The sequence below is a fragment of the Papilio xuthus genome, unplaced genomic scaffold, assembly GCF_000836235.2.
Source record: "Papilio xuthus unplaced genomic scaffold, Pxut_1.1 DF828952.1, whole genome shotgun sequence".
NCBI lineage: Eukaryota > Metazoa > Arthropoda > Insecta > Lepidoptera > Papilionidae > Papilio > Papilio xuthus.
In genome coordinates, this window is record NW_013529697.1 from 2,159,708 (window position 1) to 2,229,115 (window position 69,408).

Below are 69,408 nucleotides of genomic sequence, written 5' to 3' on the forward strand. Positions count from 1 at the left end.
GAACTCCTAGATATATCTAATACCTATACAACTACTTATAACGAATATTTGCCCATAATCTCAAACAGATATACGGTTTTTTTGTAATCATCTAGATATAAAAACATTTTATAACTCTACCAATAGACTTATGCAAAAAAAAAAACTTGGTAGAAAAAAAAAATATTCCAAACTATGGTTTTATTTAAGAATTTTAATATTTTAAAGTGTATTTTTGTAAAAGTAGTGAAACGTAAAAAATATATTCGTATAGTTCAAAAACGATTGTGATTCACACATCGAATGAGTTAACATCAAAAGTATGACCCGATTTACGTTCGTAGAATTTTAAACAGACGAGGCTCATTTTTGTATGTTTTAATTTATAAAGATAAAAAGCGCAATAAAACAACTGGCCTTAATTAAATATGAAAATACTTAATTTCATACTACTGTATATTACGCGCTTTAAAAAAAAATGTTTTTGCCACAGATAAAATTATATTTCATCAAAATTTATAATTTATTTTGCTTTGTTAAGAAAAATATAAATTAATAATGAAATAAGCATGTTTAGGTCAAACTAAAGTTTTTGTGATTTAAATTACTATCATATGAAACATGGAAAGTAAAATTTTGTCTAAACCCTTTTTCATTTTTATATATTATATATTACTTATAATTAGTTTACTCACAAAAAACCAAGGACGATTAAAATTTAAATAAATAAAAAAAATTAAATTTAAAGTTAAAGAATAAAAGGAACCAAAATATTTTTAATTGTAATTATATAATATTTTAGATATTCGTTAACGAAAAATTCACTTCGTTTGACCAATAAATTTTATTTGGGTCAATGAAATCACGAAAACTTATCTACGTACAGAAACAAGTTATAACGAGTTCAATTTAAGAAGTGTCACTTGACATTATTTTTAGTTTAACAAACGATACATTTGTATTAGTTATTTTAACAATGTTCCTAAAATTCTTTAATAAAGCTGTAAGGAAAAGTATTTCAACGTTTTATTTTAGGAAAGATTAAATATTATATTTGCAATAACAATCGGTATTTGTAACTGAAGCTATAACTCCATTGTTCAAAATAAATTTGCGATGCACCAGCCCTCAGCAGCCAAAAATGTAGATCAAATAAAAGTCAGTCTTGATAGAACGGACTTTTAATTCAATGTCATAATGGGGCACAGACCCTGTTAAAACTTAAAATAATGTTGTGTGCAGAATTAAACTTTTTGCCAAAAACGTGGCATACTGGCTACCAAAACCTTTGCCTTTTAATTAAGAAAAAGATAAGTGAAAAATAATGAAGAGAATCGCGCGGGAAGTTTATTTACGTTTGTTTGTCTTACTTTTCGTATAAATTGCTTGCAGTCTGTAAACAAGCCTAAATGAATACAATCATCTCGGATATCGATTTCAATCTACATAATTTGGTTGCTTAACTAATATAACGCAAGCAATAACTATAAAAATTGATAGCATATTGGCTGTATGATACGAAATTGCTTGAGCATAAAATGTGGGTCAATTTTGTGACTGTGCCGTTAAATTATTTATGCACTGATCAATAACATGATAACGTATGTATTAGATGAACACATAAACTTAAGACAGGTGTGATGTTATGTGTAAGATGTGATGTTATGTGTAAAGTGTGATTTTGTGTTAGGTGTGATGTTTAGGAAACATACCCATACTACGTGACCTATTTGTTTAGTTTTTTCGACCCCTCCCTCCCCTCGGTGACCACTCGTAGTACATGTCAAGACCCCCTTTAGTTTTTACGTAGTCATTCATAATTATGATTTTTAATCATTTCACAAACATAAAAAATGGCTCATACATGTTTTTATTGCATATGACTGCACGCATACTTAAATTACTAGTGAATTATGTATTATGAAAAATAACAACTAACGACTACGTGACAAAAACCTGAACCACCCCCCGCTCCTGTGACTGACCGTAGTATTTTAAGGACCCCCTCCCCCCCTTAAACGGGTCACGTAGTATGGGTACGTTCCCTAAGTTAACTCACAAGTTGTGTTTGTTAATATAACTTTTAACGAAATATGTTGTTTAATGTGGTATTCGCTAAAAAAAATATTCAGTGTTCATACGTAAAGTTCATTTATTACTAAAAAGTCACAAAAAAAGTTAATAGCCTAATGATTAAGGGTACGGATTTCCAATCAGGAGGTTTAGAGTTCGAATCTCGCCATTCCAAGATTGTCGTAAACATATTCTAACATAAGCCTAGAGCTTAGTTGAAATGGTACAAGAAATATTACTGAATTAATAAAAACTGCTGACATAAAAAAAGGTGACTATCAAAGACTTAGAGAAGCGAAGCTACATTTCGAAATTGTAATGTAGTTCGAAATTTAAATTTCGATTTTTAAACAGAGTTTAATTTCTTTCATTTGTGTAAAATGTTATTGAATTGCGAGTAAAGAAACTTACTTTGATCCAACAGGTTACCTAAGTCTAAAGAACAAACTTTTGTTTCAATTTTATTCTTCATCCGACTTCGCTTTGTGCAATCTTTAACAATAAAAGAAAATCAAATAGAATGAGCTCAACTTTAACTATTTTACTTTCTATGGCATCTTTATACTTTGAAAGAAAAAAAACACGGAAGCAACGTTACAGTGAGGAAACAAAGCATGGTCTAATTGTCCACTATTCTTCTGCCTTTTCTACAGTCTACATAAGGTTGTTTAGATACTTAGCAGTTCTTTCGCAGTTATTTATTGTCTTACCACTGGCGTGACGCCGTAGAGCTGGACCTTCGAGAGCTATATACAAGCATTGGACGGGGAGGATAAGGCGCAGGACAAGTGACTTTGGTAAACTCTTGTGCTGGAAGCCAAGACTCACTTTGCGTTTTACAAGGGTTTTTGTTTTAAATTGTAAATTAAAGTTTCTTTACCAAGGGAACTTTTACACTGTGCTTTATTATTATTTTGTTTATTTTTAACTTACCGTGGCACCGCACAAAGGCCGGGTTTAATTAATCTTACTAATATTATAAATGAGAATGTTGGCAAGGATGGATGGCTGTTCTCAGTGAAATTTAACACAGATGTAGAACATATTCTTGAAGAACACATAGGTTACTAATTATTTTTTTTTATATCACGCGGACGATGTTGCAGCGACAACCAGTATATTCATAAAATTAAAGAAAAGTACTGTACAATTACAATTGTAGAAAACTTAAGAGTTTAATAAAATGCAAATGAAGTTGTGGAAATAACCGCACACGTCGCGTTCAATTCAACTTAGTACTTGCACATTTATTAAAGATTCTCTCACGTCTCGCACTCGAGTTGAGAGCTATTTGCCGATAAATTACTATGCAAATGCGTTCACGTTGAAAATTTCGCTTGATATATGTGATATGATGCGGAAACGAATTGGGACTGTTACGTAATGACGTCATTTAACTGTACTACGACCGATATATTCAGCTTGTAATATCGTCAAGTTATACGTTTCTGCCTAGGAGCTCGAGACGAAATTAGTCGAACTGGCATCTGAGGATTGTAAGACTTCACCCATAGCATTGAATTTCATCGAAATTGCATCACGATCTTTCCCTTACCGTAAGAATTTTACTTGCATTTGTGTTTGATTTTTGTGCTGTTTTCTAACTTTATCTTACTAATATTATAAATACGAAAGTTTAAATTTATGGATAAATGTTTGTGAGAAGGTATCAACGCAACAGGTTATGGGATCTTGATAAAATTTAGCTTAGATGTAGAACATAGTCTAGAAAAACTACTAGAAGGCTACTTTTTAAGTTTTTTAATTCTGCGCGGACCGAACCGCAGTCGACAGCTAGTTAAATAATAATATATATTTATGGATTAATAAGATATAGATTGCTTTATTCTAATGGAATTTTTGTATCGTCGAGAGAATTTAATTATAATAATATTTCTTCTAAGCTATAAATAACTTGAGAATAAATATTTGCAAACAAGGGCACACGCTCTTTATGTCTCACCGAGGGTGTGGCCATTAAGTGCAGATAATCGGTTATACCAATATAAATACACAAAATATTCTTATACGATCGTAAAACAAATCCTTTTATACAATGGGTTCAAATCACTTAAGTTGTGGCCATTAAACGCAGGTGTATATTAAAATTAAAAATAAAATTATGCGCAAGTTTTTTGAATATGGCGTTAACCTGGTAGATAAATTGCCACCTCGTAGGTAAAAGAGTATGATTGTAAAAGAATATCTTATTACTAGCTTGTACCCTCGATTCGGTCCGTGCGGAACTAAAAAAAACTTATATGTTCTTCCAGACTATGTTCTACATCTGATTCAAATTTCATCGAGATCTGTTAAGTCGTTCTAGAGATACCTTCTAACAAACATCCATCCATCCATATAAACATTTATAATATTAGTAAGATTGGTAAACCGGTATGAACATATTTTAAAATAAAATTATTTTCTAGTTCAATACCTACGTGGAACTTCATAACGCTTTGGATTTTAACTATCTACGATTCGAAAATCCTTGCTGCGTTATAGATAAGCCTTTAAAGTCCCTACCGTCAGTTATTGGCGGGGGATATAGACCGATATCTAGTTACAGTTACGTAAGAGTTGAATCTATTGAGAACAAAAAGAAACAAACATTGTGAATATGTTCCTAACAATTTTTTCCACATCTACACTGATTAAGATGATAAAGTTTAAAATATCATTAAAATATCATAACGACGCAAAGCTTAAGTCTTTTTCTTTAATTGTAAACAATGATAAAATATTTTTGTGCCATAATATTTAAGGATTAACGCCGCGCCACAGTGCCCGCTAATTCCTTATTCATCATTTGAAATCTGTTTACAAGACATTTGAAAAGGAGCTTACTGTTTAACGATGAGAATTATTTTGATAAAAAAAATATGCTAAAATTCCTAATGTAAACTCTTTTGTTAGTCGGATAAACAAACGTGCACATAAAACAAATAAAAAGGATTTTTCCTAGTAAATTAGATAGAAGATAGAGTCAGAATATAGTGTATACACTAAGAAAGTACACCTGAGTCGTGTCAATTAAGAAGGATCGGTGTTTCCGGCAAACTAACCTCGTAACAAAGGGGACATTGCAGGCTTAATTAATTCCCTGGACATTGAACTGCTTCTTTGCTTAAACCAGTTTATGAAGTCCGGCATTTAATTAGTTATATTAAAATATAGGAACATAAAATTATTAGCTCTAAAATACAGAAATTATGAAGCATTATTAAAACAATATATTTTATTACCGTAGAATTTCACTGCATGTATACTTATTGTAGCTCCTGTTCGAACAAAGAAAATGGAAGAGATAACAATATTTATTAAATAGAGATACTTATATAGATATAGACAATATTTATTAAAGAGAGAGACACCTCGATGTCGATGTCGTAGACTAATTATATAATTATCGTCGTAGAGGGCGTCTACAGTGTATCGCCATCTCGATATATCCTGGTCTCTACGCTTGGTTTCGGGCCTTGTCAGCCAGAGCGCTTCCGATCGACACCACGATTTAGCCAGCATAATTTGCTTGTTCCTAGTGAGACGGACTCAAAAGCTTCCTCAGGGATTTCAGTAGGATCCCGACGGTGAATGTGACCAATCCTAAATCACTTATGACGCCTTATTTGATTACTGTCTGTCGATTCTCGATAGCGTTCTAGAACTTTTCGTTATGGATTGTTTGCGGCTAAAAGATGCCTAGAATAATATGTTAGACATCCAACAAAATAGTTCTAGACGCAGCTCTTCTGAATTATCATTACATACAAACGAAAAATAAGCGTAGGTACTTTTTAAGTACTTTTAGGGTTCCGTACCTCATAGGAAAAAAACGGAACCCTTATTTGAACGGAAAAACGGAACCCGGAACATTGTTGTCCGTCCGTCCGTCTGTCAAGACCCTTTTTTTAATTGTCGATTTCATATTTTTAATTCTCTTTAAAATCATAATATTTCACCTGTGGTGCTTTGTGGTGTTGATCTAAAAGCGAACTTGATAATGTTACTCTTAAATTGATTGTTGTTATACGCATTTCTCCGTAAATAGCAGCAATGTGGCCTTAAATAACGCCCTCGTAGTCATTTCAGCGAGAAAGCTCTATCAAATGAACGACCTAACATTACGAACATGTGGATTGATGACGTCAGATAAGCCTTCTTGTTTTTCCCATAATTCTTTGTTATTCAAAATTAAAACAAATTTGCTTCAGTTTTCAGTGGATTTTAAACTGTTATTATGTTTTTTAGATAATAAGCTTTTCAGTGCATATTTTATTTATATACATATTTTATAAAGAACACATAAATAAATTATTAAATTAATTAAAAAACTTTTTCGATAAAATAAATAGTGTAGCCAATTACGTAGAACGTAGATGATAAGTTCTACGAAAAAGTCAGTTCAAACGAAATGAGTTTCCATCTGATTTATTACAAGTCCAATTAATTAGTGACAATATCATTAAAATCATTGAGTAAATGAATTTTTATTTCGACATTCGGAATTGGAGCTTATATTTCCAGTTACGGAATAAAGTACACCATGTAATTACAACTATGAACGTGAAAAAACACTAAATGAGCAATACAATATACAAAAACAAAGTCAGATTGTCTCATAAATAAAAAGATGCCGCTGTATTGTTGTGCACTTCATAAAAATGTTGCGTACTTTTCTTGCGCCGGACGCAACACAATCGGCTGAAATAACTGAAGCAAATGGCCCAAATATTATATTATCCGGCTTTCAAAGACATTTTTGATTTAGGAACATACTTTCTATTTTATGAATTAATCGTCGCCCGACTCCGTCTGGCCAGAGTTAAAAAAACAAACATAATTTATAGCCTATGTCTTCAGACTATGTTCTACATCTGTGCCAATTTTCCTTAAGATCCGTTGAGCCGTTTGGAGATACCTTCAAACATCCATCCGTCCTTACTACTAATTAACTAACTAACGTTAGTTATTGCCCAAAATGGCGACAAAATGGAACACTTTACGATGCGATATTTTCCAATTAATCTTTCCTTAGTATTCGTTCATATGGGTAACGATAAATTAGCCAACAAACATTGTAATACTATCATCATTACAAGTGCTACAAGTTAATAAAATAAAAGGAAACTACAAGGACCATTACGAAGTAGTTTATTTACATTTAAACCATAACTGGAACTTTTACATGAAGTTCCAAAAACCACATAACTTTGTTGTTTCATTCTGTTTACTGGTCTCAAATATACCTTTCAGTGAACTTTTAACACAAACTAAAACACTAAAGCAGTAAAATACGGACGGATAGATAATTACCCAACAGAATTATAAGTTTGTTCTCCTCTTTGTTCGCGTAAATTTATTAAATGTTTCTTTTTAAAAGAAAAGACTGGAAACTTTAACCGCTCAAGGAAGCTTCATAAACACAATTTTACATAAGTTAGGCCAATTTTTTTAATCTGTTTACTTCAGATTTTGTATAGCTGTGAAACTATTTTTTGAGAGAAAGTGCTTATGAAATTTATAAAAGATTGTCGAAATTGTAAAACATTAAAAAAATCTAGAAAAAAAATTCTTGCTAAATCCAGGACTGTGGTAATTTATTAAAAAAAACCTTAATGGCGCTTGCTCAATTATTACAATTTAAAACGATTTTCAGTCTCTAGGTTATGTATTTTTTTTTTAATTTCGATAAGAGTTTTTCTTGTAATTTAACCCTTAATTTGATGGTGTTCAGTGTGACGAACAACTAATTAAAAAATATCTACTGAAGTAGTTTAGAGAAAATTACGTAAGGTATGACTTTACTAAAAAAAAACAGTCTTTTGCTACAAAAAATTTCGTCGAATTAAGGGTTAAATACCTACTTATTATTCATATAAAAACACGAATTCTAATAAATATCTTTACAAATTTTTCAAAACCCAACTTGGATAATTCGCAAAACCGTAGCGAGAAGGAGTGCTATATCATTGTAGCTGACGGCATATTTAAAGTTTTCCACGAAAATTTATATCTTTTAATGCTATTAAATATATGATAAAATTTATTTTATACGGACATTAGATAATCCTATAAAAAAATCACATTTTCTTATCTTTTTTCTTTTGAATACTAATCTGATGAACTTGAAACGTATTTTTGATACAAATATATTTCTGTTTATTTACCGTAATAAAAGGTCCTGTAAATTTATTTTTAACATCGCTTGGAAATATTCTCTGATGAGATTTCGCTTGCAGATAGATTTACGATAAAATAGTTTTATAAAAGAAAATGTAAACAAAATGTCTTACTTTAAGAGAGACCAAACGTTGTAAGAAAAGTGTGGGTTAAAAGAAAGCTTTGTAACTTAAATAGATATATCCTTTGGTTATACAGAAGTGTTAGGACGATTAAAAAGATAATATGAAAATATAAAAAATATTAATAACTAATAGTAAACTAAATATGACTGAACTAATAGTGATTTAAAAATTCAGTAGCCCTTTTGCCAATAAACCTCTAAATTAGGTCTTTTGTTATGTATTTAAATTAATCTTAACACAAACAACGTTTCAAATTTTAAAGTCAGAAACGCTTCCGAATTAATCTTCAAAACCAACAACACCCTTTATATTGTCGAATGTTCTTGAACAAAACTTGGTTTCGTTGTTCGACAAACACGAGAATTAATTCTGGTTCATTATATTAATTCAACATAAGCTAATACAGAATCTGCTTACGAAACGTTCCTTATTTGCCGGAATTTGATAACGTCGTGATTGCCTTTATGTTTGTGTCGTCATTTGTAAATATTTATTAGTATTTTGTGTAGACGCGCTTTAATAAATAAAAATAATAGTTAATTAATCTTTGTTACACAGTTTGGTTTAATATTTTATTTCAGCTTTACTACTGCTATTTTACAATAACTAACCACTACAAAACAAATGAATTAATTTATACTATATTAAATAAACTATGTACTAAAACTAAACCAAACTAAAAATAATACTAAATTAGTTAATTAATTAGCAAAAAAATTGACAATGTTTATTTGTAACTAGCTATGCCCGCGACTACGTTTTTGTTTGTCTTATTTTTCTAAAATAAAAGTATTTTTCTTAAACAAACGTTGCCAAAGTTACTCCTGCTTACATTAACTATCTGCCAATAAAAGCCCCGTCAAAATCGGTACAACCATTTCGAAGATTATCCGGAACAAACAGACAGACACAAATTGTGAAAAATGTTATTTTGGTGTATGTACCATATATATATTCTTATACATGTAGTAAAAAAAGGTTATTTCAGTATGGCAAACAGACACTCCAATGACATTTATATGTATAGATAACAATATTATTACTTACTAAAATAAGCCGATCGCCACAACGGATCATTCTGGAGATCTTTGGGTTAGGCCTATGCCCAGCAGTGGACGTATCGTGGCTGAACAAGAAACAAAACGCAAATTGCAGTGCTTCTAAATAATTCTCATTTAAAATCTAACTACTTTTATAATGAATACGTGAATCTACCGATAAATAATATAAATAGAGAAAAGAAGAAAGGAAATCGAAACGATAAATTGTAAAACTGCCAGATATTTCTTTACTTTTACTTTATAAGTGGTCATTTATATTTCTCTGAAACCCCTTTTATAGTGATAACAAAACAAAAAAAATGTAATGGCTGAAATACATTTTCCACAGGAATTTCATTATTCTCTGACTGCTTATTGATATGGAAGGCGGTTCTGTGGCACGCTTTATTAAGACATCGTAAAATGTGAGGCACATTCTTGAACGCGACAATATGTAGGCCATTCCAGTGGCTCCAGTACAGAGAAATGGCTTCCGAATTTACACGGAATGCTTTAAATGAGAAATATTAATTATAATAAATATGTAGTTGTTATTTCATTCAATTTCATGGGAAATACAGACATAATTTTGTTGTACCAATATTTTGTTGTAATAAAAAATTTATACATTGGGATGGAATAATTTTCCAGAAAATAATAGCTTAAAAAACACAATTAGGTCCTCTTTCTATTGTATAAAAAACAACGCGTTTTAATGCGAAACCAACGCCATCTAGTTATGTAGTCAGCTAAAAACTTTGTTTTTCCAGAATTATTTAAATACCTTAAAACGGTTTAAAGCAATAAAAAGATAACCCATCTATAGATACAAAAGAATGTCGTGTTATTTACACAAAATTACTTAAGAACGGTACAACCGATTTGGCTGAAAAATGATAGAGAGGTAGCTTAGAACCAAAAGACGGACATAGGATACTTTTATACAGTTTCCTTTTTTAATTTACGCGGACGGAATCGCGAACAATACCAAGTTTTTAAATATAATACAGAATGAACCTGCGCATAAATACCAATATTATGTAAATCCAGTACAACAGCAAATAAAGATTATTATAATTTGAGCTTTAATTCAAAAGCTTTAAGCCATTAACAGGATGAAAGCTACGCACGTGGCACGCCAACACTTATCCGGTGGAAGCGCACTTAGCACGGATACGTTTGCATTTGAAGCAATATCGGATATTGCGAACCGTTTCAAACGGTACAACGCAGCCCCAGTAGAATATCGTATTTGCGTATTTCGAAATTACTTGTGAAATCTTTGTGTACCTAACAACGTCCATAAATAAAATAAACTACGATAAAGTTCTATGTATCTATTATTATATAATAGTTTAGTAGACAAAACCGTACAACGAATTTCCGTAAATACAGATTTGCATACGTCTTGTATGTAATAAGGTCCTGGTCAGGCCACAATCTAGTGGTTTCGGAATACATAATTCAAACCGTCACTTTCGTAATTTTAAACACCATGTACCATCCTTATTATATTTCTCATTCTATTTAAAAATACGTTTTGTGCTGTGGTAACTCATGTGTGTGGTAAGATGCTTTTTATGGGAGTTACTATGACACGGTTAATTAAAAAGAGCAATGTTATAATTGTGAAAATGTCGCTAGAGTAGTATCTACTTCGGTATTCTCCCCTCGCCTGTTGACCGTAATACCTTCAAGCAGCGTTTACATTGCGAAGTAGGCCGGCCTGTGTTTCAAGTGCTGCAAATATTTCCGTGCTTTTTTCATACGGTTTTTCTGTCTTTTATTTTAATTCTATATAACTCTGCAAGTAACCTCACTTCACTTGTGGTACCCAAAAGAACGACGCCGATGATGTACAATTTCTTTTTTTATTCCAAAGGGAATTCTTTTCAACCAGTGGCTATTTTTTTATGAAATACAGACAAATATTTTTGAGTTATCTATGTGGATCTATAGGAATATTAAATTTTCGTAGTCGTTTTTGTATCTACATTTAACATTTTTTCTTATTAATTTTTCGATTAGTAGCAGCCTATCTAATCAGATGTAAAAATTATTTATAATACATTAGACAAATTATTTATTAAGGAAACCAAAAGCTATTCAACATAATTTTTTAAAGGTTTTAAACGAAAATGTTACAACATAATGCCTTTGTTTTCGAAACGAACGGTATAATTTCAACAATCGTTGTGTTCATATTCCCTTGTGACTAAAAGCGCTGCAAGCGATTGTTTTTCATTTTAAATCCCTAAATAACACTACTGAAAATAGATAACCAATTTTTAATCTGTCAAAACCTACAAACTAAATATTTTTTTTTAAATTATAATAATTGTAAAAGTTTTTATTCCAATTTATGATTTTATATTTCGGTTTTGCTATAAACGGACCGCAGTTGCGATGACTGTTAAAAATGTTACCAGTGTGAAGTACGTTAATGGCAGCCTTAATAAAATATTTTAATTATACAAGTTGACAATTCAACATTAAAACATTGTGTAAGGCATGGCAGTAAAGGCCAGATTTGTTTTAGTTAATTGTATTAGATCTCAGCAAGTTGGCATCGCACCAATTGTAAGAAGACTGGCCAGAGACAACTTTCAATATACAGATTAAAAAAATATTATTATTACCCAACTTCGAACGTTCCTTCCATCTTTCATGACCATTTTCAATACTTTTTTGTAAATTTTAATGACCGACATCTCAATTTATTTATTTATTACTATTATAGAACATACAATAAAGTTAAGTCTTCATCAAATGTTAATCGGATTAGTCATGTTACGAGCTACCGTCCTAACGTATTCACCGCTATTAGTTGAAGTCAAATTGTTCTACTGTTTTGAATTAAGTGTTCCCTTGTTGTTTCAAGTTTCGATTACTGGAAGACAAAAATAAAGTTCAACAATATACCGATTATAATCTGACAAACTTCACAAACGGTCGTTGGCACAGAGTAATTCTTATATACGTCAACTGAACACAGACTTTACGTAAGCTAGCACATATATTTGCTCTGCTAGCCTTAATTGAACAAACTTTGATATTCAAATATCTCCAATTACACCTGGTGTCGGTTTCAATCTACGTTAATTTAGGCCAGGAAATTGTCAGCGGAACTAATTACGTTCATCTAATAACCTTGTCGATTTACTTAATTATATGAAATCTAAGCTTGTAATCTTGAAATTAAAATACTCATCTCTTTCAAATAGAATTGTTTTAAGACCAATCATCACTTTTAAAAAACAAATCATGGTTTGTGGTCACGACGAAATTGATCAATAAGAAATTTTTAAGAGCAGTGACACCACGCGGCAAAAAATCAATCTCTCGTTCACAATATGTTATTATTAACAACAAATTGAATTGAATATAATAAAAAGATTTTGAGTAGGCAAATAGTTTTTTTTTCAAAACCTTATAGATTTCTTTTACTTATACGTAAAAGGATTGTAAATTTCCGCCAAGAACATCGTTAGTTTTAATGATACACAACAGCACTTTTACCTTCACATTTGCGAAGTATATAAGAGTACTTACGGAGCCTCGCACGAAACATTGTTTGCTTTTTCATACAAGTAGTGGCGAAACAAAAACTACTTTTAGGGTCTCGGGTTCCAAATCTTTGAAGACTTACTCCTTTCTCATAACTTTCATCTTTTGTATTAAGCCCATATATTTTACATTTTTCGCCTACTAAAATACCTTGAATGGCTAGAACTTTAACATTAAATTTACATTAAAGTATTATTTGGTGTAGGTTTATTTAAGTACCATAGAAAGGAAAATTAAAATCTACCTTTTATAATAATATTAACAACATTTGAAGAACAAGACGAAGTATGAGGAAACGTTTATTTCTCCATCAAAGTTCCCAAACAAATTTTTCCGCCTATGAAATATTAAGTCGTCATTTCATTAAAATTTGTAAGTGCTTCCTTTGTGTACAAATTTAATTAAACTTAAAATAATAGACCGAATAAAAAATACTTTTTTATTACTCTATGGTTTGTAGCCGATGTTGGCAATTTTTATCGACAGTCGATCAGTTTGTCATTTAGACGTTAATTTAAATCTTGTCAATCGTTATTTCAGTATAACAAATCTAAACAGCTGTTTTGTTGATTACTTGTTTAGTTCAATAACATTTTGCTGTCTAAAGATAAAACTTAATGATTTCATGCTATCATGGACACTGATGATTACAACGAAATCACATCACAGTTAGACGCAAGAGAAATATTGCGCTACCTAAATCATTTAGGAATACACAACATAAGTGGAGAAGTTTTAAAATACTTCATAACAGGTATTGTACTATAAATTACGACTAGTTTATTAAGTTTTCTGAGGTTTTAATTAATAAGTAACAATCGTTTCAGATTTAAAGAAATTAATTAAATACGACTTGCAACATAAACATGAAAGCGAAAACACAAAAAGTCCATTGAACCTAGGAACTGAAAGATTACACAGCGCTAGTACATTTTCGTCCAGAGCCAGATCAAGAGCCACGACCAGTGATATAATAATATGTTGTTCTAAACAAAGTCAGAAACCCAAAAAACTTTTAGATCTTCGCAATGTACACTCAGCACCTAATTTATTTCAAGCAAAAGAGGAGGTCACACTGTCAAAAAAAGCATGTTCATGCGAGAGAGAAGTGAAGAAATCTGACATTTTATCTAAAGACTCAAAAACTACACCATCAATCAATAGTAATTGTAAGTTTTCCCATTCAAATATCTTTTGACAGTAAAAAATTTTCTTTTAAATAATAATTTATTTACACACAAAAATCTATTTTTCAGTTATCAGAAAACCAAAAGAGCCTGTGAAGAGAAAACATGACCCAGTTTCTTTATATCACTATTATTCATCATTATGGGAAAAATATAAACCAAATGTACCTGGAGAAAACAATTGGTCAGAACTGAGGTGGAGCATACGACAGAAAATGGCAGGAAGTGCTGCTTCCCAATCTAGCAAAGTAAGATATAACACTGTCAATTAAAAAATTACACTTGACTCATCAAAATTGGTACATACATTGAGCCTCTAGGCTGTCACAAATAACTTGATGGAAATTCACGCTTGAAACATTACCTCTAATAATTGGGACTAAATTGGCTTTTTTAGATTAATTTTTCACAATAAATAAGTATCAATAGTGTTCCTTATTGCTGAAAAATCATAGATGTGTTATATAAGTTTAGCTTTTTTAACCTTTAAATAGACTAGATACATTAACATCTGTGGCTATGACTAGTTAAGCAAGTTCACTTTCATACAAAAGTTGTTGTCAAATATTTTGAATTATGTTCAGTGACAAATTCCTCTCCGTGTTCACTTTAATATGTAAACTTGTTTGTACTTATCATGTTATATTTCACTAATATATAATGTTCCATTTCAGAATTCTGTCCACACAAGGCCGCTTATTCAGAGTAAAAAATTGAAGTGACGATCCTGCTTATTGGTGACATTCATACATTCCCTTCCAAATGAATTTATTAGTAGTTGTGTATGTAATTAAACTAATTAAAGATGGCAGCTATAAACTATAATATTGTTATATATTTTGTAGAAATCTTGTGATTTTTCAAAAACTGTGAGATAAAACGAATTTAAACAAAAAGGGACTGACATAATGATATATATAATCTACAAATTTTTGTGGAAAATCCACATGTATAAATTTGGGTCTGATTTGGAATAGCATATAGTTGTAAATATTACAATAATTTGCTTTTAATTATTGTTAAGTGACAAAATGCCTTGTATTAAATTAAATTATAATCTATTTTGTTTTCTTTTTTTTTAAAAGGTATATATAGGCATTTATCCTATAAATAATACTTGACTTACAAACAATCCTCAGGTGTTACATAAATTATTTTCTTTACCCCAAGATAAATAGTAGCAAAGTACTGATCATTGTGGCAATCTTTGAGGGAGGCCTACGCCAAGCAGTGGGTGTTGTATGACTGAAGAAGCAGATAAATAAACAGTAAATTAAAATTTCTTGGTTCAATATTTGTAAAAAGAAATAAAGCAATTTATCAATGTACTATTTTAATTAAAACTTAATATCAATAAACTACATACAGTTTTATGTTTTAAATAAGTTAAACTTGACTTAATTTGAATTCTCTCTGTTGTTCAGTTGTGATAGCATTTAGATGATGCAAGATTCTTTCTTCTATTCTCTCTGCGGCAGCTAGAGTCAGTACTAATGTGTCATGTTTTAACATTGAGTACACATTCAGTCCATAAACGGGCATTATGTTGACATGTGGAAGTGAATCTGTTGCCACTGTTATGTTTCTTGGAGCTATGTCAGTACTGAAATTCAAGAAAATTAAAATATAAAAATGTACATTGTTGTAACTAATAGTGTTAATTTTTGAAATAAGGTACTAGAAATATAGTTTTAGGTTCTGGTATTGTGTTCATTGAAATACTTACTCATCAATGATCAGTACAGAAGGTCCCCAATTTCTATTTTCAATCAAATCTGCCAGATAATTTGATTCATCAGTTGGTAGTTCTAAATTATTAACAACATGCAGATCATCTTGTGCAAGCTTCGCTGATAACATTGATGTCAAACCATGGATTCTCAAGTGGAATGGCAACATAAAGAAGTGTGTTTTACCAGATCGTGGCCCGTGGGCTACTCCGCCACCGCGCCACAGCGGTGAACGTATAGATCCATGGCGGGCACGACCTAAACCTTTCTGTGGCCAAGGCTTCCTTCCACCACCTCGCACTTCAGCTCTTGTTTTCGTATGCGCCCACGACACCCATCTATATTTCGTTTGCCATACAAAGTTACGGTGTATAATATCTATTCGAGGCATTGCTGCGTACACTGAAGGATGCAACTCGAATAAGCCTAATTTCTTTTCTTCGACAGTATCTAAGTTCTCAATCCATACCTCACGAGGTTTTGTGTACAAAGGAGGATACTTCCATTCTTTTTGGGTTACATTTAAAGAGTTAGCAGTCGTAACAGCAGTCGAATAACTTGAAGAAATAACCTTAACCTGCGGCCTTATGGACAAATTGAGCCTCTTAAAGGCATTAATTAATACAGAAGTCATGATGGTTACTGCATGAACCAAACTTATAATTTGTTTATTAAAACAAACAACAAATTTTCAAATCTGAAACTTTATATGATCAATAGACATTAAATTAAACATAACCTACAATAACTTTAGACAGATGACAGGACTGTCACAGCATTTTTTTTATTTTAAGGCAAAGAAATTGTATCTATCGGCCGCAATTTTGTAAGGAAAAAAGCAGAAAAATTTAACTTTAAAACAAAACATTTCAAATTTAATTGATTCGGTTAAACCAATTTTATGAATACTTTATGACCAAAACATGATACGATCAAAAAACGCACAATCGTCCCACAACCGACAGAGGGCAGTTTTATATGACTTTAATATTGGCGGCGTTGCAGACGATTGTAATAAAAGAATTAATTCCTTTCCTCTTCAACATTCATTAGAAAAACAATTCACATCACCAGATCCTTAGGACGTGACTTTCCTTTTGTAAACTGCTACTAAGCTGTTTTTGTGTTTAAAAGTCGCATTTCCATAAGGTCATTCTTTCGAGAACATTCAGACACGATAGCTCTCATTTATTTGATGTCTTGTGTCTCGTGTTTACTTATACATATTTATATATATATTTATTTATGTAAACAAAGCTATCTTATACCTTACTTACTCTTGAACCATAAATAAAAATAGGATTGATCGTTTTTATTCTGATTCGATTCCATGATTTAGTCGTAGCATTTACCGTTGAAACGGATACTTCGATAAAGATCAAAACCTAGATACATACCGCAAACTAAAAATCCCTCGATCTACTACATGGAATGTTCAATTTTAAGAGGCTTATATAACCGCATATTGCTTTACATACATTCTACTAAAATGCACGTCAATTCCGGAAACTCAGAAACTCGGGATGATGTTGTGATGCCTTTTACTCATAAAATACACTAAGATAAACAATAACCAAAAACGCATCGAGTTTGATTATTAGGTTTGGTCGCTAAATAATAAGAGAGATTTACACTTTATCTACTTTATCAGTTGATAAACAAATAAGACTATTATGTTATTTACACAAGTTGATAATTCGAAATTACTTCCAATTCACAATACATACAAGCGGTCCCTTCATTTTAACGTTAGTTGCTAAAGGTGAATCATGTCGACCGCGTACAAAAATAACCCGGCTGTGGCGAATTTCGTAGAATATTTAAGAATACCATCGGTACAACCGAACATCGATTACGGTAAGAGTATTTTAAAAATGCAGTAGTCCAAACGCTCACCTTGCATAGGTCGTCGACCCTAGAGCCGTGAAACATAAATAATAAACATTAATTTACCTCATTGTTTATGAGGTTAGATTTGCATTTTATTAGTAAGAAATATTGAATGTTTTATGGTTTTATCAATATAGTTTTCGATTACAAATATTTCATTAATACTCGAATCGTTTACAAACTAGTAATTATGTTGTCAACACAGCTTATAAAACAATAAAAATACCAACTAATTTAAATGGAAAGTCTTAACAATAGTTTACTTCTTAATAATACCTAATTAACATTTTTTATAATTTTTGTTCTCTCCAATATAATCTTAAATATTACATTTTAATTAGGTATTAAAAACATAAAGTATTTAATAAATACATTACGAGATAAACTGAAACTCAACATTCGATGTACCTTTCTTTTCGTCAAGGGCATTGGCCCAGTTATCTTGAAACGTTGCGATGCAAATTACGCCATCTACCTATGTCAACAGTCCTGAATGGTTTGATAAATATTATTTTAATATTTAAGTTGTTTAAATTTTTAAAATAATATAGTGATATCTATATTTCCTACAAACACGGCGTTAATTACATCAGCCAGCCAGTAGCCATTTAAATATGAGAATAAATAACTTGTTAATTACCTTAAAAAAAATATAAATAAATTAAGTACGCTCATTAAATGTAATTTCTGATAATATATTTCCTCTTTACATATGGTATTGATAAGTGTAAATAATATACTAACGCAGTAAAGTAAATTACATAGGATTGTTTACACATTAGTAGCACACTAGAGTTATAATCTCCACGTTTAACATAACACAATAGAATCAGTGGCTACGAGTTTAGAAACGATTAGAGTTCGATTACTAGATTTACATCTTACTTTTACATTATTAATATTGACATTTTATCTGCATACATAAAATTTGGGAAAACTGAAGAACTACATTTTCTTGTGTGTGTTTGTACTACTCTTTTTGCCAGTGGAAACTCACAATAATAATAACACACACAGATAGCAAGAAAGCATGTGAATTAAGATAACTAATTTTCTTAACGTTATCGCAGCTATTTCGATATAACATATTATATTTATTTTATCAGTTGGCATTATATTATGTAAGCAAAAAGTTTTAATTACGATAAGTTTGAGATGTTTCTGCTTATTTTTTCTTCTTACAGCTCTAACCTAAATAACGAAACATTCCATAAGTGCATAACTTTATCACTTTTTTCGAACTTATGTAATATTATTTCAATGTACAGATCAAAACTCATGTTTTCTCTTCAATTTTGTCTTTAAATATTTAAGGGAATCTTTGTCAAAGCTTGGTATTGTTATGGCCGTAGTCCTTGATGGAATTAGCCGTTACATTTCCGACGCAACGTTATAGGCATCTGCCTAAGAATAGACAAAGGAAGTAGAATGCGACCTGCCCTGCAAAGTTAATAATCTATCTAGCAATCCTACTTATCTTACTAATATTATAAATGCGAATATTTGGATGTATGGATGGTTTGTTAAAAGCTATCTCCGGAACGGGTACATGGATCTCATTGAAATTTGACATAAGTGTAGAACATAGTTTGGAAGAACGCATAGGCTACTAATTAGGTTGGTTTTTTAGTTTCGCGTGGATAGAGTCGCGGGCGACAGCTAGTTTTAAATAACTGCGATATCCATCCGGTATGTAACAAGGATACGGCACATTTGATTTAATTCCGTTCAATGGATGTCACGCCATGCAACTGCGAACGCACGTTCCCTAACTGCTTCCCGTAGTTATGGATGAATAGCCTGCAACCTTAATAATTTACAATTGTCCCTATCAATTGTAAAGAAGAACTAAAAGACTTATAAAGGAAATCGTCATTTTAGACAGATGCACAATTTACATTTTTAAAGGTTTGAAGGAATTGTGAAAAAATGTTGAACAAATTCTAAAAACAAAGTTTTCATCTATACTTTTATCGTGATTTTCTGCGTTCCTAATATCCGTTTAAATCATATTGTTATCTATTTCTTGTCAAAGAGAATGAAAGGGATGCCGATATGTTTTATACAGTCATATTGGTCTCAGAAGTCCACGATAAGGCGTTCAAAAATATGTCTCTCAAAACGACGAATTCACAAATACTTTTGTTCCAGATGAATGCGTAAAGTTCCTGAAGCGACAAGCTAATGAAATAGGTTTGGATTTCAAAGTTTACGAAGTGGTGACTCAGAAACCTATCGTGGTGCTGACATGGAAGGGGAAGGAGCCTACCTTGCCAGCTATACTGTTAAACTCTCACATGGACGTAGTTCCCGTGTTTGAAGTACGTATGAAGCTTCCGATGTTAGTTTAGCATCATCTTGCTTTTACAGCAAAATTAAGATAAATGAAATGCTAATTTTAGATGCGTACACGTTCTTACGCGGTTTACTTCTATTGTCATTCTCTAGTTTTCCATTGAATATTCCGTTATTTTTGACTTGTTTTACAAAGGTTAATAAAAGGCGGGAAAACCTTAAATAATACTTTTAAATATTTAAGAGAACATCCGCCAGCCAAACAGCCATCCGTATAATATTTTTTTTTTCGAAAAATAATTATGTTTTTGTTTGCAATTGGGCAGAGGTTCACTGTTTTACTGTTCAATTTCAGAACAGTTGGACTTATCCACCTTTCAGCGGACACATCGATGAAGAAGGGAAAATCTTCGCTCGCGGCTCCCAAGACATGAAGTGTGTCGGTATTCAATATCTGGAAGCGATTAGAAAAATAAAACAAGCTGGCTTGCAACTGAAGAGAACTCTACATATTTCTTTTGTGCCAGGTATATTAACTATTTTTTTATTCGTTTGTGATTGCTATCAGGCTACCACAAATGAGCGGGTATTAAAAAAAATAACATTTTAATGCATTTTTATAATTTATAATGATGTCAAAACTGAACGCTGTTCTACAGGACAGATACATGTTGTCTTTTTTATATTTTTATACTATCTGTCGACCGCGACACCGTCCAAATTAAAAAAAAAAGCTAATAAGGAGCCAATGTGTTTTTTCAGACTATGTTCTACATCTATGCCAAATTTCAGCGAGATCCATTCAAACAAACATCCATCCATCCATCCATTTAAACATTCGGATTTATAATATAAGCAAGATTTTAATTTATTTATACCATAAAAATGTTAACATTTACATAACTTTTATAGATGAGGAGATCGGAGGACACGACGGCATGGAAAAATTCGTTTTGACCAATGAATTTAAAGCGTTGAACATAGGTTTTGCCTTGGATGAAGGCATGGCCAATCCCACTGATGAATTCATAATATTCAATGGCGAGAGAAGCATTTGGCGTACGTTATTTGCATAACAATAATTTGATGCATTAGCATAACAGCGTGTGGCTTTAATACGCTCCGGTGCATACAAAGGCTACGCGCCACCAAAATATTGTAGAGCTAATTAATTTTCATATACTCGTATCTCAGCTAATATAAATTCATTGTTTATCTAAAATATATAAGTTTATTTTACATGGAGATTTAAGTTTCAATTTCATAAGTAGACTGGAATATGTAGGTACAGTAAGAACCCTTCGCGGTGTTCCATTTACAAAAAAAAAATCGCCTGTTGCTTTACAAGGAAATAAAACTCGGGGCAGAGTTCTTTCTTACAAAATAAGCACATTAGGCAGCAATGAATTGCGTAAACGACAGCATAATAGTAAAAAGCAATTAGTTGTGTCTCTGCACTACTGCGCTGACCGACCTTTTTTAACGTATGTACCTATAGTAAACATTAGTTAACCTTGTTTGGAATTACAAAATAGAACCTATTTAAAATAAATTTGCAGAAATGCACATTCATTGCACCGGGCAACCTGGACATGGGTCTCTGTTGATACCAAATACAGCTGGTGAAAAGGTATATTTTTATATTAACCTAACCTACGATTTCTACCGAATAAATTACCAGTGTATAACTATTTTAGTAAATTAACTATGTAAAATCAATTATTTCTTTCAGTTACGATACATAATTGACAAATTTATGGATATGAGAGAGGAACAGAAAAAAATATTGGAAAGTGACAATAAACTGACTATTGGTGATGTTACTACCATAAATCTAACTCAAATTTCGGTAAGTGCAAACTAGACACCCACTTCTAGAGTTTTCTTCTACTCTTTTTAATTTGAATAGACGATAGCGGTTTTATCAAAATAATGTTCGACACGAAGTATTTTAGATTCTTTACTATTTCCAACTTTTAAATTGATAGTTAATAAATTGATTACAGACATTAATTTTTTCATAATTATTTTCAGGGCGGCGTTCAGTCTAATGTAGTGCCTGAAAAATTGACGGTTGTGTTTGATGTCCGATTAGCAGTCACTGTTGACCACGAAGAATTCGAGAATAAGGTATTCTTGAAACAATCCCATAGATTTCACGAAATACTTTTTATCACTTATAACTTTCTGTTATACTATTTCACAATATCTAACAAGAATTTCGATCGAATTATAAAATGGCCGCAATACAGTGCCGGTGTTCGGGTAGAGCGCGGTTGGGATGCCACAGATGTGCAAATTAGTATTACATAACCCTGTTAAAACCTCATAAAGGGCAAATGTATTAACGGTTTATATGATCACAAGATTACTGTGGAATGAGATATCAAGTTAGTTTCTGTTTTTAAAATAACTTTCAAATAATACAGGTAACTCAATGGTGCAAAGAAGCAGGTGATGGTGTAACGTTCGAGTTTGAACAGAAAAATCCAAATGTCGAATGTACTAAATTGGATAACTCAAATCCTTATTGGGTCGCTTTCAAAGGAGTCTGCGATGAGTTGTAAGAATTTCCATGTATTAACAAATAAAAAAACCGTTTCTTGTTCATAACTGTAGGGTTGTCACTGTAGAATATTCTTTAAAAAAATTATAGTAATCCATCCAATTCCATTTGAAAAAAAAAACAAACGTCGCAATATGTTTAAAGGCACTATGATTCACTTATTAATTCTTCTTCCACTTCAGGGAACTCAAGTTGGACTGCAGAATATTCCCAGGAGGTACTGACAGCAGGTATGTACGCCGCGAGGGTATTCCTGCTATAGGATTTTCACCAATGAACAACACACCAGTCCTTCTTCACGATCACGACGAGTTTTTACGCGCAGATATATATTTGAGGGGAATCGAGATATATGAGAAATTGATACCCGCAGTTGCTAATGTTTAAACAATGAAATACTATTCACATTATATACACTTGTTATCGCATATTATTTTATTTACAGTATAAATACATAAGTACATTTAAAGTACACAAAAATGTTTTTTTCTAACCTCATTGAATATCCGATTTTTTTTTTTGAAAATGCTGAAATTAATTAACAGTCTGAATGTAAAGTATGGGTTTTCTTAGATTTAAGAAAAAAAATTAAATATAAACCAAAACAGTATTTATGTTTTATTTCATTGTTCTTTTAATACATTTTTGGCTTTGATTAAAGCACGTTATCATAGTTCAGTATTGTCTCTAACTTACCTGAATTAGGGGTAACTAGGCCTTAACCTGTCTTTCCTTGACATCAATGTACAGTTGCGGAAATCAGCGGTGTCCACTTACAGAAAAAATGCGCTCTTCCTTGCAAAGAGACAAACTCGGCCTCTTTTAATAAATAATATAATTATTTTGTTACTCACCAATATGAAATCGTCTTTTTGTGAAATTTTCAGGTTATTCCGAAACAAAATTATGATTTCTTGCCATTCTTCGATAATTTTTACACGGTATGATGATTGATCGATCTGAGAAGTTGCGGTGACTAAAGATAAGTGAGACAAGTGAAAAATAAACAAAAAGGGGTTAAAAATCATATTCTGTATTCTTTATGCGTGCATTGGACAGATTGTTAGAAAATTTTCCGTATTCTTAGATCGCCTGAGGTTTGCACAAAAAGATATAAAAAAAATAGTTCAACACACTGTAAAATTCTTGTCTTGTCCATCTTATCGGTCACCAGGTGGGTATAAGCCAAAGTAAATTATGACAGCTCACTAGCGCCCCTCACTCAGTAACGAAAAAGTCACAAGATCCTCTTTGTATCGTGGCTGTCATGTCATTTGTTTAATTTTATATTATTTTCTATGTCGCAAATAGGTTTTATATATAATCTAACAGACCCAGCCGCGACAGCGGCGCCCCTCTCACCGGTTCAGATATCCTTGTTTGACTATATTTTGCATGCATTAGTATTAGCATGAGTTTTCCTCGAAAAAAATAAAACACTACGATTTGGAAATAAATTTTCTCTTTTCCAGTGCATTTTTTTTATTATTTCATACAATTTACATAAGTTTTAATATTTAATAACAATTAAGTTACATTATAATTGCCACTGGTCACATTCCATTTGTATTTTCAGCCTTATTGAAATATAATTCACATATTTCTCGGGAAAAAGCTCTATGGCTATGGCTCTATTGCGATGACTACTCCTGCCTTCTGCAGTTCTTAATCAATTTCTTACAGACCCGCTTTTAGCAACTTCATTGCTTTGTTTGACATCACAACATCTTCTTCTTTGCCGTTGCAATCTTTTCAGACTGGTGGTGGTATGCTTGTGTAGGGACATCTACAGCCGCTCCGATTTGATCGGTCCAACTAATTGGCGATCTACGCCGTGGTCTGTTGCCCTTCATATTCCCCGTCACATCACAACAACATCTACAAGACCTATTACAAGACAGATCCATTGTTTGTAACATCTTTAAATCCTAAAAACTTTTAGCTATCATAGCTTGCAGAGTTATTTTACAGCGGTACTGTTTCCGTCTCAGGTTGTTCATACATCGAGTTAACAATAGACATAATTTGTTCAGCTTGTTTTATTAACGTAAGTAATCCCGCCGTTCTTGGTAATTGTAACATTTTACATAGAAAACTATATCCGTAAGGGGCTTTTGTTAATATAGATATGGCATCAATTTTTTGTTTTATAGGTGTCGCGGTTTGTTTTCTTTTGAATGTTGGCAGCAATGTTAGTAATTTCTGTGTACTCGGCACATGTTCAATGGTTGCCAATAGTTCTGGGTTCGAAACAATATTTTGCGCGGCTTGTATACTCAATAACTGTTTTGTTATTAAATATTTACATTCAGCTAATTGTTTTCTAACTTGTAGTATGTATTCATATAAGAATTTTTCTCCTCTAGTTACTGGAACTATGTTGTTACCAGTTTCAATTGTTTGAGTACTAACGACATTATTGTTAAACTCTGAAAAAAAAAATCACTATATTTCTTCTTATTGCTATAATATTTACCTATATTTGTAGTCTGGTAAGAGTTTTTTCTGCTGATCAATCATTTAGGTCCTTAATAAGGCAACTTAAGTCTAAAAAAAACTCGGCAATTTCAGTCCCTAAGCGATCTAATTAAGATTGGTAAACATCGCGTGTCGCACACATTTCATACTTTTGTCGCCTACAATATTTGCAGTCTATATGTCAAAATCGTGAGATGAGTTGCTTCGATTTCCAAGATGGCGGAGCAAGCAACAGCTGACATGTCGCTATACTTGTATGGAGCGCGTACAACACGTTTCTAACGACAACTAACTTTCGACTATTTACTTTTAATTGTGTATAAAGGGTTCATACTACTATGTCTCCGGTTTTAAAAAAGATAATTGCATTCTATAGTCCAAACATTCGTGCGCAAATTTTGACATATTTTGTCAAATTCGTGTTAGGGCCCTCTGATTGTAAACTTGTTTGACAATCATGGTTAAAATCACTATAAGACTAAAAACAAAAGGTAGATAAAGTTTAGAAATGTAAGTAACATACCTTGCTCTAACATATCTGGTACTATACACTGAGGGATATCTTCAGTTATTTGCTGTTCCTCTTTATCTTCTAAAATATAATTCGTATTATTTAATGGAATAAATTCAATTTTAAATATTTGCAAAAATTTTATCACAAAACACTCACCACCCCTTGTGTCATTTAAAGACGATTCTTAAGATTTCAAAGATATTAATAAGTAATAATATTATATATTTGTCTTTACTTTTTACTTATATAAAATATAGTATAATGAAATGAATAGAATGAAGATTTTTACCTGTATTTTCTTGATTTGAAAAATCTGTACGGCTTTCGGAATGTTTCACTTTTGATGTCACAACTGGATTTGATATAGGAAAATGTTTCAATAAAATTCGACCCTTCTCATCAACAATAAGTTCGGAACGAGGATTAAGTCCTGGAAAAGAAAAAAAATCAGACGAATGTTGTCCAAATAAAAAGCTAAAAGAAGATTTTTTTTATTTAACCGTCTTAAAAACTACAGACGTCTGAAAAAAAAGTAACGTAATCCTAATACAACTAAATTGCATTATCCATCATCAGATATATTCCAAATCACAAAAAAAAAACTTAGAGCAAAATATTTGTTGTTCGAAGAATTAAGCTACAGGGGGTTCAATAAAACAGACATACAATCTTCCATACATAATTTACAGTACCCTGTTGGAAATCAGGAAAGCGTACCTTGTAACTGGTGTTCAGAAACATTGTTATAATCTTCACCGTTATCTAAAATATCAGGAGGTGGGAAAGGAGAGGCGATTGAAATGATCTGTTGTTAGGCTCATTATAGTATCTACCGCAAAGGAATTAAAACCCTTTTCTACTAAGCAACCAGTAATATATAATTAATTTTTAATATATAAGTTCGACACTTAAGTAGAAATGTTACTTAACATGGAGAAAATGTTGGCATTGAAAAAATTAAGTCACTAATTGGATATTTTAATCATACTGTATACACTAAATATAAACCACGAGCTGTAGCAACTCCGTTCGCTCGGAATAAATAAAAACTTCATTAGTAGCCTATGTGTTCTTCCAAACTATGTTCTATAATACATGTATGCCAAATTTCAGCAAGATCCATTAAGGTATTCTAACAATAAACACCCATCCATCCATACATTAGTAAGATACAAAAACATACCTTTTTGCTTCTGTGAAGATTTTTTAACTCTTTTTTTAATTAATACTTCCTTCTTTGGTTCCTCATCTGAATAAATAAAATTGTTAATAAAAATATATTTTTGGATGTTTGACTAAACATTGATGATTTACAATAATAATATTAAAGATTAATACTTTTTACATATATTTTTTAATTATTTAAAACCTTTTACATGTTAACAATTTTTTTTTTAATTATTGAAAAAAAAAATTATATTGCAAAAAAAGTATGTAACTAGATAAATGTATGAAACAATACCTTTCTCATCTTGTTCCATATTTTTACTATTTACACGTATAAAAGTGCAATCACTAAGCAAGTCGGTACGTCTGAACATAGGAAGCTGAGTAACATCTATAATATTCTTTTTATCAAATATTGTTTCTTCCGACCTTTTTATGGCATCTGTAATATAGTATGAGATTTAAAAAAAAATCACACTGACTGCACTTTGAATTTTTAAAAGGTCTTTCTTGTGTAGATTTATAATTATTCCTTCATGTAGTCTAACCAAAACCCTAAACCATAGACTAACAGCATAATTTTTTATTGACATATTTCTGACACTACCTTAAAATTTTCACAAAATGACTAAAAACGAAAAAATCAATATGGCCGCCATTTGTCGAGTTTGACGTATAGCAATTAGCAATGGAATAATTGTGTATAAAATTAAAACAAAGATTACCTTCTTTAGGTTTTATTAAAAGTTTTGGGATTCTCGTTAAAGGATCCAGAGTTACAACAGCAGTCTTTTCTGCACAAATTTCCGTTTGCATAATTGGATTTCTATCAGCACATGATGTATAACCCAAGGAAGCTTCTGAAAATCCAAACAAATATAAATATGTATAGATTAATGTATACAAACACTTGGCAGAATATTCCCATATGTTACACTGTTACTGGTCATAGGTCAACCAAATTAGAACTTGGACTATTGTAGTTATGTATATTACTAGTTGTCCCCACTCCGTCCTTCGGGATCTAAATAAACTTAATTAGGAACCTATGTGTTCTTTCAGACTATGTTCAACAACTATGCCAAATTTCAGCAAGATCCATGCTGTTCTTGAAATACCTTAAAAAAAACAAACATTCATCCATCCAAACATTCACATTTGTAATATAATAAGAAAGTGTACATAGAAAAATGATTGATATAGAGAAATGTAGATCTCAAATGTCACAAGCAACAAGGCCAAACATTTCATAGTGAATATTAACATTGATTTAAATTAGTTGTTATGATAATATGTAAGATGCAATTACAACTTTTTAAGAGTAACTTTCACAGTTGAGTTACTGCTGAGTAATAATACAAAAAAAAATGAACAAAAAAAGAAGACTTTTACCATTTTCTTCATATGTTGGTGGTTCGTCTACAAAATCTTCATAAATAGGTGAGTCTGGTGATGGAAAATTCCCTGAGGCTATATAAGGTACTATAAGTGATGTATCTATATTTCTTGGTCGCATATCATCATTACATTTCGTAAGGAAAGTAGGTCCTGGAAAGCAATTAATTTCATACTGATACTAATGCTGTAATATTTTTCAATAATAGTCCTAGTTATAGAAAATAGCACTAGTCATAGCTGACCCCCATCACCTTGTGGGATGCAAGCTAGGCAGAGAGAGAGTCCTAGTAATATAAAAATTACGAATTTAACATTTTTGTGCAACACTTACCGGATTGAGTAGGAATTTCTTTATCCTCATTAAAAGCTTCAGTGTTACTATCTTGATACATATGCAAAGGAAAATCGGCCAAAATTTCATCAGAAAGGGGAGGATATTTGAAATTTAATGATGGTATAGCATTTTTTCTCAGCCGACTTTTCTTTCTATTAAAAGATCTAGGAGTAAAGTGTTGCCCGCACAAATATTTTAAACTATGTAATTTTTCAATTGGAACATATGCTAAGTCCTCTTTCCCTACAAGTCGTACCCATTCCCTGCATCTGTGAATTTAAAAAGGTGAATGGAAGGAAAGTTTTTAACAATGAAATACAGTGTCATTGAATATACTATTGAAAGTATATTGACCTACTTAATTTTTTTTTGTTATTCTATGTGAGGACAAATCAAAAATCTTGAATACTGATTAGGTTGACAAACTTTACTGTACCCAGTCTTACTGTGATTTGTGAAGGAAAACAACTTGAACTAGAAAAATATACCCATTTATCATTTTCCCAAGTGGTAATACATTTCCAAGCATTACTTCTTATCATCATTATCAGCTATACCTCCCCACCGAAGGGCTCGGAGCCTACTCTAAGTTAAGCATGATTAGGCCATAGTCAACCACGCTGGCCAAGTGCGGGTTGGTTGACTTCACACATATCTTTGAATTACTTCTCAGATATGTGCAGGTTGCATCACGATGTTTTCCTTCACCGTAAGACCGTCGGATAAATGTACGTATGTAAATCGGAAAATCGAAAAACACATTGGTACATGTCGGGATTCGAACCCAAGCCCTGCAGATTGCACGTCAAGTGCTTGACCACTGAGCCACCGACGGTCAGATCGACTTATTACTTCTAGTAAACTATTACTGTCTCTTTTCGTTTTCATAGGCAACTAGAGGGATTACATGTTTTTGAACTAATGTTTTATTAATGAAAACTTTTGCTTAGCGACTTTTGAGTGTTATATTTTTTAAATATAGAAAGTAAGGTTAACCAGTAATTAATGCTAATATAAAGTAATTGCTTACCGAGCCTCATCCATAGGGAATCTCGTCATAAATTCTCTTTTTGTGCCGGCCTTTTTGAATGCACGACATTTACATATCTCGCATGTAATAAACCGGGTTCTCCGTTTCATTGATGCATTGCTTTGTTCTCGCATTTTGTTTAATTTATAACAAGTAAATTAATATTAATTTTCTTCTAAAAGCATTTAATTCTCAAATAAATATTTTGGTGACAATGAATCTGTCAACGTCAAACTGCCAAAAGAAAGTCATAGTGCCGTATGCGTATCGGAACCATCTATTGAGAATCTGTCTTGTGTTAAGATCAAAACGTCAAACGTAATTTTCGATTGCAAGTTCTATGTAAACAACCATCGAAAATCGATGATTTAAAAAAGATTTTACACGTAAAATGATCAGACCCATCCCTACTAAATTGTCAGTTATAGTTTAACAAAACAATGTCATAGAATTGACAGTTTAATTCATTTTTATATACTCTTTGGTTTAATTTATTGAGTAAAGAAAAAGAAATAGAAACCTAGTTTGTTATTTAGAAGAAAATGTAAGAAAGCAACAAGGAAGTAACAAAAACACATGAAAAGAATGGATAACGTATGTAGAATATGTCTGAAAGGGGGGCTCCTCTCCTCAATTTTTGTGGATAATTACTCAGTGTCTTTACGAGATATGATAGAGTATTGTAGTAATGTTAAGGTAAGTTAAATTAAAATAATCTGGATTTAGTGGAGGGATGCATGCATAGGAAGTAAGTGTATTCTCTTTACGAATGTCTTTGGGTAGTGATCCCTTTGCTATTTCTGCGAATTCAGGTGATTGCTTGCAATCTTATAATAAAATGCTTTACACAACATCTTTTGTTAATTGCAGATATATGATAATGATGGTTTACCAGATCAAATATGCAGCAACTGTGTATACAAGTTAGGAGTAGCCTATCATTTCAAACATTTATGTGAAAGTTCTAATGTTCGTTTAAGGGAACACCATGGACTACAAGCAGTCAGTAGGTAGGTATTTGTAGATTACAAGACTATATATTTAGGAGACTGAAATATTCAATACTTTTTGATAGTTTATTTTATACTTTTACAGAACAACTGATATTGGCATAATGACAGATTCACCAGAGAGTTTTGTATGTATTTTTAAATATTCCCACATAGATAATTTTTATTGAATAGTTTATATGATGTATGTTTTTGCAGGCAAAAAATTCTTCTACATTAAAAAGAATGGGTAACAACATTGTGACTAAATGGTATGTTAATTATAATTAAAATGCTTTCATAATTTTCTCAGATATTATCCCTTAACTCCATCTTGCTTCATTGACACGGAGTTGTTGTATTAAAGTGTCATTTCAAAAACTTGTAAATCTATTAAAATCAAAATAATTTTTTTCATATACAAAATATTAAGTTGTATTTCAGGTCCCAGGATGTTGCCGTTATGACAGATCCATATGTATGTATATAAAAATATATTTATTTAATTATTTAATTTGTTGCATAAAAGAAATTACTTATATTATTGTTTTTAGATACCTCGAACTACATTAATTAAAAAATGGTATGTAAAACATTTAATATTTTTGGTTTTTGGCAAATGGTACATTTGGAATATTTTTTCTTCAAATATTTAACTTTTTAAAAAGTAATTAATTACTGAACAAAATAGATTAAGGTTTAGTTCAGTGGGGATAAGGATATGTTTTTAATGTAATAAGTAAAAAATCAACTATCCTTCATATTAAATAGTTACAATAATTATAAACTTGTTGATAAATGAATTGTATTATTCCATAGCAAATGCAATCTTGGCCAGAAAAAAAGGAGATCAAATTACACTAGGAAACCAGAATCGGAAAAAAAGAAGCGTGGTCCTAAACCAAAACCGAAGCAAAGTCACACTTGTGAAGAATGCCATAAAGAATTCCGATGCAATGCTCAACTGGAAATGCATATGAGGTACCAGAGACAAGTTCGGTATATAAAATATAAATCATCTCCCATCTAATATTAGAGTCTTAAAGTTTAAAGCACTTTCATAGTATGTCTCATAACTATCATTTCGGCGGGACTTTTTTTTCCCAACAAAGTCACAGTTCTTTAATGTACAAATAATATTGTTTATCTTTTTTATACAAAGCTTTTATGTTTAAATTAATTGTTTCCAGGACACACACTGGCGAACAACCATATGTTTGTATGTACTGCCCTCGTGGTTTCTCTCAGAAACATAACCTCACAATACACTTACGAACCCACACCGGTGAGAAGCCTTTTAAGTGCCATGTGTGCAGGTATTTGTCAAATCTGTTTGAATCATATTACCAAAATATATAATTTTCTCCAGAGATAACAATTTTTTGTAAAATTAGAAATTTCAATGATTCAAAACTTATTAAGTTTTCTTTACAGTAAAAAATTCTCTGCTCAAAGTAATCTTCAGACACATCTTAAAATCCACACTGGCCAAAAAGATCATGTAAGTTATTTTTAAATTATAAAATAAGGTAAGATGTGATCTAGGTGGGACATATCAATTTATTTTAGGAAACCAAAAAATGCTTCACCTCAGAATAAGTTAACAATATACTATTTTATGAACTGTCTTGTTAAAAATTATAGTGGTCCCCAATCATTTTCAACAGTCAGTTATTTCACATAATCATATGATTTTAGAATATTTAATTTAAGAATATGTATTTGCAACTTTTTTGCAGGAATGCTCCGTGTGCCATAAATCTTTTATAACATCTAGTGAACTGACTCGACATATGAGTAAACATAAAGGTGTCAAAGACTTCAAATGTGATGAATGCAAGGCTGCTTACATCCACTGCAGAGATCTTGTAAGTGTCCCATATTACAATACCTTGCTGCAGTATTTTATATTGAAATTAATATAAACGGAAAATGATAGAAAAATAATTATAATAATAATTAACACACACAATATCACCAACATGGGAGATACATAAAGACCGTAGTGGCATTGAACGTGTTATTTTTTTAAGCTTGTGCCTCTGTTGATTATAATAATTTTATTACTATAATAATTTTCAGAAACTACACAAAATGAAAAAACATGCCAACACATCACAAAAATCTATGCAGAATGAGGGTTACAATAACAGCAACCACATTGACATAGTAGGTGTTGACGACGGACGGGAAATACATTTGAAGAATGACAAAGATGTCACTCTCTATACTGGTCACACAATTGGTGTGAAAAATGAACCCAACCATAGTTTTTTGGATCTTGAAAAGGAGATATTTCAAACATTCCCTGATTAGTAATAGAAATAATATAAAGTATTTATGCATATTGTAATTCACCAACTGGAATATGTTACAGTACCAATTTCACTAATATAAATACGAATGTATGGATGTTTGTGAGAAAGTAATCTTCGGAACAGCTGCAATGATCACAGTGAAATTTGTCATACATGTAGAAGTACTAAGTTTATTTTTAATTCCAAGCAGACGGAGTCACGGACGATAGCTAGTTGTCACACCAATCTGTCGCAGCAATGGCTACCCTGCACGGTTAGGAACCACTCAGCTATAGCTCCATTACAAGCAATTTGACTGGTTCTATGTTTTGTCTTACATATGAGTTAGATTAGATTTATTATCCATACAAGTAATTTATATTGTTAGGCAGTTAGGCTATGGTAAGCTTTTTATATTATGTATTGAAGAGTATTGTAATAATGATTAAATAAATACTGCTATGCACTTCTTATGTGCCAATTTCACTTTATCCTGTACAGTCTTTGAGTGGAAGTATGTTATACTCTATACTTATGTAAGTTCTTGTGATTCCAAGTCCTATAAGAACTATATATTAAGAATTGTATTATTTGAAACCTAATCATATAGACTTTATTATACAGAGAATAAACAGATTTTAAATGGAATTGACCTTTTCTAGATTACAATCTAGGAAACAATTTGACATCCATCCGAATAAATTAAATAATTTAAAATCCATAGAATATTATCTAGACTTTATTGACTAATAACATGTTTACATTGCCAGTGAACATATAAGTTAAGCATTTGCTGAAACTTCAATTTTATATTTCATATAATCTAACATTTACCTGATTGGAACCCAGGGTTCAAAAACATCCGCTAGTTTTTTTCTCTCTGAAACACAAAACAACAGTGCATTTAAAAAAAACCTTACAAAAGTATTTTGTGACAATGTTGAAATTTATAGTAATCATAGACATAGAGAAACATTGCTTACAAGAACATAACTCCATGACCAGGAACTTAAACTAATAACAGACCAATCATCATCAACCTGCCCCTATCCCTACAGGGGGTCGGCACAGTAACAACTAACAGACCTGTACTACTGGTAAATATTGTCTAAACCTATTAGTAAACATCTATTGAATTTTCATTTAACTTACCTGGAATAGGGAAATCTTCGGGATGTAACTCAACGTAGTGGCGATAGACTGCGTCCTTTTCAGCAAAATATTCATTTCTTTTGTTTTGCACGTAATTTAAAAGCGCACACCAACCGGCCACTCCAAGGATGTGTTTTTGAATGCCTATAAATTTAATAAAACATTTTTTCTGTTATGTAATCATTTTTGATTCCATAATCAATAATTCCTCAGAAATACTCTAGTCTGTTTTTGTTATTATTGTTATGTAATATATTACCGCTAAATATTGGTCGTCTTGTGCCAAAATTCATCATAATTCCCGACCCAATTCCAAAAGGAACTCCAATAACATATGGCCAAATTTGGTTTAAAAAGGGTTTTTTCCTATCTTCATCTCCTAATTTAAGAAGATCTATCGCAGACAAATGTGCAGACATTTTTTACGCACAATATTTTTACCCTTTCAGTAGAGATAAATTGGACTAAAAATAATAAGAAATGCGACACACAGAGTTTATCACAATGACAGATGACGGAAACAGAATTGTCAAATTGTAAACACAGATTAAAAAGTGATAGATGTTACAACAACGGCTTAAATTACTCATAACCAGGCCATAGAATCTTCAAAGAAAAACTATCAAATGTCAATTTCCCCAGGTGTCACTGTCACTTCAGTTTTCTTCACAGTTCGAAATCGAGATTCGAGCGTGGTTTTAGTTGTTGATCTTAAGGTTATTAAAGTATTTTGTCATAATATAATTTGGAAATCAACATTAGTGATAAGTGTAACAATATTAATAAGTGTTCATAACATTTTGGTAGGCAAAATGGTGAGTGCAATGGTCTTAAAAATGAATACGAAGTAAAGGTAACAAAAAACAGATTTATTATTATTTTGATTATTTTATGGTTTCAGGGGAAGCAGCGCAAGACAAGAAAAATAGTAGAGAAAAGATTTGCCAAAATGAAAAAGGTTATTAGTCCGAGTGATCCAAGAATTAAAGCCAAAGATCGTGCCGAACCTAAAAAGAAGAAAGCAATCGATCCCCATGAAATGAAAATCCGCGAAGTACCTCAAACTAGCTCCGCTTTGTTCTTCCAATATAACACACAACTGGGTCCACCTTACCATATACTTATTGATACTAATTTTATTAATTTTTCAATAAAAAACAAATTAGACATTATACAAAATATGATGGATTGTCTGTATGCTAAATGTATTCCATATATAACAGACTGTGTCTTAGGTGAATTGGAGAAATTGGGTAGAAAGTACAGAGTTGCACTAAGGATTATAAAAGACCCACGATTTGAGAGGATAGCCTGCCTTCATAAGGGAACATATGCGGATGATTGCATTGTGCAAAGAGTCACACAGCACAAATGTTACATAGTAGCTACTAATGATAAAGATTTAAAACGAAGAATAAGGAAAATTCCTGGAGTACCAATCATGTATGTTGCAGAACATAAATTTACTATAGAAAGAATGCCAGATGCTTATGGTGCCCCTAAGGGAGCCATTTAGGGTTAAGTTTACTTTAATAAATTTATATGTAAGATTTCATATTTTTATTTCTCGAAATTTATTTATAACTACTTTCATGAAGCTGAATCCTTTTGAGCTTTTGCCTACACTCAAACACTTTAGTAGAAAAAATACAGAGCAAATAAAATCAAAAGTACAATAAGTCACATTTACTATACAATGGAATATTTCTTTTACATAATATTCTTATAATAACACAACACCTAGTATACATGACAATAATCAAATTGTTCTATGCACTTTTATCTTAAACATTTTAATTATTAAATGTCAAATATTTCACTTGATAAAGTACAAGATGGATATTATTGTTCATAAAACAATAGTTATGATTATCACTACACAGTCACCATATGATGCACAATGTAAATGAAATCTGATCGTCTTTACAAGGCCCGATCAAAAGCACGGCAGAGACAATACTAGATGGTGTTGTTATGTGAGCCTGGAGAGCCAACTACATCGATTATTTCACCAAGAGGCTTTGTGTCCGCTTCAGCTGAGGTATTACAAATTGACGGCGGGATTGTCAAAGTCTGAAATAACGAGTTGGATTAAAAAAAATGTTCAACACATTTACTGCGATTTCAATTTTTAACTGTTAGTAGCAAAATGTATTAAAAGAATATCAATATTTACATTAATTTTCTATATGGCTAAAGGTTTATGTAACAAATATGTACATTTGAAGCCTCATGCATAATTTAAAACAAAAGCTGTACTGTTAAAATTAAAAAATCGTACTGTTAAATAAAAGATCTTATTTTACCTTGCCAGGATTAAGAGCCTCATATTGATGTCTTAGTGCTTGCAGTTCAAACTCGTACGAAGTCAAAGCGTTCTTGAGATCCAAAGCCAAAGCGAGGTCTGAGCGCAGCTCATTGAAATGTTTGCATATGGACTCCGTAGGAGTTGGGGCTACGTCTGAAATGGATAATGTGTGTTTAGTATTGTTAAATAGAAAATTAAGGAATTTATCAGATTTACTGCTAGAGGCGATCTTTGGGGGATCTTGTAGTGGGTAATATGTGGCTGACATGATGAATAAACATCCATACTTTTGCATACAATCATCCCAATTTGCGAGTAAGATAATTTCTTATTTTACACACCATCTTTTCGAATATTTCATATAATACTGTTATACCAAAGCATTAAAGGTATAAATACCGATATTCATGAGACGCAACTCCTGTTCGATGGCCTTAGTCTTCCTCTGTCCTACACCAGGAGGCAGTTTCATGCGCTGTGAGCGCAGCCACACGCCAGTGCCGCGCGCCTCTGGGAACTTTATACCGGACCATTCTACTGTCTGAATAATTATAAAAGGAAAAAAATATTTCACATTTAATTTTGTTTTTCAAACTTAGTGTCCTATGGAGATTAAAAAATTCAGCAACTTCGTTTTTTCCACCACCAAACACAAATGACACTTTTTAACAGATATAAAAATTATTATTGTTTCTTTATGTTGAAAGTATTTAGAGCAGACATATTAAAAAAAACTTACTACAGTTTCAATAGCTCGCATTGGTCTTTGTTGTGAAGCCAGTTTCTTCTTATGAAGTTTTCTATCATGTCTCCTAGCAATGCTTGAAGACACAGTGGATGGTGTGTTCATTCCATCATTTGCTATAGCAGTTTGGTTAGCTGCAGCACTATTCCCATCTGCTCTTGATATCAGCTTTTGCAGGTCTTGTGTTTTTCTTTCTCTTTCACGTTTTCTGGCTTCGATTTTCTTAAGTTCAGCCAGTAGCGTTTGTTCTTCTTCTATCTGTGAGAAATAAGCATTTCAAAAGTTTCTTGATGAATTCACAAATGGAATAAATAATTTATTATTTTTTTGGGATAATTTTGAATTACCTGCTCTTTGGTCCTGTCGAACAATCTCCGTAATTGTTCTTTTCTTTTCCTCTCGTGTTCTGCATCATAATGATACACCCGTTTCTCTCCATTAACCATAGTCACTGTGTTTGACCACGGATTCGTTTTTACCTATAAGTTAAAACAAAATCAACATTTTAAGACTTATATGCTTTCTTACAGTACAGAAATCATTTGTACAATTATCATTACTTCTTCCAGGAATCTATTATTTTAATTTTGCTAATTAAATTGGAAGAATAAAAAAATTGGGCCATTCACATGGATAAGCAAATGAAATAATTATATTCTCCATAAACCTTGCTTAAAATGCCACAAATGTTGTAGTATCGCTCCTTCAAGTCTTCCACACTTCTATCCCTAAAGGCAGCGCGATCCCATCTGTCGTGGATGACAATGAAACGGAGATCAAAGCGCTGACATAGATCCATTAAGTGATCCGTCTCTGCCTGACTCCAATCTTCTGATTTCAAGTATTGATTGTATTCAGACTCTGAATATGATGGTATTGAAACTTGCTGAAAGAAAATAGGAGCAACTATCATAATCACAATTAAGACAAAAGATTCTAAAAAATATTTTTGAAAAGCATCATCTAGAAAAAATTCAATAGTAAAAACAACTGTGTTCTTACCTTATTAAATTGTGCAAATGGATATTCCTTACTTTCATCAGTTTTTCTTTTCCAGTGATAAAAGACTGCGTTATCTTTTCGAGCTGGATTGGTAAATGGAGCCCAAACCCATTTCCTTACTTTTCTCATACCAAGCTTTGCTTTTGTTTGTTTATATGCTTTGCCTTAAACAACACATCATAGTTAATAGATTTTGTTCCCGTTAAAGATGGTTGAAATTACTTTATGATACATCCCTACAACTATTACTAGATCGCAAGGCTCATTGACCTGATTTTATAAGTACCCATTCAAATTACATACCAGTACCTAATTACATATTAATCATTGCCTGTAAGGTGCAGACTTACCTGTATCAGTTGGTAAAAGAGGAGGCAAATCTTTGTTATCATTGTATAGTAATGCAAAAACTTCCCGATGCATTCCTTCAGGTCTACGAGCAGCTTTGGCTGTGACATACTTCTTTTTCATTTTATCACCATGTAATATGCTATCTCTGGTGATTTCAGCAGTCCCGGGCTGTTCAATGTCTAATATATCGAGAATATCAGCCATTTTTGTTTATATTATAATAACACTAGCTTGTAAATATTTTAACTTCTTAACAAACTGTTTTTTTATCTTTTAAATTGAGTTTGAAAACTTAGTGCTATCATTTGTAGACAATTCTTAAATTTACGACGGCAAAATTTCTTTATCGAATTTTTCAATTGACAAGACATTGACAATTGCTTAGCTTGGCATTTTGGTAGTGGCAGTTTGACAGAAAAACTGCTGTGCTGTGTTACCAGGGATTAAATAAAATGCTGAAAGAAAAAGTAGGAAGTCCACAGTTTAGGTTTAGTGTACTCATAAAATGGATTACCTCGCCGTATTGTTGAAAACCTGCAGAACTAAGTTCTTGTAAACAACGATTTTACAAAAAAAAATCGATATAAAAGATGGTGATGGTCACAAGATTGTCTCTGTACTGTTTAACTGTTATGACATTTTGGCTTTTTTGTCATTTCCTATGCCTAAGTAGGTTTTATATATATTGGGTCACAGGTTTAGATATTCTTTTTTGGCTATAAGTGAACCAATTAAATTAAAAGTAGCCTATAGTATACCCTCATGCATCAGCTCGTCCAAGTTCCGGAGATTATTCGAAACGGAAATTTGTTTCTCTTATTCCCGTAAAATCTTGAACCAGTGAATTACAATATCATATAAAATACAAACTTACATCATATAAAGTAAAAAAAAATGACCTTTTTTTTACCAAGTAAATTTCTAACTCAGTATATTTTTTACCTGCGAATCTAAACTTGTAAGTTCAATAGAAAAAGAAATATTCTATGTAATATACTGGGGTCGTGGTATTCAATTGAGATGAAACGACGCCGTCTGAGAAAAGTAGCCTTGGAAATTTACTAGTATCTATTACGAGAGGGCTCCCCGATCTGTTCGAGAAGCCATCTTGACCCGGCCATTGTAGATTCTCAAGCCACTGTAACTGACCTAAAATAACATTCTTCAAAGGAAAATTCGAAAAGTGCTTTATGCATTCTTCTTTTAGGTATACATCATTGGATTTGACTATTAAATATTTACCAATAAATGCTATGTATGCAAATATTTTAAAAAGAAAAGTTTTCATTGTTTATATTCCAAATAAAAATCATAAACTGTATTTTTATTCATTGATTTTAATAATATCATTCGTAAAATCTTTTAAAATCATCCAAACGTAGTCATATCACGTAGAACGGCACTAAGAGCTTCGGGGCTGGATCTCGGTGCCTGTAACAAACAAAGAAGTATGCAAACTTTATTATCGACCGATTGTGAACTCGTTAGTTTATAATCTCACTAAGTATACACTGGCACGAAAACAAATTACTTCCAAATAGCAATTACACATTTAAGTATGCGTTAAATTTATTTAATTAATATGTTAAAACATAATACATTATTTGACAAATAAATCTGACTCAACACAATTAGCAGGAAACAATGCAAAGGCGACGATGGCGCTTTCCGTCTGTGCCGTAGGTAAAGACTCAGTTTGGGTAAGTAATAAATATTCCGGTTTCATACTTACGCTGTGACTTCCTGTATTGATCCAGAAGAATCTGAAGTTTCCATGAGCTTTGTAATATCCTTCGAGACGGTCGTTCTCCCAGATGGGACGACGAGGGGAGTTTTTATATTGTTTAGCTCCCGCCCACTTAAGTCTGTCAACCCATAGTATTTGCCCTGCAATATATTTAGATAAAGTTAGCAATTTAAAACTATATTATGTTGGTTTAGGAGTTTCATGACAACTTTAACTATTTTACCTGGAGTGGAGCAGATTAGGTCAGCGTTTCCATTGTATTTCGTAAGTATAATGTCTGTCTCGTTTAGTAGTTTTTCAACTGAAATTGAAATAAAAGAATATAGTATATAGTACAGGATAGAATTTGACTATAGAATGCTGTGAAGTCCAAATATAGACTGTCGTATTTGCTCTGAGCAAACCACTTTATAAAACGCTATGCTCTCTTAGTACTTAGTTTAATTGATAGTATATAGGTACCAACATTATAAATCCAAATGTTTGGATGGATAGATGTTTGTTTGAAAGTATACCGGCTGCATGGATCCCGCTGTAATTTGGCATAGATGTAGAACATACAACATGTAGTCTGGGAGAACACATACATAGGCTGCTTGTGTTTTTTTTTTAATTCCGAGCGGACGGAGTCACGGGTAACAGCCAGTACTTGTACAAAAGTAGAAAATTGTAATAGTTTAATTGTACTTACTGCCGTCAGTGACTGGTTTCATAAAGTCGCCATTTTGTGCATTGAAGACCGCATTTGATGATGCTTGCCAGCGGACCTTTTCGGGAATTCTTAGGGCTTGCTTGACTCTGGTATTCATTAATATATGCGTGTCCCATTCATCGTTTCTGCTAGACCGAAGAGGTGTGTCTCGTATCATCAATTCTCTTGCAACCTCTATAAAATTTAGATTTTATATTTGAAAATAACAAATAAGTATGTCTTGGAACATAACGACAAAAGGCGAAGTAAATTAAATCTTACTAATATTATAAATGCGAATGATAAGTTGGATGGATGAATGCATGGATCTCGCTGAATTTTGGCGTAGATGTAGAACAAAATTTGGAAAAACACAGGCTGCTTATTAAGTTTGTTTTTAATTCGGCGCGGACGGAGTCGCGGGGGCCAGTTAGTACAAAATATCTTATTACGTACCATAAGCACTCTTTCTTGTATCAGGAAGTGTTACATTCCTTGGAGATAGAATATCGTAAAAATCAACACTAGTTGTGGCGGCAAACACTGCACGTTGCGTCTGCGACCACTGGTTCGTGGATTCAACGTACAATCCTTTGTTAAACAGCTCCTCAGCTTTTCTAGCAGCTGCTTGGATACTCTCGTAGCCATCTTGGTCAACAAGACCGGCAGCTAACAGTAAGGGGCCCCAAGTTAATGTAGCATCGACAGGAGATATCCATGCGTTACCCATAGCTATGCCGCGAAGATTTGACTTCAATGTACCCTCTTTTTCTGCCTATAATTTAAATGAATAGCTTTGAAACCAATAAAATCATAAAGTTAGTAACTAACCGTAAAGGTTTATATGTAATCAGGATTCAATGTTAAAACATTACAACAATACAAGCTTAATAGCTTTACAAGATTTTTTTTCCATTTTTAAACAGCTACAACGATCCTTCTTAACCTATGTTCTGTAGTCAACTTATCAATATAATGAGGTGCAGGGGTAGCCAACCTTTGCCTATCAACGTGGCTTGCAATTTTGATTTTGTGACTGTTGGGAACATTCCGTACGGTAGGTTCACTCGAGTTTGCTCCTCGTGAAATACCAACTTTAATCTTTTTTTTTGTAGCTGATATTGAATCCAGTTATCAGTTTCAACCCCGATCTAACGATTTTTTTATTATATTTACCTTATGCATTTCAATACCAATGTCAATAGCCATTTTGCCTCCATATGACTGGCCGTAGATGTAAACAGGAACTCCTTCGAATTCCGGATGAGATTTATAGAATCCTCTCATTAGCTCAACAAAGTCTGTGGCTGTTGAACAGATAATAAACATTTACTATAGGTTTCCACTGGCGAAATACAAAGTCATCTCTGTCATTCTCTTTGGAAACAACAGAGATAGCAATATGTTTCGATATGGAAACTAATTTGAATAAGGAATAAGTAATTGAATTATTTTTGTAAATAATTAGTCCATTTTACCTATTTCTAAATTAGTTTTAGTCAAGTATTTGACATCATCAACATAACTGAATCCTGTGCCCACGGGATTGTCGACGAACATCACATTGAAGTTTTTAACCTTAAAAAAACACAAATATTATAATAATTAAAATGAAGGTTGTGTTTTTGCTGGTACAGAAGTATGTTTTATGTATGTAGATTTGTTTATTATATGTCAATTTTATTTCAACTCTACAGGCATTTATCTGCATTGATAAATTTTAAGAGATTAACAAAACAATCAGTTAAAGCAATCCTTGATCAATCATAGATTAATATCATAGATTAGATTAAAGTACTTTCTCAATATAACCTAAATTAAAAACCGTAAACAGAGCATTATTATTTTTTTGTTTCATTGATTGCAAAATAATATTAATAGAATTTACAAATTAAAAAATTGCGTGAAATGAAACACTCCCATCTACACTGACCTCCTTCCTAGTTTTTGTTCAGACAGATTTAGAAACTGTATGTATGATTTTGTTATTTAGAGCATCGGTCGCTTAGGGGTCAAGCATTTGACTTGCAATCAGCAGGTCCTGGGTTCGAATCCCGCCATGTACCAATGTGTTTTTCGAATTCCGATTTACATATTTATTCAAAGTTCTTACGGTAAAGGAAAACATCGTGATGCATCCTGCATATATCTGAGAAGAAATTCATAGATATGTGTGAAGTCAACCAACCCGCACTTGGCCAGCGACTATGACCTAATCACCCTTAAGTTAGGGTAGGCTCCGAGCCCCTCGGTGGGGACGTATAGTGAGCTGATGATGATGATGTATGATTTAGTCTATAATTTGATTACTACATAAACTTCGTACACCTTAAAAATCTCTGTAAATCTTTCAATTTGGACCATCAAGTGTGCATTGATTATTAGTACAGTGGGTCCTGTTTAATGCTTACCCATGTATAATTCCTGTCTTTCAATGACAGATCTTGTGGTCCAAGTATTTCGAAGTTTCCGATGCCAGTGGAAGAGCCGCCAGGTCCTCCTTGCAGCCATATTATAATAGGGCGTTCCGTATAATGTTTAACTGGAGCCGTTGTGTAGTACAACCAGTAGAACATGTGGGCGCCTTCACGTACGGTAACATAGTCAGAAGCTTGCTTGTACGGTCCGAATTGAGCTGGAAATTAATATTAACTTTGCTCTATATTATCTTAGCTCTCTATTTTATTTGTTTCGAAAATGTTTCATGTAATGCATGCACGCACATGTTTAATATTTTGGCACGAGATGGAGTTAATAGCGAATTGAAACACAATGTTGAGTGATATTGCAAACTCAATTGGTGCTGATTTAATTTCAATCTTTTGGTGCTCCAGTACTCAAGGATGTTACCAAGTTAAAATTAAAAATAAAATGTATTTAAAAGGATTTTGAAAAGAAAAAATTCCTATGGACATGCTTGACGTACCTTTTTTAAGCCATTTTTTTATTGAGCGCAACGGCGTTTTGTTTATTCCAGTTATGAGTGTTATGTATAAATATATCTTAATATACGTCAACATAATTTATTTTTTTTATTTAATTCTCAACAGGTTTGTTCGGGTAGTTAAGATCCCTTTTAAAATTGATAAAAAAATTATGAAAGTTATCTGATATCATGTGTAAAGATAAAAGCGGAGGGCCGCGTTCTGTGGAATGAGTTTGTTCTGTTGAATTGAGACCCTGTCATATGTCCAACAGTAAGCAGATGAAGACTGATGACGATGGTAATGCTTAAAGAAATAGTTTCAATGGTAGTCAATATATGAAATTTTCTCAGGTCACTAAGTAGAAAAGTTTTTGAGTTATATTTATTGCAAAATATGTTATATTCAATGCGTAATAAGACGTACGAAATCCTTAAACGTCGTGGTATTAAAGTTGACATGAGATTGTGCTACGGAATTTATGATCGCCTTATATTAATAATAAGAATCCGTTTATTTATGTATTCATTATGCTTTGATATAAATTATACAGCTTTATTACGTATGTGTGTTAAGATATTTTAGAGTTAGAGTACACTAAAGTTGCTAGAGTTGTACTTAGCAACTTTAGTAATATTACCGTTAGTGAAATGTTATAGATTAAAAAAAAACATTAATAAATCAAATTGAACCATTTCTGTATGCTCGACTAATTTATCTTATCTAAATACTAAACGAAATTATGCTACAACTGTTTTTATTTTAAAAAATTATCATGTTTAATTCAACTTTAAAACTACGTAAATTATTCTATGTGACTATAAATTGTTCCACTCACCTTCAGAGCAATGACTTACAAAAGCGGTAATTAAAAATATATATAACAACATGTTTGCGTAATTGCTCAATTGAAACAAAAAACTCTTTACCGTCAACCTTATTTATAAAACGATTTACAATCACCAATGAAATATAGCGTACTTATAACTTATTGATATCTAATTTGTTTGATTTAATTATCAAGATTGCTATCATAATTATGAAATATAATTATTTATAATCAAAAACATCAAAGACGAAAATTACGTCTTCAGGTCGTTTAATAGTTTTTATTTATAGAGTAGCATTCGCGAATCCGTCCGCGCTTTATTATAAACTTAATTAGCCTATGTGTTCTTCCAGACTATGTTCTAGATTTATGCCAAAATTCAACAAGATCCATACATCAGTTCTTGAGATACCTTCAAACAAACATCCATCCAAACATTCGCATTTATTATATTATTATAGTAAGATTAACTGGAAGTATTAGGTAAATTATTTAAACACAAAACTAATTCAATCTAAATTTAACCACTCAACTCTTTCTATTTGACGTCCTATTCTTTTAAGTCAGTGTTCTGAATCTTGGTGTTAAGATCTGACGTCTTCCAATTAATTTCTAAGCGATTTTTTACGATTTCCAATTTTTTTTATCAAAGTATTGAATAATTAAAAATACGCTAGTCTACTTTTTTTATAATCAGGTTTCTAAGCAATTCAGTGCGAAAAATATGTAACAGTTATTAATATAAAATGTAAGCGAGTTAGCGGTATTAAATATGTGTTAGACCGACCTTTTATATCTGATTGAACTGATTTGATTGTTGATATATTGATAAATTAACAATACTTATCTGATATTCAACCGTTCATATATTTTGCAACTTTCCTTACAACATGCTTCTTATGAACACTGTTTAACAATGAAGAAGTGTACACTGGTTTTTATATCAGTGCTTGCTATCCTAGCAGGATTGGCTGAGAGTGTACATTCATTTGAAACAATCAGTAAGTCACACTTAGTAATTATAAAATTTAGTATTTTCCAGACAATGCAAGAAAGGGCGCTTACATAATTTTGTGTTATCGCTTTTAGTTATGGTTAGCTTGTGTACAGTTTTGTCGTTTGTTTTTTTTCTTTTTTTGTTCAACTTGTAATGCAGTCATATTAGCAGAAGTCTATAGTTGCCAGTTCTTATTGAAGATTTTTTATTTTTTTTACGAAGATGATTAATTTTAAAGTTCGTTATTATAGATTATTGAGTTCTTTAGTTGATTTTAAAAAAATATTAGTATGATTTTTTTGCAGAGCTTCAAGGCACAGGATTTAACGGTTACAAGCATACAGCTGCGTTTACGAGGATATCAGGAGTTGGAGATCTGTTCTGGCTATTCTGGCCGAGCCTTGCCGATGACTCCACCACTCGGCCTTTGATAGTATGGCTAGATGGTGTGACAGGCGTACCGCCAAGTCTGCGGGCTAATTTCGAAATGTTCGGACCATTTGGAACTGATTTGAGAAGACAAGATTCATGGGTACCTTCAACGTATTTCTTTCTACAATAGTTACAATACAATTAAATCATTTAACTACAAGAATACTGACCGTTGGTTTCTAAGACCTGCATTAAACATGTCGTCATCCATGTCATCTTTGACAAAACAGAGATAACAATATGTTTAAGACGGGGATTTTGGTCTCAAAATCCAAAGTGTATCTTCATTCGTTAGCCTTAGCGTAAAGAGTGTACTTACTTTTCAATAGATTCTTTAGATGATGATTATATGTCTTATCCCTGTCTTATTTTTTAGATTAAATACTTCAATTTGTTGTTAATCGATGCTCCAGTAGGCACTGGATATAGCAAAGCTGAAGATGAGAACAACATATCTACAAATTTCGAGGATCATGGTACATCTAAATCAGTATTTTTATAAGTTACTAGCTGTCGCCCGCGACTCCGTCCATGCGGGATTATAAATAGATGTTGGCCGATTCTCAGACCTACTCAATATGCTCACAAAATTTCATGAGAATCGGTCAAGCCGTTTCGGAGGAGTATGGGAACGAAAATTGTGACACGAGAATTTTTATACGAGTATATAAGATATTCTTCGAATGAATTTAGACTAAAACTTTTGTTAATTTTCAGTTGATAATTTAGTTAGTGTCCTAAAATCGTTTTATGAGACACATAAAGAGTATACAAATGCAGCAGTTTATGTTTTCGGACAAGGACATGGAGCACAATTAGCGGTTGCATTAGCAGCTCGTCTTGCTGAGGTGTGTGATTTTATAATTACTGTTAATGGAATTAATCTAAGAAGGTGTTCAATATCCCTGTAATGTAACTGCATTGTTAGGTCATCATCGTATCGCCTCGTTCAACTTCTCTCCATCCATTCACTCTCTCTCACTATGGCACAAATTTGTATTTAACATGCTTAATCCGTACCGTACCGCATTTCGTTGCTAAGAAGTCGATAATTCGAAGACTTCTAGTTCGATTTAATAAAGTTGATTTGATACGTTCTTAAAATTAATTGCATTACAGAAAAACCAGTTAAATAACGTTGTAAAAGGTGTTGGCATTGGCAATGGAATAATATCACCTGCGCTAGCGTTGACTAAAATCGGTTTCTATCTGGAAGAGTTCGGAAAAATCGATGCTGATGGGCGAAGAGTAGTCGAAAACTACTCCAATAAAATAAATAGACTTACTAATAATGGACGGTTCGGAGAAGCGTTTGACTTATTTTTATCGATAAAGAAAGTCATTAACGTAGATGCTGGTGCTGCTGGGCTTAATTTGGATGATATCTCTGAAAAATTGACTCGTGATAAATTACAAGGTGAGTGATAAAGTGTTGCTTTGTAACGTTCGTTTTTTTTTTAATTTTTGGACATAAATAAGAACAATAAAGAAAAATTCAAAGGAACAACTGTGCCTCACTATTGAGTTCTCTTACAGTTGACTCTTCGACAGAGAAAGACTGTTTAGATTGTCAGTGATAAAGATATTTCTCAATTATGGAAGTTGTTTATTTTTAGAACATACTTTATATTTCAGACTATTTCAACCGACGTCTTAGTGCAGAACAGTATAGGCTTATGGAAGAAACTGTTCCACCACTTCTGGGTCTCTCTGGCAAAGTGATATACGATGGACAACGAGAGGCTGTCTTAAAAGCATTTAGGAGTTCTTTTATGAAACCATCAGTTGAAAAGGGTATAGTTTTTTCTAATGAAATTATTATTTAGCGTCCAGTTACACGTCGAAGTCAAACCATAATGTTTCTTGTTTCAGTGGAGTTCTTACTTCAAAACACAAATATATCAGTGACGATTTACAATGGCAATTTAGATGCGATATCTAATACACCAGGTTGGTACTTAAATACATTTTTTGACTTTGGATATTCAATTATTTAATTACTAATTTTACGTGCAGTCTTTTCTTATGAGTATTTATTTTCAAAATAGATGGGGTTAGTTGTATTTTGGTGGTATCAAAATAAAATTCATCTTTTTTCACAGGTCAGTTATTATGGGTTGACAATTTGCGTTGGTCTGGTCAAAATGATTTCCTGAATGATGTTAGAAAACCATTTGTGAGAAGCCGTGGTCTTCAAGGTTATTTCAGAAGGACGTCACGGTTGCAATTCTACTGGATGAACTCCGTGGGACAATCGGTAATACTAAGTTTGCGGTTCATCATCAGCTCACTATACGTCCCTACTGATGGGCTCGAAGCCTAAGTAAGGGGTGACTAGGCCATAGTCAACAATGCTGGCCCAGTGCAAACATGGAACACATTGGTATGGCGGGATTCAAACCCAGGACCTGCAGATTGTTATTCAAGTGCTTAATCCCTGGGCAACCGACGAGTTTCAGGTTATTTGGGAATATTAAGATGAATACTTAACTCACCTCCTTTCTTTGTTATTGTATCTCTACCCTAATAAAATGAAGATCATTTTTTTAGATAGAGATTAAACGCAAGTTTCATTTATCTTAATTATATTTCAGGTTCCACTTGACGGTTACTACGGTATGACGAGAATTCTACAAATAATAACAAACACTGTCTGATAGAAAGAAATAAATTTATTAAACTAATAAACATGTATTTTTTTACCATAACTGATTTCCAAACTGATTTTTTCCTTTGTCGTCAATGATACTATTGCTAGGAAGAAAATCCGACACTGTGCCGGTGTACTGGCACAACACTAGCCTTACTAAAATGTCGACGTCTATGTCCCTCACTAATCATTCTAACACTTAACTTGGTCAAGTATCCTTGTAATTTTGCTATCATATATCTCGTTGCAGACGTCAAGGAACCGGTTCAATGCGTAACCTACAAACATTATATTTATTTAATTAATTCTTACGTGAAATTGAGAACACGGACAAACGAGACTTGTTATACTACCGGATTTCAGATGTCTATGGTCAGCCGTCACTTTGTTATTTTTTCGATTACTCGCTAACGCCTGCGAATCCGTACGCGCTTAAAAGTGTTCTTCCAGATTATGTTATCTGTGCCAAATTTAATAAAGATCTGTTGAGCCGTTGCGGAAATACATTCAAACAAACATCCATCCATGCATCTAAATATTCGCTTTAATAACATTATAACAACACATGGTAAGAAGTAAGATATGTGACCAGCTTTTGCCACCTTGAACTATTAAAAATGTTGGCCGATTCTCAGACCTACTCAATATGCTCACAAAATTTCATCTATGCGTATTATTATCAAGACGAGCGTGCCAAGCGTGGCGATTATGGCAAACCCTCCCTTATGATAACCACAAGCAACGTGGCGATCTTTGCGAGAGGCCTATGTCCAGCAGTCAGCAGTGGGCATCATAAGGCTGAAAAGAAAAAAGTATCATCAAAGATATTTAGTAATTGAATGAACAAGGAAATCGATTGACTTTGCTCTTTTTGCTCTAAAACTTTCCGAAAATAATAAGAATACGATTTACACTTCAAAATTGGTCAAACGGATAGGGTACAGGCGGTCATAATGGAACTTACTAACGAGCCGTTTGAACAGGGAGTACAGGGTGTATAAACCATTGGAAATAAACATTATAAATAAAGAAAATAACAATACTTTAACGTAATTATTAAGTTGGTTTTCGTATGTTTAACGTTGTATATCTTGAAATAGATTGTATTTCTCTTATAATTTAGTAAACCTGATAACACAATTATATTTAAATGCCATAACTATGCCAACTACAGTTTCTTAGTAATTTGTGAAACTTGATGAAGTTTTTCCAAGAGCTTTGGTAACAAAGATGGTTTACAAAAGGCTATTTATAAGAACGCTCTTGCGCTCTTAGGATTCAAATTTAATTTACATAATTATTTTTCGTTCGTTACGAAATTCGTTTTAACAGGATTTAGTCTCTCGATGTTTCAAAGGGCGAAACCTTTGTAATACTGAATTAGATTAATGGTTATTTGGTCTCAGTTTGTTTTAAACGTGCTAAGTACTTTATTATTTTGTCTTACTTCAGATTATGTATGTATTTCAATATTGTAATTCATTTTGGAATATTTCACACCAAATAATCTACCATATTGGTTAGAAAAAATCTAGACTTCTCGCTTGATTTGTGGTCTAGAATTAAAAATATTATGTTTTGTAAATTACAAAATTGTCTTCGTGTTTATTAACTTTTTTTTATATCATAAGGTGGCAAACAAGCGAACGGCGACCTGAAATCGCTGAAATAGCGAAGTGACCGTTGCCCATAGACATATGCAATTGCATATGCGTTACCTACCTTTAATCGACGGAAGAGAGGATGCACAGAAAGAAAATATTTCCCCTTTCCATGCATCCTCTCATCCGGAAAGTCCACTTCCACTTCCCATCCTTTCCTCATAAGAAAAAGGGTGGGAAGGGAAAGAGGACTAAATTAGGCCTCCGGGACGCACACTCTTCAGACGAAACGCGGAATAGCTTCCACTTCACGCCTGTCTTCTGTGTGATCGTGGTATTTCACCGGGCGAGCCGGGCCAATTCGTGCGAAGATGTTAAAGCGGGCTCTACCACTGTTAAACTTAACTCTGTGGTAGCCGGACTTATGTCAAATGTGGTATGATGTTCGATTCATTGTCTTATTACAATGTTCTTTACAGACAAATATAAATACATAAAAACACTTCAGTTACAGTGGAATGAAGATACAAAGTTGGTACGTGACAGTAGAGTGAATACTCCTTTAGGAAACCTTTCTACTGGAACAAATTACGTCCGTCTTCAAATAGGGTGTAAGTGGGATATCTAAAATAGGTTACTTTTGCCTCTTTCATCTGTCACATTGCCTCACTTTGAGATTTCTCAGCTCTTGGGGGATTTACTAAAAGCCCCTCAATAAACAAAATTGTAGACTCGATATAGACCCAGCTTTTGTACACCGTGTTCAAAGGGTAAAGTAATATTGGTTGCAGACAAAAGAATTGTATGAAACAAGATCCAGACACCAGATGAATAATAAAATAAATACGACCTCAAACATTACAACATTAGTTTCACTACTTTAAGCTTTATAGTTTAAACTTGTTGATCGCTGAGAGTTCAATTTTCTACATCAATAATCTGTGAACCATTTTTAGGGTTCCGTACATCATAGGAAAAAAACGGAACCCTTATAGGATCACTTTGTTGTCCGTCCGTATGTCTGTGAAGACCAATTTTTTATTATTACAGACATATTTAGTATACAATTAAGCGATTCTCCTAGATTTCATATGGATAGTAAAGTCAATAATAATAATAAAAGTTATCCAACAATCATCGGGTCACGAGATTTTTCTGTAAAAACGACGGCACAAAGCATCTTTAGTCTGTGTACTTAAAAACTTAATATAATTTAGTTGCGACCTTTTTAGAGGTCAGAAGCTCAGATGTTATGTAATTTATGTGTCCTTTTTATTAATGCACAAGGATAATGTATATTACAAGGAGTTCAAATAAAAAATATGTCATCACACCGTCTTCCTTTTAACATTTCTGATCTTACTTCTTACTAACATAATAAATGCGAATGTTTGGATGCATGAATGAATAGATGTTTGATAGAAGGTATTTTCAGAACGGCTCACTGGTTTTTGGCAACTAATACTACACATAGGCTACTAATTTATTTAATACCGCGTGGACAGAGTCGTGGGCTACAGATAATATAAAAAGCTCATTACGTATTTTTGCACTGGTGTAAAATTATAAAGTTTTCCATTCATACACTTCTGAATCCAATTGATAAAGAACACTTATGATATTTCCCTTCAATATTGACACGGTTAAACGGTTACACATTAGTAAGAAAAAAATCACGTGTTTGTTAACTAATATTTAACGAATCTATTGAATAACTGAAAATTTGTCATGCGTTAATTGTTTGAAGGAAATATTATCAAGTATTATGTTTTGATTAGCGCCGAGTCACATGTAGCGAAAGCCGATGGTTCGTTCGTCTCTGACGACAGTTCGTCAGATCAGCCTGATGTATTTATTACAACCGTATTGATAAATATTATAATCACAATTTACTTAGTTTTGTTTTGAAGCTTTGCATTGTTTTGTATCCGGTGGTTAGTAAAGCAAGACCTTCAATGATAATTAGTCTTTTCCGTAGACGTAACATCTATCATATGATTAAGAGCTGTTTTAAGAAGCTAAAAAGGGTATCCATAGACGTTAGAAGGCTTATTGTGTCTATGGTATTTAGTCTATGTCTTTCAAATGGTAAAAATGGGACAAACATAAAAGGATACCTTTCCTATTCCTTTTCCCTTACATGTTATCTTGATTGAATATACCACCTTACTGTTATAATTTTAAACTCTAGAAAGAAATAAGGGAAGTACCTAAAACCAAGCTAATTTTTCTAATGTTTATAGTTTGTTATGTTCTTCGTATAATTCTTTACTAAGAGTTATTATTCATTGTTATGTATTGCTTATATACATATATATATCGTCGTTAAAACGTAAGTAGTTATATATTTGATGTGTAAACTTGAACTCGTGGAAAACATCGCACTAAAAACATTAAATTAATTTATTAGTCACGCGGTCCTCTTTAGTGATTTTTATTGCATTTCCTAATGATTTCATTGCACTGAAAACAATAGCGTATATTGCTAATTCGACTGGAATATAATCTGATATGTTTGGATGGATGGATGTTTGTTAGAAAATATCTCCAGGACGATTGTGTGTGTGGACTTTATTTGGCACGGATGTAAAACATAGTCTGAAAGAACACATAGGCTACTATTTATTTTCTTTTTCTATTCCGCGCCGACGGAGTCGCGGGAGACAGCTAGTATTAATGTACCTGAATGAATAAACTTTATGATTTATCATTCATCGTTCCTGTTTTATAATTCAACGATATACAACTGTAAACGGTACTGGAAAGGCTCAATAATTCCGAATTGCAAACGTTCTTTCAACGCAAGTAATTATATTAGCTTGCATTTCCACTGTCTAAATACATGTATAAACATAAATATTTGTCATAACAAATTCATCTTTATATTGATACCGCTTTAAATCAATTAAAATATTAAGCTATATTTTCATACTAATTATTTCCTTCACAACAATGAGGTGGAAACATATGGACGATGACATAATAATTACATCTGAACAAAGCCAGTGCATTCATAGCACATTACCATTATTCTCTTTAACGTCTTTTCAATGTTACTATGTTATAGTACTTAACGATACCTTGCCACAAGCAGAAGCCTGGCTGGTAATACCAATAAAATGTAAATTTAAAAAAAAGAGTGATAATGGTTTTAAACGGGGATTTTGATCTCAGACCTACGTTTAGATTCATCTATCACATATCATAATATGTATACATATTCTTAATTAATTTATCGAAGATTTATAATAAAAATTTTAAGGTAAAACTCAATTTAAAAGATATAATACGAAGAGTAATAGATCGTTACTTACAATGAGGGAATTAAACTCAAGACATATTCCGGGAGTTCACTATTTTGTGTGGTTGAATTAAAATTCGCGATATGTAAGTCCGACAAATTTTCAAGGTCCAATCACAGTGCGTGAGCAAATATTTACCATCCTCGACCTATTTACATTGAGTCTTCAAGTGACATATTTTCATTGACATGTTAGCGAAGTACTTCTAAGAGTTTAGTGAATAAAAAAATAAATATAACATACAATATGATTGACAAGTACTTAACACGATATAGATTATCATAGCTCACATGACTATTGTAAACAGATTTGCGATGGATTTTTTGTATTTAGTTTTTTTTTTATCGCTTGTCAATAATTAAAAGAGTCCGTGTGGCCAGCTCGCGTCTGCATTCTGTGCCGGCAGTCAGTGGCGCCGGAGTGTCGAGTCGCTCCAACGTTTTCCTTCTTACGATTTTTTTTTCTTTTTTTTTTCTATGCAATTTTAAAAATACGTTTAGTTCCGTACTGGCCTGTTCGTGTGTTAACGTGCTTTTAGTTCGGTGATATTTAAAATGACAATCATATCACCGGCTTTTCTCAAGCAGGTTTGTTTTTTTTACTATTTTGTTGGTTTTTTATGTATTTTTACTTAAAAATATTCTTGATACTTAACAAGGAAAACATTAAATAAATATGTTTGTGTATTGATAAAAGGAATGAAATAAGTAATTTGAGATTTTTTTCGTTACTTTTTCGTTGTTTTTTCGTGGAAAGGATTTGGGTATAGCGGCCTAATACAACAAAGATATCTATCTATCTACTCAGCCATGAGACGCCCACGGCTGGGCATAGGCCTCCCCCAAAGATCGCCACGATGACCGATCTTGTGCCACCCGCATCCAGGACGCTTCCGCAACCTTGACCAGGTCAACAAAGATATAGTAAACTTAAATTACATTAAGATGCTTTCAATTCTTATAAAATAATAACTTTACAAACATAAATACAACCAAACAATTTAAATAACAACATTTAAAAATATGTAAAGATTGCCAAATTCATTCATAATATCAAATTAATCGTGAACTTTTACCCTTAATTTCTATCTCTATATTTTCAAAGGGAACGACCGATATCACAACATGTTTTTGTATAGGTATTAAGCAGTGTACTCGCATAATTGTTCGTCTGTGTAACAACTGTCGTGCAATGTTTATAGTATCGAGTAAGACGTATGAATTCAAAGGTGTAGGAAAATGTAAGCATGCGAACTAACCGCCATTAGTATCATTACGTTGCATTATAATTTTCATTATTTAAATTTGTGTTGAAAGATTCATTAATATTTTATATTATCTTACTAATAAAACAAATGCGAATGTTTAGATGGATGGATGTTTGTTAGAAGAACTCCAGAACAGTTCAATTACCTCGATGAAATTTTATCGGGTGTAGAACAGACAGGAAGAACACATGGGCTACTTATTAAGTTTTTAAATTCGCACGGACGGAGTTCCTGGCAACAGCTAGTTTATCACATTTCTAATTTTCCACTTTTTTTGTTTATAATGATACGATATTTTTCTCTACTGCTCAAGTAGTCATATAAAAACGTTTGGCCCGGTGACACTATCGAAAGTTCTGTTAGATAATACGTAACACCTAATTAATAATTAAGCATAGAAAATAACATAAAAACAGCTGCAATACAACAAGGATTGTTACTTGTTTGACATTGACAATGAGAGCTATTGCAATTTTGTGTCACTAATGCGCGGGTCAGATAAGTTTGTCGCTCTATACATATTAAAATTTCTTAACAGTAGAAATATTATTTAATTTCAATTGTTGCGGACTGTTTTACTGGCATATTATAACGCGAACAACGCAGATTACGTAAGAAAATATGAGAAACACTGGAACAAAAAATTAAATTATAAGCATTTAAAATATTTTATAATAATTAATCATACACTGTTCATATATATATTATTTAAAACTTCAAACTTTGATTAACTTTTGAATTAAGTGTAAATATATCAGGAGGAAAAGACGCAAGTTGATTTAAGAATTCCCAAATTAAAGACACCAAACGTTAATAAATTATATAACCACATATATTTGTTTATATAAGTACTAAGTTTATAAAGCAGAATCATAACGCTATGCACCTGCAAAAACATAACAGTATTAAACCCAACATCAGCTATACAATTAATAAAATTGAATTGTCTATATGTATGAATTAAAAATTTAAAACTTCTCAAAACTATCCATTTCTAAAAACATTACGTTGTGTTCAAAAGTTGACCTTGACCTTCAAACTTATAGCTGTACTCAGAATATACGTTTCTCGTATTTTCTGCATTAATCGGCACCCTAAGATTTCTCTGGGTACTAGTTACTGCTCTACATTTAATAGTTACTTAAATATTATATTAATTAATATAATAAATGTTTCTATTCTACATCTACAAGTTTCTAAAACCAGAATCTTTATATAAAACGTATCGTCTATGATTACCTTTGACAAAACAGACATGTTTTAAACGGAGATTTTTGTCTTAGAAACCCACGTGGTAGTAAGTTCTTAACGTGGCAGTCTCCACTTCTCTATATCTCCCGGTCCTCCTGCCATCTTTCCTTCTCTATGACTCACAAATTCCTTTTCAATTAAGCAATCGACTGCGTGGACTATATAAAGATTGTTTTGTTTAAAACAATGATAATTTCTCTAACTGTCTTACAAAATGTAAATATAACACTTCCTTTTTATTACATGACTTGTGTAAAACATAAGCGATTTACGGTTGTGCAATTGAAATGACCGTCGGTGGCTCATGGGTCAAGCACTTGGCTTGCAATATGCAGGTCTTGGATTCGAAACCCATCTTGTACCAATGTGTTTTTCGATTTCCGATTGTACATTTATCCGACGTTCTTACGGTGAAGGAAAACATCGTGATGCAACCTGCCCATATCTGAGAAGAAATTCAAAGATATGTGTGAAGTCAACCATCCCGCATTTGGCCAGCGTGGTTGACTATGGTCTAGTCACCTCTAACTTAGGGTAGGCTCCGAGTCCCTCGGTGGGGACATATAGTGAGCTGATGATGATGAATTGAAATGCTGTAAATTTACATTGTATGTATATTATGTTTTTATAACTTACCTAGGCAAATTACAAACGTACGGCATTAGTAAATTAACTATGTAAATGGGGAATTCAGTTCTATACAATTCTGCTTCAATTGAACCTTGAGTAAGACTTTTTTTAGATACTTATGTAAAACAAATACAGAGTATTATCCTCAACAAAATGTACGTAAGTCTCATTAACTGTTGGTATTAATAATTAAATGGCAAATTTTTCACACGTTTTTGTGTTTGAAACTTTTGAAAAAACTGAAAAAAAAATAATCACCTTTAAATGCCGAGACTAATACCAAAGTTGAATAAAAATGTAATATTAATTCATGTAGTTTATTACGGCTATTCATGTTATTTCCAAGATTTCTTTGATGTTGGTCGCTTTGAATATTTGTAAACTCTCTACGATTTAAAATCTATATATTCTGCTAAAAGGCATTTGCTTTATCAAAGTGTATTCATTATTAACATGTTAAACTTCTATAGCACTACAAAATCTTCTGTTGTAGTACATTTTACTTATACTTTTGTTAATATTTAATTCATACCGATTAATTCCTTTTGCGATGTCTCACCAGGGCAAATTAACCTTCCCTAAACTGTTTTTACGGGCGACCTTCATAAGCAAGAAACTTAGGTAATAGAAAAATATCGTGGTCTCTTGGAATATCTCCTGATCGATGTATTTGTATGAGAAAAATTTAAATATAGTTTATTAAGTCATCCGTATTTGTTTAATATTATTGAAGTGGCGTCTTAAATTTTAAGATTCATTCTACAGATTTATTTTAATCTGGATAACCATTCTGATATACGTTTATCTCAGGCACACTTTCTCATATCTTTGAGATGGCCACTCGATACGAGATCAGCTGACATAAGCTGAAGTAAATGACGTCATCTTGCAATTATTTAAATGTTTCTTTTTAATTTTTTTATTCGTCAGTGATTTGAACATGAAAAATTTCACGCACTGCCAGTGACAAGTATGATTGTCAATACTTTTTTATTTTTAATATGTAAACTGGTGATATTTTGAAGCCAATAATTATAATAAAAAAAATAGATAATTTGAATATGTGTAGGTGTTTGAATTTAGATTATGTTTGAATAATTATGTTAGTAAAAAAAGAACAAACTGCGATGTATCACAATCACGTACTTTTTTGTTAGTTTTGCGAGAGTTTTTTAATAAAATCTACGGCGCAGTGTCTGCTTCGAGTTTTATATGAAAAAAAGTTGTGACCCGCTCTGCTTGTTTGGAATTTCTGTCAAATAGTAAATCTGAACACGTAGAAACAACAACTTTCGAATGGACCAGTAAATGTTGATATGAAAGATATTTTATTGAATTACAATTTTATTTTATTCTGCGCACAATTGGATTACATATTGTTTTCCTTAGTTTTTAAGCATAAGCTCCGCGCAGAATTGAAAAAAAATAGTACCCTATGAGTCCTTTCAGATTTTGTTTTTAAATTTCTCCATTCTGGAGATATGCATGTATAACATTAGTAATAATAATAAAATAATAATATTTGAAATACAAAATTCTAATTCATAGCTATTATACTTAAATGTGATGACCTAAATGAAAATTTTGTTAAATTGTTCCGCAAAAGCGGAAACAGATTGAATCTCAATTGGGTTAAAATCGAATATATTTTTGCATAATTATTTACCAGAATAAGCGGTTATAAGCTTTGTATTTATATACAAAATATATAGGAAGATAAGGTTAGTAAAAAACTTAAATCGATAACCATATTTTATCCCAAATTGACATATCTTTTATACCATGTGACGAGCTATTCTTGCAATTTTTATCATGATCTTTATATAATTGACTAAATCGTTATCACGTGAACGATAGCAAAGTAATTTGCTCGCCCTCTTTAATACCGGTGCTTTGGACACTTCAAGAACGGCGGTCACAATGGCCGAGTTGCGAGTAAATCACTTTTGATCACTACCATCCGCCCGCCAATCGCATTACACCTATATAAGACTACGCCAATTTCAAATGCTTATTGTATGCGGAGGTTTTTTGTGACTCTATTTTTGGAATTCAGTGTATCCGCTATCATTATACTAATGACATTATTTTGTTGTCTTGTTTTGAACTTTTTTAACTGATAAGCTGTTGCGTTTTATCGCAATAAAAAATTAAAAAAAAAATTATTAAAATCGATGTTACTAATATTAGAAATGCTACCGTGTAGATGGATAGATGGAACGGCTCAAAGGATCTTGAAATTTTGCATAGATAAAGTCTGGAAGAACACATTGACTACTTATTAAGTTTTCATGTGTGCAGATGGAGTCGCAGGCGATAGCTAGTGTCGTATAATGTGCCGTCTTGTCAAGTATTGTCTAACATTTATGCTGTTTTTATCAAAGCAGTAGACAATTCGACCTCATCTTCTTTCTTTTTAACTCATGTAATTCGCTTGTAATTAGATATCGCGAATAATAATGTGGGAGCATAGAGAAACATAGAGTATGCTTATTTAACCTCAGATATAACACATAAATACATTTTAATTTAAGCAATGTCTTTATTCCAAGGTTAGGTTGTATAAGAGAAGGTAATTTCAGATCACCCTACTCTACCAAAATGTGTGTTAAAATTATTCAACAAGTGCTATCACCTGTAACCTTGATATTTACAATGACTTACATTATTTTAATTACATACTAGTACTTAGTTATTCCAACCCGGTACATCTCGGGTATATTAAATTTTTTTTTCGTATATTTTTGCTTGTTATTAAAAATATGTAACTTATTGTAATAACAAATGAGTATTGGTAGTGAAAACTCGGTGGTTTTAATGTTTTTAATAATGGTAAAAGTAAATAACACTAGCAGTTTTTGTCTGTTATATTGTGTGAGAGCGTCGGTGGCTCATGGGTTCAAGGACTTGACTTGCAATCTGCAGGTCCTGGGTTCGAATCCCGCCATGTACCAATGTGTTTTTCGATTTACATATGTACATTTATCCGACGTTCTTACGGTGAAGGAAAACATCGTGACGCAACCTGCACATATTTGCGAAGAAATTCAAAGATATGTGTGAAGTCAACCCGGGATTAAAAATAGATGTTGGACGATTCTCAGACCTACTCAATATGCTTACAAAATTTCATGAGAATCGGCCAATTCGTTTCGGAGGTGTATGGGAACGAAAATTGTGACACGAGAATTTTATATATAAGATTTAATCCATTATTATTTCCTAAGCGTGCGTTTGTGTGTTTGTCTGCGTACGTGGAATAATATGTGCACATCGAAATAACCTGAATGACTGTAGGTACCTACAGTCATTATATATTACGGAACAGATGAAGCATTTTTGATAATTTTCCTTAATTTTAATCGTTATCCTTATTTTCGAGGTTGGAAGAATATATTTATATACATTCTTACAACCTTGCAAATAATAATATAAGTGTTAAATTGTTTTCAAGTTTTATAATGTGCAAAAGACCTCGTTTTAATTTTTTAAATGTCAGAAGAAAAAAAAAATTGACAAACAAACTTACACGATAAAAAGAAACATAAAATAATATTACTTAAGAGATATGTGGTAACTGTATCGGCGTATCACTGGAATTAATAAAATTGCTTGAAAAAAACATGAAGTAAAAATCAATATAAGACTGCGGCCACGAAATTACCAACAAGCGGGTCAACGCGATTGGCGGAGCGGGGCGATGTCATCAAAAGCACAACTCCGCTCCCGCTCGTGTCGTAAACATTGTTCATTTATGTGAATTCTTACTAATATTATATAAATGCGAATGTTTAGATGAATAGATGGATGTTTGCTTGAAGATATCTCCAGAACAGCTGCATGGATTTCGTTGAAACTTGGCATGGATGTAGAACATAGCCTTGAAGAAGACGTAGACTACTATTTAGGTTTTCTTTCTAATTCCGTGCGGACGGAATCGCGGGCGACACCTAGTTGCGTTAAAATTTTGATTACATCGCCCCGGTCCGCCCATCGCGACGCTCCGCTTGTAATTTTCGTGCTCGCGGCTAAATGTTAAATGCTTCAAAGAGTCCTTAAACTTTAGTTTCCTCATTGAATGATAGCAATCATTCAATTTAAAACCGAAGAACATTATGCATTAATGAAATTAAAACAGTTAATTATGATTAAATCTTCAGCAGACATGCAACTGCAATATTACAATTCCGTTTGGTGAATAATAAAAATGAAAAATAATTTAAAAGTAAGTAATAATATTTCGTTCATAAGATGTTTTAAAAATAAATTATCTGCTTGGCTATTCAATTCCAAATTTAAATAGACTCTGTCCCAGTACTAAAAAATTGAAACTAAAAATATATATATTTTTTTTGTTATTTAATTAACACTATAATGAAACAAATATTAACGGAAGTAAGTACACATTATTAGAAAAGTTCCTAGTTTCGGTCCTAACAAGTAAATATAGATGTAATAAAAAAATGTCAAGATTGTACGTGACCGAAGCAATGTTACACCGTTTAAAGACCCCTTGGGCGCATTTTATATGAAAAGGATTTGTTTGCTTAACTAACTTTGACTATAGAGAAACGGACTAGGCAAAGGCTGTACCGCGGGTTTGACGTACATATGACATTACACATGTGCATATCATACTAACATTGAGCGTCTTTGTAACGTCGTTATCAATGCATCATGACATGACTAATTACATAAAATGAGCACACAAGCAGGCAAATTTAAAACTTACGAACGTGTGTGTTTTTATTCAACAGATGGTAATGTACAAGCTTGACAGGTCCTGTCTCTTAAAAGAATATTCAAAGTTAGCTAATATACACAATGTGGTCAAAATTTACTTTGAGTTCATTGTTCGTTTATATTCAGAGCTTCCGGTACGCCAATATTGATCAGGCCTAAATTGGTTTGAATACGATTATCGAATTTTCAACCACAAACTTTGAATTCACCCTCAAATATCAAATGTTTATCTTTGTAACTCGATTAACGTTTAAGCGACGCTGATTTATTTTGTAAACAATGAAATTATCATGAAAATAAAAAATATCTGCGAAGTAATAATTAGACAGAGATGGGGCTGTCTTTTACGTTGTCATCGCTAATGGGTTATGAGCTTTGGCTCATTGTTAATGTTTTTATGACGAAATAATTGATAGAGACTAAATTTAAAACGCTTTCTTTGTTGGATAGAATTTTTAATGAGAATTTACACTCTAATTTACTATTCTTATTTGTATGACTGCCCAAGAGAGATTATTATGATTGTAAACGTGTGTCTATTGTTAAAGCTATGGCTGACGTTCGGCGCATCTCTGGCGTTTCTAATCATCGGTCTGGTGAGGGGCTACTCCGCTTCCGCGTTACCGTCAATTGAGAGTCTCGACCCCTCCTTCATACAACACAGCGAACAGAAGTCATGGATAGGTAACTGGTTTATAAATAAATCATTCACTCCCCTCAACTGTGTAACTACATTGGATACGAATTTATTTTCATCTTATATTATTTCTAAGAGGTATACTATGTGTCGAAGAAAACACGAAGGAAACTTCTAGATTTGACTACCAACCTTTTAACATTTATGTATCTGAATAATTGCCTCTTAAAGCGAAATTATTGATCTGCAACTAAATCCCCCTTTAAGAAATTTCTTCATAAATAGGTAGATTTTATTACTTTGAATCTATTTCGGTTAAAAGATTTTTTGCTTCACATCAATCCGCGCGAAAATAGGTATCAATAGTATTTTATTTCTTTCTACGGAATAAATTAAATTTTATTTGATAAACTTAATCTAATTTGAGTACCCCCATTAATAAGATCAACCAAATAGTGCAGGATTTTTTTTGCAGACGTTTATTATTTATTATTGTTGTAAAAAATCTATATCTGGAATCTTTTGTCTGCAGGAGCTATCCCACCATTGGGCGCGTTCCTGGGCAGCATGCTGTCAGGGCCGCTGATGCAGCGAGCTGGTCGAAAGCGCACTCTGCAGATGACCGCTCCGGTCTGGGCCGGCGGTTGGCTGCTACTAGGCTTTGCTCCCGGCTTCGCTCTCATCCTAGTCGGACGGTTCCTGTCCGGTCTATGTGTTGGCTTCGTATTAGCACCCGCACAAGTTTACGTGAGTACTTTTTCGTCTCTATTTTTTTCTGGCATCTAATTCTCCATAGGTTAGTAAACTTTTTTTTGTTTAAAACAATTGTTCTCTGTATGAACATACATGTACACAGTAGAAGTGAAAAACAATAGATGTAAGAGGTTATTGCTCTTTTTTAAAAAATGCGACATCAAAGAAATTTAAATTGAAGCTTAAGCGATTTGTCCCGTACTGAGAGGCTAATAATTAATTATAAGGAAACACGTTTTGCAACCGAATAAAAACAGTATGTGCAAAAAGTGTGTTGATAATAAAATCATTCAAACAATACTCAGAAGTGGATATTTTAAAACAAAACATAATTAATGACTGTTGTTATTTTTTAATGAAAAGAAATAAAAAAATAGAGTCTCGGAAGAATAATAACGAGTTCCAAATTTAAAAACTCTTCAACTATTGTTCAAGGAGTTATAACAGTTTAGCTGCCATTTACTAAAAGGAAAAAGATGTAATGTATATTTTCGAATTCACTATGTTATATCAGTTTTCTATGCCTTTTTGCTATTCACGTTCTACAATATTAACGCATTTTTTTTCAAAAAAAGGATTTTTATTTAAACCCCTGTACAAATATTTTGTTTTACCAAAAAATAATTTATGAATAAATTACTCATTCAACACTTTACATGCTACACTTATGTCTTAAATTAATTTCGTACCGATCTGAAGAAAAAAAAAATACTCGATATGTCAATAATTTGAATGTTTAATCCATCATTCTATTTATAATTTATATCAGTGTATTGAACTCCACTTTAGGCGATAAAATATATCTTTAGTAGATACTATTAGATAACGAGATGTACCATGGTTACTTAAGATATGCCAATGATATTTTTATCTCATAATTTTTTCATAACATTCTGCTTAAATTCCATAAAGCAAAAGTTCCTTTTTCTTATGCGTTTAAAGTTCGCGTTCTTTTAAGCGTCAATAGCTTAATGGTTAAGGGTACGGATTTCCGATCACGCCCTCGAAAGTTCGAATCCCGCTTTTCAACTATTGTCGTAAACCATATCCTAGCACAAGCTTAGAGCTTAGTTGGAATAGTGAAAGAAATATTAGTAAATTTCCAAAAAAAATCTGCTAATATTTAGTTAAAAAAAGTTCTTATTTCTAACAAATCCATTCTCCAGATGTTTCAAATGTAATTTTCAAGTGACCATGAAATTACAAGCTATATAATATTGCTGAATGAAAACAAATAGATTATTGTAACAAATTATCAACGTTTGAACGGATCGATAAACTAACATACAGTTCATTTTACAAATAAACAAGAAGCTGTTGAGTTTAATTCAACACTTGTGTAGAACGTGTTTGTCTCATGTGTTATACAAACACTCTTATTGTGGCTAATGACAATATTACTGCGCTAATTATTACTTTCAATTGATTATTGTGTACTTTGTTAATGCACTTTTGTTCGTTTATATTATAGTAGCTGTCGTCCACGCGGAATTTAAAAAAAAAACTTAATGAGTAGCCTATGTGTTCTTCCAGATTATGTTCTATATGTATCCCAAATTTCATCGAGATCCGTTGAGCCGTTCTGGAGATATCTTCAAACAAACATCCATCGATCTAAACTTTCGCATTTATAATATTAGTAAGATTGATATCAAAAGTATTTATATTCGGAACTATGAAATTGTGTAAGCCAATGTCAAGGATTTCTATAGTGCATGTTCACACACACAACAGTCGCGTAAAAATTATCTTCCTCTATAGCAAATGTAAATGTGTGTTTCTTTTGCGTTCCTAAATTGGTCATGTTTTCATAAATCTTTGAAAGGGAATGTTTTGATTAAGCGCTATGGAAGACCATTATATATGTGTGTGTAATCAAATATTTCGAATGTCCGCTCTAAACTTATTTAACCTCTTTTTTCTTAATATCCGTTCTAAAACTACCAATGTTCATATTTCTTTGTTATCCAGGTGAGCGAGTGCTGCGACCCCGAGATTCGCGGCAGATTGGGCTCGTTGCCCACTCTCTCTATGTCTTTGGGCATCCTCATCTCCTACGTTGCCGGTAACTGGTTGTACTGGAGACATCTCGCCTTTTTGTCCGCTGCATTTTGTGGTAGTTATAAAACTAGCATTATATTTTTATGTTATTTTCAGTAATACCTGCACTTTTATGTTATTAAATAATTCACTGAGCTTTTACGTTTATTAGTCATCCAAATAAATTAAGAAGCATTTTTATTAGTCGTAGTTCTGTGTGTGCAGTTTGTCATTTTGGCTGTGCTTTGTTATTTTAAATCTGTTTTTATTTTAATTACTTTTATGTAGGTTATGTACGAACATAATTGCATAACTGGTTAAAAGTATCTTAATACAAAAGTGTTTATTATAGGAAGTAATCAAAAAACGTTAAATTACATTCTTTTTTATATCACGTAATTACATAGTTCACTATGTTACTTACTATATTGTACTATATGTGTATAGGTGTACTTACTATATTGAAATAATTTAATCAATTAAGTCATTTGTACTACCGCCTTTCGTCGTAGATTTATTAAAGTAAGCAAGTCATCCAGAGTTGTAGAAGTAATGTGTAATGTTTTGAATTCAAATACAAGATAAAATGCCTAATAGTAGTATCATCTTTTAGCGGCCCTCTTCTTTGTCCTACTTCCACTGCCGGAGTCTCCGGTATGGCTGAAAGCGCGTGGTCTGGACGCCGAGCCGTCTATCAACTGGCTGCAGTTGTCTAATCGCGCCGTCGCCACTGTTAAGGATGATGATGAAAAACATCCCGAGTAAGATTTATTAAACGACTTACAACTTAATTATTCATGTATCGCTAGAGAGGGATTTGTATAAGCTTCACGTACTTATACTAGTAGACAGGAATGAGGTAACGCAGGATCTCGAACGATGGATACTCTTATAGTCAAGGCCTGCTTCGAGCTGATGATTTTATGATTTTTATTTATATTTTTACCGTTGTTTTACCGGTTTAATAACCCATTACTTGTAGAAATAAGGATTACTTTTTGATCACTTCTTTTTTGTTTTAGAAAAGCGCCAGAATCAGAACCAAAGAGTTTGTTTACACGGGAAGTGTTCCTATCGTCTGCGGTTATCAAACCTCTCATTGTTGGCTTTGCATTGCTCATCTTCCAGCAGTTCAGTGGTATTGACGCCGTCATATTCTTCACTGTTGAAATCTTCCAGAGTGCAGGTAATAATTAATTTAAATCTTAAGCACCTACGTACCATTTTTATTTAACCGTACCCGTTACAGTAAGTGTAATCTAGTTTATCCTTTAAAAAGTGTTTGTAAGTCTAGTAATGAATTTTTCATTAATGTTCAAGTTAGATGTGCAATAAAATCAGAAACCAAGCGTGGTGGAATATAATAAGGGTTTCGTTTTTTCCTTTCGAGGTACGGAACCCTAAAAACGTTTGATACATACATTGTAAAATAATCTCGTGCATTTACTGTTTAAAAATTACCTAGTAAGTCTTGATTAGGTTACCAAGAAATGATCACTCTGCTACCGGTAAATAGAACAGACAACAGATTAATTTTATAATTATGATATTATACCCTTTACATTAATACATTCCCTTTCGGCCATTTTCAAACCAGTTATTCTGACCTTGGTATATCTAACTAATATTATAAATGCGAAAGTTTATGAGAATGTATCTCTGCAACGGCTCAACGGCTCTTTCTGATATTTGGCATGGATGTAGAACGTAGTCTGAAATTTGGCATATATATGAATCGTGATGAATTAAGGCTTCTATGATAGATAGAGAATGTTATATGCTGTTTAGACCACACAAGTCTATTATTGCTATAATTCAATTGTATGGATAAGGCAAGAAACTTGCATCGCATAAATGGGCTTTAACTTAAATGCAAAGAAGGTTTAAGGTTTCTTGAATTCTGTATATTAAATATTTCTGTGTGCTCTCAACCGTGAGCTACGTAAAGAATTTTCCTTATTGTGATAATATTCACAACATCGACTGGATACATTTTAATGGTAATTTGGGTCAAAATTTACATTCGAAATGTGTGTCTAATAAAGTCAAAATTGTGACATCTTTTACATCTGCTTTATAGAATCATTTTTAAGATACACGTTTTCAATGAACTTATTAACCAAAAGATTGTTGTCATCACAAATTAACTTATTTTCAAAAATAATTTTCTAAGATTCCTTCATCAATGATCTAGAATTAACTTTCTAAAAATACTTATTTTGTCTTAGGAAGTAAATTGGAAGCAATGACGGCGACTATAGTAGTCGGTGCAGTTCAGTTGATCAGCAATGGTGTGAGCACGATGCTAGTAGACCGCGCAGGTCGTCGACCGCTGCTGCTTCTCTCAGCGGTCACAATGTGCGTCTCCATGGCTTCGATGGGAGCAGCTTTTTACTTCCAGTTCGAAGCGGAATCGTGGCTCGGGTAAGTAACGTGATAATTAAATTCCAAACAAATATAACTTAATTTGTTAATCACGAATGTCTTCGTGTTGATTTAGATGCTCTTGCAAGTGTTTTCTTGTGTCCTTGAACTCAGAGGCACCAGATGTACTTAACAGTGATTTCTTTTCAGATACCTACCTATCATCAGTTTGGTTGTGTTCATGCTTGGTTTCTCCCTCGGCTTCGGTGGCCTACCGTTCTTACTACTGGGCGAGCTCTTTCCGACACAGTACCGCTCCCAACTCTCAGCTATGGCTAGTGCTGTCAACCTTCTCTCTATGTTCACCGTTATCAAGTCTTACCATGCTTTGGAAGTAAGTTGATGATTCTTTTTTAAGTACACGGAATATGATTATTATGTTTACTAAAGGTATAGTGGCAGAATGATTGGTTCGATCAAGGATCCATACTCCGAAGATATGCAGGAGCCCTTATAATTGAAGTCATGTGGGCTGGTTGCTTCCGCCATAAAATATAGTGTTGTTTAATATAACAAAAGGCTTAACAAGACGGACGCAATACATTATATGCTGTAACATCACCGTCCTTGTACTCTGTAATTACTTTTGCACGATTTATCTGCCAGACAGAATAGTTTCGTTTGTGACAATGTTTTTTCTTAATAGATAAAGCCTAACACCTGACCTTCGTTTATGCCACAACAAATGTCCGAGAAGTAATGTTTGAAATTATATGGTAAAGAATCTCTACTTTTTCTTCTAGAAAAAACGCATATTCATATAAAACGTATGAGTTCTTTTATTTTGAATTTATATTTAAATTTAATAATTCTAAATAATAGTGGTAAATTGCGGTGCTTATTTTCTATATTAAAGTGCTTTCATCTCGCTGAGGTAATATTTCTCACGTTTTGTCACTTTATCTCTTAAACGCTGACATTAATTAATTAGGGTTATTAAATATTTTTTTAAGATAGAATATATTATTATAATAGTGGTATTATCAATCTATCAAGCATATATAAGACGAGCGTAGATGTATACGGAAGAGGCAAGAGAGATATGCCAGGATTGTTTAAATGGATGTCCATAAACTCTACCTACTCCTTTATATTCGTCTCCTATCTGTCGTCTCTGACTTTGATTGCTGAAACAAAGTTTTCTGGGATATCTATGTAATATACCTTAAAATACCACTAAGGTGACAATTATATTGCATATTGTTATCACTTTCATTCTCTTAAGCAAGACAGAGACAGCAACATGTGCACCACGTTCAGTAGAATCCTACGGTGATATTGTAACTAATTCTGATATTCCTTTCAACTAGGCTGTGCTGACGTCAGCGGGCACATTCTGGATGTACACCGCGTTCTGTGCAATGGCGTTCTTCTTTGTTCTATTCATGGTCCCTGAGACGAAAGGGAAGTCGCTGGCTGAAATCGAAGAACATTTCCGCGGTAAGAAACGCAAGGAAGTTGTACATTTGCAAACGATCTCGTAATCTCTAAGCAATGATTGTAAACGATATAACAAGGAACTATGTTTTTCTTGTTGCTAATATCTATTATTAATTGATTGAGATTTTAATTGTCATTATGTAGAGAATAATTCCTGAGTTAATTTATGAACAATTAAATTATTGACATATTTATAAGATAAATGGATATCTAGTAGAGTTTCATCACCCCTAATTTACCTCTCAGTAAGAACGAATACAAAGCTGCTGCTGCTGATGATGATGACGTAGAGTTTCTAATGTGACTCTTACAAAGATATTTCATAACATCCTGTAATCTTTATTACCATTCAAATGTTATGGTACACAAATCTCATAGAACTGTAAGTTATTAAATGAATACAGGATGATTTAAAAATAATTAATAAAAAAAATCAACCTGTGTGAAAATATTGTGGCATCTAGTATACACAACAATATTTATTACTCCATGAATAATAGTAGTATTTATATTTTAATCGAGTATTGTAAGTTCTTTAGTGTCCTTTAACCGCAGAACAAATGATTACTAGAACTTTGTAGTGGTAATACCGAATGATTTCATTACCAATAATATTAATTACAATGTAATTGGTATTAATAATCGATCTC

At 32.5% G+C, this 69,408-nt stretch overlaps 11 protein-coding genes across 15 annotated transcripts; 6 read left to right on the plus strand and 5 right to left on the minus strand.

The window, feature by feature from the left end:
• Nucleotides 1-13,470: 13,470 nt before the first annotated feature.
• Hyls1 (Hyls1 centriolar and ciliogenesis associated) lies at nt 13,471-15,138 on the plus strand. The gene is made up of 4 exons (XM_013321596.1): nt 13,471-13,721; nt 13,795-14,136; nt 14,224-14,402; nt 14,829-15,138. The coding sequence occupies exons 1-4, from the start codon at nt 13,601-13,603 to the stop codon at nt 14,874-14,876; spliced, it is 690 nt and encodes a 229-aa protein (XP_013177050.1). The 5' UTR covers nt 13,471-13,600; the 3' UTR covers nt 14,877-15,138.
• A 353-nt stretch (nt 15,139-15,491) lies between these two features.
• Nucleotides 15,492-16,644, minus strand: mRpL4 (mitochondrial ribosomal protein L4). Its single transcript, XM_013320722.1, has 2 exons — nt 15,881-16,644; nt 15,492-15,757 (listed from the first exon to the last, which is right to left on the minus strand). Exons 1-2 carry the CDS (start codon nt 16,516-16,518, stop codon nt 15,541-15,543), a joined length of 855 nt encoding a protein of 284 aa, XP_013176176.1. The 5' UTR covers nt 16,519-16,644; the 3' UTR covers nt 15,492-15,540.
• Nucleotides 16,645-17,597: 953 nt separating this feature from the next.
• LOC106127847 (aminoacylase-1) lies at nt 17,598-23,061 on the plus strand. The gene is made up of 9 exons (XM_013326130.1): nt 17,598-17,741; nt 19,926-20,095; nt 20,425-20,596; nt 20,982-21,128; nt 21,629-21,699; nt 21,802-21,918; nt 22,104-22,199; nt 22,499-22,632; nt 22,818-23,061. The coding sequence occupies exons 1-9, from the start codon at nt 17,654-17,656 to the stop codon at nt 23,020-23,022; spliced, it is 1,200 nt and encodes a 399-aa protein (XP_013181584.1). The 5' UTR covers nt 17,598-17,653; the 3' UTR covers nt 23,023-23,061.
• Nucleotides 23,062-24,117: 1,056 nt separating this feature from the next.
• On the minus strand, nt 24,118-29,998 carry LOC106127838 (uncharacterized). The gene is made up of 9 exons (XM_013326118.1): nt 29,557-29,998; nt 28,524-28,795; nt 28,187-28,342; nt 27,520-27,654; nt 27,090-27,236; nt 26,811-26,876; nt 25,917-26,057; nt 25,637-25,705; nt 24,118-25,064 (listed from the first exon to the last, which is right to left on the minus strand). Exons 1-9 carry the CDS (start codon nt 29,688-29,690, stop codon nt 24,601-24,603), a joined length of 1,584 nt encoding a protein of 527 aa, XP_013181572.1. The 5' UTR covers nt 29,691-29,998; the 3' UTR covers nt 24,118-24,600.
• A 59-nt stretch (nt 29,999-30,057) lies between these two features.
• Nucleotides 30,058-33,312, plus strand: LOC106127809 (gastrula zinc finger protein XlCGF8.2DB). Of its 4 annotated transcripts, none has more exons than XM_013326058.1 (12): nt 30,058-30,252; nt 30,427-30,566; nt 30,652-30,694; nt 30,765-30,817; nt 30,990-31,023; nt 31,100-31,128; nt 31,365-31,526; nt 31,736-31,861; nt 31,980-32,046; nt 32,285-32,413; nt 32,628-32,714; nt 33,051-33,312. In XM_013326058.1, exons 1-12 carry the CDS (start codon nt 30,133-30,135, stop codon nt 33,156-33,158), a joined length of 1,098 nt encoding a protein of 365 aa, XP_013181512.1. In that variant the 5' UTR covers nt 30,058-30,132; the 3' UTR covers nt 33,159-33,312. The 4 variants fall into 4 exon arrangements, with proteins under 4 accessions (XP_013181512.1, XP_013181513.1, XP_013181511.1 ...); XM_013326059.1 differs by having other exon boundaries at nt 33,054-33,312; XM_013326057.1 differs by having other exon boundaries at nt 32,628-33,312.
• Nucleotides 33,313-33,566: 254 nt separating this feature from the next.
• On the minus strand, nt 33,567-34,479 carry ND-B14.5B (NADH dehydrogenase (ubiquinone) B14.5 B subunit). Its single transcript, NM_001312571.1, is given in 3 exon segments — nt 33,567-33,722; nt 33,995-34,138; nt 34,254-34,479. Coding segments are annotated over 3 exon segments (354 nt in total). The 5' UTR covers nt 34,414-34,479; the 3' UTR covers nt 33,567-33,672.
• Nucleotides 34,480-34,649: 170 nt separating this feature from the next.
• On the plus strand, nt 34,650-35,544 carry Bka (FCF1 rRNA-processing protein Bka). Its single transcript, XM_013325747.1, has 2 exons — nt 34,650-34,809; nt 34,896-35,544. The coding sequence occupies exons 1-2, from the start codon at nt 34,807-34,809 to the stop codon at nt 35,508-35,510; spliced, it is 618 nt and encodes a 205-aa protein (XP_013181201.1). The 5' UTR covers nt 34,650-34,806; the 3' UTR covers nt 35,511-35,544.
• Nucleotides 35,545-35,638: 94 nt separating this feature from the next.
• Nucleotides 35,639-38,777, minus strand: DMAP1 (DNA methyltransferase 1 associated protein 1). Its single transcript, XM_013325735.1, has 8 exons — nt 38,400-38,777; nt 38,050-38,213; nt 37,715-37,933; nt 37,395-37,526; nt 37,042-37,305; nt 36,702-36,843; nt 36,301-36,455; nt 35,639-36,067 (listed from the first exon to the last, which is right to left on the minus strand). The coding sequence occupies exons 1-8, from the start codon at nt 38,602-38,604 to the stop codon at nt 35,954-35,956; spliced, it is 1,395 nt and encodes a 464-aa protein (XP_013181189.1). The 5' UTR covers nt 38,605-38,777; the 3' UTR covers nt 35,639-35,953.
• Nucleotides 38,778-39,717: 940 nt separating this feature from the next.
• On the minus strand, nt 39,718-44,710 carry LOC106124396 (retinoid-inducible serine carboxypeptidase). 2 transcript variants are annotated; one of them, XM_013321023.1, is made up of 9 exons: nt 44,601-44,710; nt 43,250-43,473; nt 42,317-42,416; nt 42,015-42,145; nt 41,295-41,613; nt 40,839-41,033; nt 40,371-40,448; nt 40,133-40,287; nt 39,718-39,831 (listed from the first exon to the last, which is right to left on the minus strand). In XM_013321023.1, the coding sequence occupies exons 1-9, from the start codon at nt 44,650-44,652 to the stop codon at nt 39,769-39,771; spliced, it is 1,317 nt and encodes a 438-aa protein (XP_013176477.1). In that variant the 5' UTR covers nt 44,653-44,710; the 3' UTR covers nt 39,718-39,768. The 2 variants fall into 2 exon arrangements, with proteins under 2 accessions (XP_013176477.1, XP_013176485.1); XM_013321031.1 differs by lacking the exon at nt 44,601-44,710 and adding an exon at nt 43,765-43,837.
• A 731-nt stretch (nt 44,711-45,441) lies between these two features.
• Nucleotides 45,442-48,708, plus strand: LOC106124546 (retinoid-inducible serine carboxypeptidase). The gene is made up of 9 exons (XM_013321328.1): nt 45,442-45,592; nt 45,894-46,120; nt 46,397-46,496; nt 46,738-46,868; nt 47,140-47,437; nt 47,656-47,814; nt 47,893-47,970; nt 48,123-48,277; nt 48,615-48,708. The coding sequence occupies exons 1-9, from the start codon at nt 45,508-45,510 to the stop codon at nt 48,675-48,677; spliced, it is 1,296 nt and encodes a 431-aa protein (XP_013176782.1). The 5' UTR covers nt 45,442-45,507; the 3' UTR covers nt 48,678-48,708.
• Nucleotides 48,709-54,020: 5,312 nt separating this feature from the next.
• LOC106127853 (facilitated trehalose transporter Tret1) lies at nt 54,021-69,389 on the plus strand. The gene is made up of 9 exons (XM_013326139.1): nt 54,021-54,160; nt 62,013-62,148; nt 62,634-62,848; nt 64,826-64,970; nt 65,508-65,655; nt 65,917-66,080; nt 67,123-67,318; nt 67,469-67,652; nt 68,629-69,389. The coding sequence occupies exons 1-9, from the start codon at nt 54,128-54,130 to the stop codon at nt 68,800-68,802; spliced, it is 1,395 nt and encodes a 464-aa protein (XP_013181593.1). The 5' UTR covers nt 54,021-54,127; the 3' UTR covers nt 68,803-69,389.
• The last annotated feature ends 19 nt before the right edge of the window (nt 69,390-69,408 follow it).

What these genes read in the sequence shown, in the direction of transcription:
- Hyls1 (XM_013321596.1), top strand. Translation starts at nt 13,601, where the DNA reads ATGGACACTGATGATTACAACGAAATCACATCACAGTTAGACGCAAGA. An exon ending in TTTAAAATACTTCATAACAG is followed by an intron (nt 13,722 to 13,794) that starts GTATTGTACTAT and finishes CAATCGTTTCAG; the next exon opens with ATTTAAAGAAATTAATTAAA. An exon ending in CTGCTTCCCAATCTAGCAAA is followed by an intron (nt 14,403 to 14,828) that starts GTAAGATATAAC and finishes GTTCCATTTCAG; the next exon opens with AATTCTGTCCACACAAGGCC.
- mRpL4 (XM_013320722.1), bottom strand. Translation starts at nt 16,518, where the DNA reads ATGACTTCTGTATTAATTAATGCCTTTAAGAGGCTCAATTTGTCCATA. An exon ending in TCTGTACTGATCATTGATGA is followed by an intron (nt 15,758 to 15,880) that starts GTAAGTATTTCA and finishes CTTGAATTTCAG; the next exon opens with TACTGACATAGCTCCAAGAA.
- LOC106127847 (XM_013326130.1), top strand. Translation starts at nt 17,654, where the DNA reads ATGTCGACCGCGTACAAAAATAACCCGGCTGTGGCGAATTTCGTAGAA. An exon ending in ACAACCGAACATCGATTACG is followed by an intron (nt 17,742 to 19,925) that starts GTAAGAGTATTT and finishes CTTTTGTTCCAG; the next exon opens with ATGAATGCGTAAAGTTCCTG. An exon ending in AAAGGAGTCTGCGATGAGTT is followed by an intron (nt 22,633 to 22,817) that starts GTAAGAATTTCC and finishes CTTCCACTTCAG; the next exon opens with GGAACTCAAGTTGGACTGCA.
- LOC106127838 (XM_013326118.1), bottom strand. Translation starts at nt 29,690, where the DNA reads ATGCGAGAACAAAGCAATGCATCAATGAAACGGAGAACCCGGTTTATT. An exon ending in ATCTTCACAGAAGCAAAAAG is followed by an intron (nt 26,058 to 26,810) that starts GTATGTTTTTGT and finishes TTTCTTTTCCAG; the next exon opens with GACTTAATCCTCGTTCCGAA. An exon ending in ACCAGATATGTTAGAGCAAG is followed by an intron (nt 25,065 to 25,636) that starts GTATGTTACTTA and finishes TTTTTTTTTCAG; the next exon opens with AGTTTAACAATAATGTCGTT.
- LOC106127809 (XM_013326057.1), top strand. Translation starts at nt 30,133, where the DNA reads ATGAAAAGAATGGATAACGTATGTAGAATATGTCTGAAAGGGGGGCTC. An exon ending in GGACTACAAGCAGTCAGTAG is followed by an intron (nt 30,567 to 30,651) that starts GTAGGTATTTGT and finishes ATACTTTTACAG; the next exon opens with AACAACTGATATTGGCATAA. An exon ending in AACAACATTGTGACTAAATG is followed by an intron (nt 30,818 to 30,989) that starts GTATGTTAATTA and finishes GTTGTATTTCAG; the next exon opens with GTCCCAGGATGTTGCCGTTA.
- DMAP1 (XM_013325735.1), bottom strand. Translation starts at nt 38,604, where the DNA reads ATGGCTGATATTCTCGATATATTAGACATTGAACAGCCCGGGACTGCT. An exon ending in GTTGCGTCTCATGAATATCG is followed by an intron (nt 36,456 to 36,701) that starts GTATTTATACCT and finishes TATCCATTTCAG; the next exon opens with ACGTAGCCCCAACTCCTACG. An exon ending in AGGCTCTTAATCCTGGCAAG is followed by an intron (nt 36,068 to 36,300) that starts GTAAAATAAGAT and finishes TCGTTATTTCAG; the next exon opens with ACTTTGACAATCCCGCCGTC.
- LOC106124396 (XM_013321023.1), bottom strand. Translation starts at nt 44,652, where the DNA reads ATGTTGTTATATATATTTTTAATTACCGCTTTTGTAAGTCATTGCTCT. An exon ending in TGTAAGTCATTGCTCTGAAG is followed by an intron (nt 43,474 to 44,600) that starts GTGAGTGGAACA and finishes ATTAATTTCCAG; the next exon opens with CTCAATTCGGACCGTACAAG. An exon ending in GAAACCAGTCACTGACGGCA is followed by an intron (nt 40,449 to 40,838) that starts GTAAGTACAATT and finishes TTTCAATTTCAG; the next exon opens with TTGAAAAACTACTAAACGAG.
- LOC106124546 (XM_013321328.1), top strand. Translation starts at nt 45,508, where the DNA reads ATGAAGAAGTGTACACTGGTTTTTATATCAGTGCTTGCTATCCTAGCA. An exon ending in GAAACCATCAGTTGAAAAGG is followed by an intron (nt 47,815 to 47,892) that starts GTATAGTTTTTT and finishes TTCTTGTTTCAG; the next exon opens with TGGAGTTCTTACTTCAAAAC. An exon ending in TGAACTCCGTGGGACAATCG is followed by an intron (nt 48,278 to 48,614) that starts GTAATACTAAGT and finishes ATTATATTTCAG; the next exon opens with GTTCCACTTGACGGTTACTA.
- LOC106127853 (XM_013326139.1), top strand. Translation starts at nt 54,128, where the DNA reads ATGACAATCATATCACCGGCTTTTCTCAAGCAG. An exon ending in CACCGGCTTTTCTCAAGCAG is followed by an intron (nt 54,161 to 62,012) that starts GTTTGTTTTTTT and finishes CTATTGTTAAAG; the next exon opens with CTATGGCTGACGTTCGGCGC. An exon ending in AGTCTTACCATGCTTTGGAA is followed by an intron (nt 67,653 to 68,628) that starts GTAAGTTGATGA and finishes CCTTTCAACTAG; the next exon opens with GCTGTGCTGACGTCAGCGGG.